This window comes from Dipodomys merriami, unplaced genomic scaffold (genome assembly GCF_024711535.1).
Source record: "Dipodomys merriami isolate MVZ:Mamm:240054 unplaced genomic scaffold, mDipMer1.0.p SCAF_4, whole genome shotgun sequence".
In the NCBI taxonomy this organism is placed as follows: domain Eukaryota; kingdom Metazoa; phylum Chordata; class Mammalia; order Rodentia; family Heteromyidae; genus Dipodomys; species Dipodomys merriami.
Window position 1 is genome coordinate 80106478 of NW_027205603.1, and position 72089 is coordinate 80178566.

The following is a 72089-nucleotide window of genomic DNA, read 5'->3' on the forward strand; positions in this document are numbered from 1 at the left end:
TATTTATTTTCCAGGTGGGGCTCTCAAGTTTTATTGCACAGTCTAACCTGGACAGTAATCCTTCTATTTCTGTCTATGGTATAGCTGAGATAATAGGTGTACACCACCATGCCCATCTTTCTCATTGAGACTGGATCTTCCTAACTTTTCACTGGGGCTGGTGGTCCTAAACTTCAACTGCTGTTTCCTGAAGAGCTAATATGACTGGTGTGAACTACTGCTTCTGGCTCACATTTCCTTTTGCTGTCAGACAATTTGAAGCTCCTGTGTGAGTTACTTCAGTTATTTAGTTTAAAAAAAAATTATAGAAGGCGATAGTAGATCAATGATCACCAGAGTTAGGGCCAAGACTGAGATGAGTAGCTAAGGAGAGAAAGGAAATGTAGCCATGAAAAGGCAGCCTGTAAGAATTTGTGGTTATGTTGACATAATTTTTGGATATTGACTGTGCTGGTGGGTCTGTACACGTGATAAAACCCATAAAATGCACACACATGCATACAGTATGTATACTAATACACAAACACAAACAAGTACAGGTACAGGTAAAACTGGAAATATCTGAATGAAATTGGTGGATTTTATCAATACCAACTTCCTAGCTGTAATAGAGCACTCTCATTTGTCAGGCAGAGTCTTTCTGCATTATCTGTTCCAACTTGGTCTGCATCCACACACTTATCTCAAAATTTAAGGTTTAATGGGGCGCTGGTGGCTCACACCTGTAATCCTAGATACTCAGGAGGCTGAGATCTGAGGATCACTGTTCAAAGCCAGTAAATCACCAGAAGTGGCACTGTGGCTTAAGCGGTAGAGCACTAGCCTTGAGCTGAAGGGCTGAGGGACAGCGCCCAGGTCCAGAGTTCAAGCCCCAAGACTGACCAAAAATAAATAAATAAATAAAATAAAGTTTAATTAGAAAATATTTTATGTAATGCCTTTTAATCTATATTCACACTCTTCTGAAGCTTTGGAAGTCAGAAAAAAGAGATACATTTTCTAAACTATTTTACACATTTTAGTAATACATCAGGCTTCATCTGAATTTCAGATAATCTTCTGATTTTGAAAAGGCCTGTAAATAATACACACCCTCCCATTTCACAATTCCATGTTAGGCAAGTGTGCTTATATTAGATTGGACATTTCATGAATTAGGAAGAAGGGAAACAGTTGATTGAGTATGTCCGGGTGGAAAAGGAAGTCAATGTTATACACAGGACACCTAGAAGAGCCTGCCTGGCAATCCGCCACCAACGACGACAGTCTGTCATGAGAGTCTGGAATCAATTAAGGAAAAGTGAACTTCTAACCTGTGTGAACCATGGCTGAGGCCTGGCCCAGCTGGTTTCTGTGTCCCAGAGGTTAACCATAGCAGTGGATGGCTGTCAAGCATTTCCCTTTCTCTTTCTGTCTTCATGTACCTAGTTTTCCCCTTTGAAATCCTAGAAAGCTCCCTATTTTTATAGTGTGTGTAAGGGAGTGGGTGGGGAGATAAGAATAGATTTATTTAAGAATGCAGATCCCACAACCACCACAGTAACTAGCACGTAATAGGTGTTCAATACCTTTTTATAAGATAGCTATCTGAAATGAATTTCCAATTGGAATTATAGCATGTAATTCCTTAAGCTATATGCACAAACAAAACTTGGTTTAAAAGCTTACTGTGTTTGTAGCAGGCATTGTCTTTATCTTAATAAATTATTCATTTCAAGTATTCAGTAAATAGCTGGTGTCTTAGGTATTTTAATTTATTTAATCAATTAATGCCCAAGCATATTAAGCAACTACCTAAAATGTGTAGCTGGTTAGAGGGAGAGATGAGTGTAATGCAGGCAGTTATAGTCCCAGTGCTTCTATTCAAACCAGCACCTGTGCTGGGTTTGATCATTTTCATCAGATGCCTAATCACTCGGTGGAGACATGTATTCAACAGTGAAGCCATTTTTTCTGGTTTGATCATTCTCCTAGAAAAATTTAAGCAGCATTCTAACAGCTCACTTCACACTTTCACAATTTCTATATGGTGGAAGTTATTGCTTCTAGATTTAAAATGAGAAAGTAGGGTCAAAATGGTTAAGGGGTTTAATATGGTAGCCATGTAACAACTGATGAACTATGTCTCTAGAGGATTCACTTCCCCAAAGTAGCCCTTGGGTTAACAATATACTGTTGTGTCTTGAGTTTCAGGATCCACTTTCTATCAGTAGGAGTTTCCACTCTGTTTTGAGAGCCGAACCTTGACTGGTATGATTAAGCTCATGGAGATACATATGAAGTCTGTACTTTTTGTCTCTGTGGGTTGATAAAAAGAAAAGATAATTTCAGCAAGAAGCCTTGGTTAACTATAAACTAAAAGGCACTTGAGTTCCTTTTGCTCAAGGCTATCACTCTACCACTTGAGCCACAAGTGCCACTTCTTACTTTTTCTATGATTATTATTTTTTCAGAATCATTTCTATAAAGCAGGAAAGTCATTATGTTATGATTGTGGTTATTATACATTCACGTCTACATTCATTCATCTGTTCTAAAAGTGGGTATTGACCATTATTAAATGAGATATAATACACTACTCCTGGCAAAAGTATACAGTAGCGGTGCCATGCATACTATAATGACTATAAAACTGTCACTGTACAGAAGTCCTGCTATTCACCAGCTTACTGTGACATCCCACCCCTGTATCTAGTAATAGTGTTTAATAAATGCTGATTCAATGTGGAATAAACATAAAGCTAAGTGTGCTACCATGAGTTTATGATAGTGTCAGATGACAAGAAAATAATCAATGTCATAAGTCAAAAGAGAGATGCTGGTTGACATTTGGTAGAATAGATTTATCCTGCTGACCCCATGGAAGGAATGAGGTTTACTCAAGAAAACATAAACCAGCCGGGTAGCCTTGTTTGGCTGGAAGTTATTTGACAGAGGGATTATTTTCTAACCAGCTTTCTTAAGGTGCCCCTTAAGATTTTGTTCTCATCTTTTAGACTGAAGCCAAAGAAGCTGTGTTTAAAGAAGCAGTGTCAGTTATTCTCATGATCAGGTAGGTTGGGGAACGCTAAAGTGGAAAAATGAAGATACTTAAAATAAAGGTAACTTAAAATAAAGGTAATTTAAAATAAAGGTTAGGTAAACATGTTGGACAAGATAAGACAATAGTCTGTTTTATTGGACAAGATTTTTTAAATTAACATGGTTTCAGATAAGAAAACAAAATCAGAGGAATAATTGACTGAAAGTCAAACATCTAATAGATTGGGTTTGCATGATGATAACCTCAATAAAACTTGAAACTACATGACAATCATATCATACTAGGTTTTTTTTGTTGCTGTTGTTGTTGTTATTGGGCCTAGGACTTGAAATCTGGGCCTGGGCACTGTCCCTGAGCTCCTTTTGCTCAAGGCTAGCACTCTACCCCTTGAGCCACAGTGCCACTTCTTACTTTTTCTATGATTATTTGGAGATAAGAGTATCACGGACTTTTCTGTCCAGGCTGGCTTTGAACTGTAATCCTCAAAACTCAAACTTCTGAGAAGCTAGGATTACAGGAGTGATCCACCAGCGCTCGGCTATCTTTGTACTCAGTTTCCGTAGTGGTTTTTAAAATCTACTTTTTAAAGATTATCTTTAAGCAGTTATACAAAGGAGTTGCCATTGACACAGCAGTTCATCTGATCAGTGGCACCCCTTTTCAACATTCCTACCCCTCCCTCCCCTACGCATACCTTCTCTTACTCTTCTTAATTCTCTTGCTCTTCTTAAGATATGCATTGCATTGTCTTCATTTTCCTCTTCTCCTCTTCATCCATCTACTCCATTCCCTTTGATCCTACCCCACCCATTCTGTGTTCCCCCTTCCTGGTGTTCATTTTGCTGAGTTTTCCTTTTCCTTTATAAGGAATTAGAATATTTGAGACAGCCCTTAAATCCATCATATTTCAGTTAATACATTTGTACACACTTGCCTACCACCTAACGTATGTACTTAAGAGTTTGTAATCTAAATCTAGATTTCACAGTTGAGGGACAACCATGGAACCTTTGTTCTCTGGTCCTGGCTTGCTTCATTTACATAGTTTTTCCAAGTCTTTCTAATTTATTCATGTCCAATATCATTTATTCTATTCTCATGAGAGTTAATTTCCTTTCCCACTTACATAGCAAAGCTATCTTCAGAGACGAGGAACATTTGGGGATGGTTCTTCTTCTGAATTCTACATGGGTTTAAGCAAGCACCATCAGCAGTGGCATTCATGTCAACCCTTCAGGACCTTCCATGCTCTTATTCAAACCAACCATTAAGGACAACTTCATTAACATGATTACAAATGACAACACTCACTCTTTACATGATGCTCATTGGTGGCTGTAATCCACGTGCTCTGCCTAAACTCTCTTTCTCTACTTCTGCCTCTGCCCCTCTTTCTTTCTCTTCCAGTGCCTCTTTCCCAAAAATCTCTCTGTCTCTCTGTCACACACACACACACACACACACACACACACACACACACACACACACACACACACACACACACACAGCCTTACTTACTAAGCTAGGCAGTCAGTGTGCCAGGCTGAAGGTATTCAGAGATAACAGAGGCTCTTGGAATCTCATAAGCTGTGCAAGCAACCAGAAAATGAAAACAATTACTGTAATTATAAAGACTTGTGTTGGGGTTATGCAGAAAAGTCTGCAAGTTCAATCCAATGCTAATTCATGACCTTACAAAATTATTTTTCCCTCATCTCGCCAATGTCTGCCACATCAGACTGAATGAATGTGTCTAAACACTAGAAAACTCTGTGTGGTAATGTTTTGCCATTTCTACCAGACAGGGCTCATTTGAGGAGGGAAAAAAAGCTGAAATATTTTCCAGTTAATCCTACAGGTGTTATTTTATACTCAGTCTATAGTAGGCAAGGAATTTCTTGGCATTTTTGAAAATAGACACCATCTTTCTGTAGGCACAGATGTATTCTTCTGAGCTGTTTTCCCAATAACATTTATTTTAACAATAATACGCTTAGTCTGCCTTGCAAATACAACTTCACTGATTAGGCAGCCAGCCCAGGCAAACATTGCTTGGAGGTTATAATTACAGCTATTTAATTGTCGAACAGGCTCATAATAGTTGCAAAAGAAAAATCCCAGTTTGTTTACACACAGCAATTTAAAACTTATTTCTTTTCCTTGTTTTTTTTTTGGTCTTTCCAGTAGAGCTCAGGGCAATTCTTTTTTAGTCTGAAACCCCAGAGTTCAATCAAGACGTCCACAAACAAAGCAGGACTAAGAGACAACCTTTTGGTTAAAGTAAGAAGCTGTTGCCATGATTTGTTTTAGTTTGATAAACATAGAAAGCCATTCTGTTCTGAGACCTCTTTCCCCCCACTCAGAAAGGGGGTGTTTATGTACAGCTGTGGGAAATTACTCACAGGAGGTTTAAACAGTGGAAAAAGAAAACATCCTCTTTTCTTCTTGGAACCACCCAGCCCACCAAGGTTTTTACAGACTTAGCCAATAGAAAGATAGACTTTGGTTCCTGAAAACTCCCCTTGGACAGTGGAGACCCAGCCTCTGTCTGGACAGCTACAGGATTTGAAGGAAAGTACCAATAGGGGCAACTTACAGATGGCAAACAAGCATGGCTCCAAAGGGACTGGCTTTAGAGATTGCTTTCCAGTTAGATGCTGACATGGACAGAGCCAAAGTGACCAGAATTGTATTAAAGCTGTATCAGTAGTTTCCTTCTGGGGTCTAGCTCACTGGTGTATAATAGCCACTTACAAATATTTTCCTTAATGAGATCATGTGGCATTTTCCTTCCTTATTTCACTAATAATGTCCTCCAGTTTCTACCATGTTGCTGTAAATGACAGTATTTCATTCTTCCTTCATGACTGAATAGCATTATGAATGGATGGACTCGTAGGTTCATTCCAAATCTTTGCTATTGGGAATAGTGCTGCAATGAACAAAGAAGAGTAGAAAAACCCTATAGCATACTGTTTTTCTTTCTTTCTTTTTCTTTGTGTTTTTTTTGGGTGCAGGTCCTGGGGTTGGAACACGTGACCATTTGAGCCACAGCACCACTTCTGGCTCTCTTGGTGATTAATTGAAGATGAGAGTTTCACAGATTTTCTTGCCCAAGCTGGCTCCTCCCGAATTGTTACGATTACGAGCATGAGCCACTAGTGCCCAGCTCTGCTTTGCTTTTGGTTATATACCTAGTAGTAAAGTTGCTGGATCATATGGTATTTCTGCATCAACACTTTTTGAGGGATCTGGAAAGGATGGTGAGGGAAATGAAAAGAAGACAGTGCTTACTACATGGATTGGATAGGAAGAGTACCTTTTATCCTTCTACAGCACATAGCTGTGCTGGACATCATACACTTTAAGATAGCTTGTGGAGAGAATTCTGAATGCACCCAACACAAAAGGTAATTTTTTGAGGTAGTACATATGTCAGTCACCCTGACCTGATAATTGAGCTTCATAGACATGCACTGCAATGTCACACTATACTCCATTAATGTGTACAATTATTAAATGAATTTGGAAAATAAAATAATTCTTGAGTGGTATGAATAAATTCATCAATCCTAATTGTGGAAAAGAGTCCATTTCCCTCAGAGAAAGGATCTAGAAAAAGAGGAAAAGCCCCAATTTTTGCTGTACTGGACTTTCGACTGGTTTATCAACATCTCTGTAAGACCTACCCTGGGCTTGTGACTGTCCTTAAATGATTCTGTGTCTCCCTTTGTTATCTTTAAAGTGTACTGAGGTGCTAATCAGAGATATAAAAGGTATCAGAAGGAAGCCAAATAGAAGTAGCCTTTAAAACAGCATTATCCTGGATTCCATGGACTTAAAAAAAATAGTCCATTCATGACTAGAAAATGAACATTATTTATCCAAAAGGTTGCAGCTGCTACATTCCCTTGGGAAAATACAAAGTAAGACCTATCCATGCCAGGTTTTCTTGATTGCCTAACTTCAATGATTCAGAGATAAAATCCCAAAATAGGCATTTATAAAGGCAAAGATGAGAGGAAGAAAAGACTCAGAGCTAGAGGTGGTACTCGCAGTGGCAAGTTCTTAACTATAAACCCTTAAGCCATTTACTCTTCTAATTTTGCCAGTTTGCTTGAGTCTTGTTCCAGTGAAAATCATCACAGTCATTTCTGTACAACATATTCTGTCCTGACTTCACTGGTGGCTATTTCTAAAAACATAACAATGGCAGCCAAGAATCAAATAATGAAGCCAGAAAACTTAAGCCCTTAGATAAAAGGAGAAAAAAGAAAGGGGTGTATGTGTGTGTGTGTGGGGGGGTGATGTATTTTTCCCGGGAATGCTTACATCTCTACAGATTCCGTTTTCAAAGTGGATTTTCTTTGAATAGAGTTTAGATTTGCCAACAGGCTATTAGGATATAATACTCCACTCACAATTCTCCAAGAAAGGATCTAAGGTTTGTTATAATTTTCCCATTTTCCCAGAAATAGGTTGAGCCAAAAGGAAAGAGGTGAAGGAAAGTGGGCAAAGATTGTGGGAGCAGGAAGAAACTTGCTGGATCTTATCCAGTAGTCTTCAAAGGATAACCTCTTCCAAACAGAGCAAACTCTCAGGGGGAGATTATGCAAAGCCCCTGCCTTCCAGTACCCCTGAGAACCTGCCACCCTACTCCATTCAGATTGGAGGATTAAGAAAACGAGTGGAAAGAAAGCAGCTCTTTATTCATGGTCCATGTCAAGAATTGTTCTTCTGGGCTGTTCTGCGCTGGATTCTGTGACTTTATTGGTGGTGTGGCCCTTGATTTTCCTATTTTTTCGAGGGGGGTGGTGAAGGTACATCTGTATTATCTGATATTTCCGTGTTTATTTTTCCACAAGGATGCTCAATTGTGTAACTCCTGGCTAGGTTTCCTTAACCAAATGATAGAAATCAGAGTTGGAAAAGACCTATTAGGTCATTTTACCCTAACTCCTGCCAGTGAGGATCTTGCCTTTAATATGCTAGATGAAGCGTCCACCCCTTCCCTTGGGAGGTTAGGTTCTACAATCCAATTAGTTCACACTGCCAACACATTCGCTGTGACATTCAATTTACAATTAATGGCATTGTTGTTCCTTAAATTCACTTTCCCCAAAATTAGTGTTTATTTTGTTAGTGTTTTCAAAATTTCAACCACTGATGTGCTCATTTTGTTATCTCCCCCCTGCAATACACTCATTTATTTCGTTTATTTTTTCCTAGAGTCTTCATTTGTTATTCTTTGCATGACTCTGAGTCTCTTTTATTCCAAGATAATGAAGGCTTCCAATATCCCAGCTTGGTCTGTTTTTTGTTTTTTTTTTCTTTTGGGGATGAATAAGAGAGAATTAAGCAGATAACTGAGACTCTTACGTTTTCCCCCCATAAAACAGGACTCCCCAACAATTGATTCCCATTTCTTGTTTCTGGCAAAATAGTTATCCAAGATATATCCTCAACACTGCATTCTCTTCAGGCACACCTGTGTGTGTGTGTGTACGCGCGCGCTCACACATGTACGCGCACATGCGTGCGTGCACTCACGTGTGCATGTGCATATGAGCACGCACATGTGAGAACCCTGGCTCAGATCATCAGCTGGGTTGAAGCAGGGAAAGATAAGATTGAGGAAGGGGGACTGAAAAGTGTAATGTTGGTCTTAGGAACTAAGGAAACTACGTTTTCCACCCGGAATTCACACTCACGGAAGAGATGGAGCCTTTCTGGTTTAGGGCTATCCAGAGCATCCATGAGACAGACCCTTCCATTGGGCGGTTCTCTGTAACAAGGCATTACCCTTCTGGAATTTTAGTTCCTCATTGCCTAAGGTGCTGGCATCATTCCTGCCTAGCCTCCTCTCCCTCTTCTAACACTCTGGTCTTGTTTTGGCCAGCAGATCTCATTTTCCTGTCCAGTTCACCATGTAATATCAGGTCCTTCTTATGACCTCTTCCCCGCCTGCTTGTCTAAGGGAGGAGTCGCTGTTTCTCCACTCTGTCCTTTGACTAAGCTTTCCCTTATGGCCCCTCCCTTTCCTCATGTTCCAAAACCAACACCTGCCCAACCAACTCTATGTGTTCTCCTTATTCCTACTTGTTTTGTTTTATTTTGCCAGTCCTGGGGCTTGAATTCAGGGCCTGGGCATTGTCTCTGAGCTTTTCTTTGCTCAAGGTTAGCACTCTACCACTTGAGAGTCACAGCACCACTTCTGGATTCTTTTGTTTATGGAGTACTGAGGAATCGAACCCAGGGCTTCATGCATGCTAGGCAAGCACTCTACCACTAAGTCATGTTCCCAGCCTATCATACTTGCTTTCTACTCAAAACAGCCTGCCCACTTAAATTCACACTTGTTCTAGAGGAAGCCACAATCGGCACTCAAACTGCTTATATGTCTCTTTCAGGGAAATTTATAGAGAATCATTTCTCACAAACATAAGAAAATATATAAGGTGCTGCAAAAGCCCTGCCTAGCACAACTCAGGCATAATTCTATTAACTTGTTCTTGCTCTACATCAGTCATGTTGAGTTTAGTTTGGATCCTTTGCTGGGACTAATCTTTCTTCATATTGGTGTTTTCATCCTGTTTTTTCTTCCATTTATCTAAATTTTAAATACTCCTAAGTCCCAGATGGCAAGGAATTTAGAGAGATTATACTTAAATGCCTTTTTCCCCCTGGTTGTTAGATTCTACTGTTTTGCTTCACCATTTGTCCTATATTTGCATTAGCTTTTCATCCAAATTGTGAACATCTACTGGCTTATTAAAGTTGTTTAAAGATTATACAACTCTATGATGCAGTGCCATATTCAATTGCAAATTTCTGCTTATCCATAGTATATTACAAGGGCTCAAACAAGTGAACACAGCCATGCCAGTTGATGAGGTCAGTCAGCCCATTACTGATAATTGATTAACTCTGATTTTTTCCTCTGCATACTTGTAATCATATGTGGTTTGGCTTATGGAAAGTTAGCACTGTGGAAATACATTTAATATTATTAGTAAGATTTAAAGGTTTAAGATAATAGAGAAGAACAGTATTTGTTGTACTTTACTGTGGAAAAACAAAACACCGTGCTCACCTCCGATGAAGAAATGAAGAAGTATGCCTGTAGCATGAATAGCAACCATAAGACCATGGAATCCAGAGATCAGAGCAATGCTTCCTTGACACTCCATGCCAATAAACCGTTGCTCTGAGATGCTGCTGGAATCTCTAGGTACTGACAATGGCTCCCACTGAAGGAATCCTGCACGGACACTCTTCTATATGAACTGTGACTGCATCTTTATTACTATTGACTTCAACTTTTGTGCCCTAGAAGAGTTCTGATCAAGAACTCATCAGGTAACCAATCCTTGGTCTCTGCATGACACATAGAAAGGATTTTTTACCTTCTGCACAAATAGCTTTTCTTCTCAAAAATCCAGCAGAGGTAGATGAATGATGAATACCTGTCAACCCATTAATCAAACCCACCGATCTACATGCCAATCAACAACAAGTACCACCATTTGCTATTGTGCTTCAGGCCTAATACTTGCAGTATTATCTTGCATCTTGTCATCTCCTTGTTTTAAATAGTATTTCCTAAAAGTCTTTTGAAAGTTATTCCTCCTTTACAGTATTAGATCGGTATTTTGGAATTGTTCTGTAGGTTCCTTTGATAACACTGCTTGCTGTACCCGGGTACTAGGCTGTGTTCCATAGAAACTGAGTCTGAGACTCTAATTTTTGTGAAAGTGGTATTTATGAGATAAGGTCATACTAAATTGGACCAAGTTGGCCTTGAACTCACAGCCCTATCTATCTCTTCCTTCAAACTTTTATCTGGGATGACAGAGAAGCATCAACATTCTTAGCTGACACTAATACCTCACATTCAGGGGAAATGCAAATTCATGATGGTAATATTATTAATAAACACAAAAGATCATAAACAAATATTTCTCTTAAGTTCTTTACATGTAATTAAACAAAATACTTATAAGTTCTAAGTGTTCTTTTCCTCCAGAATCCTTGAGGAAACTGAGGCACAGATGGGTTGACAATTCCATTAAGGACACAGAGCTCATGTGTGATGGAGCAAGAATGACTCTTTCATTATTGCTGGGTGTGTCAAAATGATCTCAACATTTCACAGCTGATGACAGTTTACTTTGAATTACAGGGTCAGAGGAGTTACTACGTTTTTTTTTCTTGTTTTTTTTTTTTGTACATTTCTCTCTTCCAATCTATGTGTCAAAATCTTACAGAGGTTGGAAGTAGAAATATATAAAGGGTCCACTATCAGTACAGCAAGTTCTAAACAAATGACAGTAGATGATGCACTGAGTCTTTGTAGCTGAAAACATCATGTAGATGAGTATTTAGCTCTTTTACCTAGTTTACCAGTCTTACCACTGTGATAAACATGAGAGATCATGCCACAAAATTAACTCCATTACTTGGTTACCCCAAGAAAATAAATGAACTTTATTAATACAACCAACATCACTTTGGAGCTTAGTTCTGAAAATGTGCCAGCTACTTTAGATAATGAAGAAGAGGCTCTTCCAATTTCTCTTGGTTTGCCTCACTTTCCCTTCCTTTTATTTTGTTACACATCAAAATATCTGTCATATATTTGTAACATCCTTGAAGCTCAGACTATTATAGGATTCCATCCGCCTGACCATTGTTGATTTGTCCAAAAGTGAACATGTAGCATAGTAAGACCAGTTAGGTTTCTTCCCCAGGATTTTCCTAACTACAGTTGGTTGGGAAGAAAGACTTTCTTCTGTATTCATAAAATTTAATGAGGTTAACAGTTCTGAATTCAGAGGACAGAATAACCTCATACTTTGAATACATATATAAAATCATTGATGGTAATGTTTTTGTTTTATTTTTTCACAGTGTGGATAACTGGAATGAATATTTTCTTTTCTTTTTTGAGTTTATCTAAGTTTCCTGTTTCTTGATTGGCATTGAGATTAATATGTATAATTATCACCACTTATGTTACATTATTATTGCTGTGACCTTTTCTGGGAGAAAAATCAACTTAAGAGAGAAAAGATTTATTTTGTTTGAAGTGTCAGAGGTTTCTACTCAAGGGTGGCTGTTGGTTCCATTGCTTTGGACCTGAGGCAAAGTGTAACACCATAGTGGCAGGAGCCCTGTGGAGGAAATTGCTCATCTCATGGTAGCCAGGAAGTAGCAACAGAAAGAGGCCATGGAGAAGAAATGTTCTTCATAGAGTCATACGCAGGGACTTATTTCCTCCAGCCAGACTCCCCTTTGTAACAGCGTACATGGCATTATTTCATCACAATATTAATCTACCAATGAAATTACTGCCCACCAACCTGGAATAGTGTCACCAACTGGGAATCAAGCCTTTCACACACCAAGGGGATATTTTGTATTCAGATCATAACAATAATTGACACAGAAACTTCCTGACATCTGATTATTGTTATTTTGTTCTCATCATCATTAAGACTCAAAGAGAGATCATGGGTCAGGGTTTGCACAGTTTTTAAGTAGAAAGCAGATGCTGAATTCCAAATCACTCACATCAAAATCAGTAGATGCTATTACACTCAGGATAGATCCACAATAATTTAAAAATGCAGTAGTTGACAAGCATCCGTGGCTCATGCCTGTAATCCTAGCTACTCAGAAGGCTGAGATCTGAAGATTGTGGTTCAAAGCCAGCCTGGGCAGGAAAGTCTGTGAGACTCTTATTTCCAATTAACCACCAGAAAACTGGATGTAGCTAAAGTTATAGAGTATTTGCCTTGAGTTGAAGAGCTCAGGGACAGATCCCAGGCCCAGTGTTCAAGCCCCACAACCAATAAAAAAGCAGAAGTATCACCTGATATGTTCCAACAAGAAAAACAAAGTATTTTACACATGTCATACATATGTATCCTTGCTTATGATTATCTGTTTCTTTATAGGGCATCTGGAAATTTGGCTCTACATTCTATCATTCAAGATGTTGAATAGAAATTCAATGTCAGGCAATGGAACCAAAAGAAGTAATCAAGAAAATTTAAGAATTTTTGAAGAAGCATTCTTTAACATTTATGTAATACCATATAATAGTTGATATGGAACAGAGACAGGATGCTGATTGAAAGACAGCTTTTTTTGTTATGTAGCTTATGAAGCAAAAGGATTTGGAAAATGGGTCCTTATCTATTGCCTTTCAATGATATAGATAGATAGAAACATATGATTTCCAATCATCAGATACCTCATATGCTTTATTATCCAAGAAATCCTACATAATAATGTTTGCCTGATGAATAATAAATTCTTCATTCTTATATGATTTTATCAAAAAATGGAGAAATCAAACTCAACAAAAAAAACATAGGATGAAGAATGATGAACTCTCACAAGTGTTTCATCTTTATCTTATATCACTTATTAAAATTTTTTCCAGAGAACATTTATGCGTACTCCAAGATCACGTCCAAGTTCCAGTGGCTCTGGAATGTACTCCCTAAGATCTGAAGTGTTAGAGGCACTCAAAGTTGTAAAAACCCAGGGATATTTATTATGTATGATGACGATGTGTAGAGAGGGTAAATCCTAGCTTTTTTCATTCTTCCTGACTATAATATAATGAACATTTCTCCAACTTAGTTAACTGATATTTACTGAGCATCAATTTTTGTACCAAAAATTCTGCTAAACACTAGAAATTCAGCATTGATGGAAGAATGAAAACATACAATAATACGAGAAGATGATATTCAATACATACCACCTCTATGCAAACACAGCTACTCATCTTGGTGGCATTACTTCTTATTCTCTGAAGAGTTCTACAAATTGTCTTTTAGTTATGTGAATGACTGAACATGCACAGACTTCAGAATGTGAGTGAAAGGCCCATCGGTTTCTGGGTTATGCAAATTATCGGAAACTGTCTTTGATTCAAAGGAACTTCTTATGGTACATTGAGGTCGTCACATTTAAGAAATCACACAGCAAATGCTCCAGGAAGTCAGATAAATGTGATCTGATGGCCTATAGTCAACATGAAGTTAAGGGCTAAGAAATAGTATTTTTATACACCATGTAATTGCAGGGCAACAATTGAAACTGGTTACCAGTAGAAAAACTTGCACTAGATGGGGTAGCCTTGATCTCCAATCATGATGCAGGAAGTAGGAATGTTAGTGAACTTCCTAGAGAGTTTTATTTTGGGGTTTGTGTGTATGTGTGTGTCTCTCTCTACCTAAAGGATTCATCTTTTCTCATGGCAGACACTTCTTAGGATTCTTGAGTAATTTGAAGGAGAGAATGGAGTTGACACAGAGTCCTCAAGAGAAAGTTATGGGTCTTGTGTTACTGACGCAATGTGAGGATTGAGTGAAGTAAAAACAGTGAAACAAAAAATTAACTATAAAACTTAAACTAGAAATAATGATAATTACAATGAAGTTTGATTTTATAGGAACATGTAGACTTCCGTTTATGCGATTTATCACTTATCTTTCAGAACAAGTAATCACCAAATTTCAGAGGGTTGTGGCAATTAAGACTTGAATCCCCCTCATGTGCCAGGTCAGCATGACTTTATAGCAACCCCTCACCATCCTACGTCCAAACTGTCTTTTTCATTTTGGGGCCCAGGCTATGGCATTTTAAATATTTCTAGTCACATAATACCCAATGTGCTTCTGCCCACAATTTATTCATTAGGTTAAAAAAGTCACGTGCTTAATTCTTCCTCAGTGGAAATAGGATCTATGTTCCTCTCATATGTTCCTAGTCTAATCCAAGGATATGTAGTATTAATGAGAGAATACTAATGGTATAATCTATAGAATGTGGCAGCCCAAACCAAGGCAGTTCCAATAATCAATTTCTGTTAATTCTTTGCTATGATATTGCTATGGGAAATAGATAGTAGAAGCAAGACTACTTAGATTATACGCATGACTTTTTAAATAGAAACCATAGGATGTATACTAGGAGAAATGTACAAGTATGGCCTTATCTTCATTATACAGGTGGATGACCTCAGAGTCATGAGACATGAGCTGGTTGATGATGGTTCTCCTAGACATCCCAAATCTCCTCTTCTGTGATGGTCACTATCCACAGTGGTAAGAGAGAATGACCATTATTTTGACCACCAATGAAAATGAGTTTCAGTAAAATGAGACACTGCCACCACAAATGAGTAAGCAAGCGTGATTCATAAAGGAAAAGTTTAGACTTCTCTTTGTAATGGATCAACTCTAATCATTGTAACCATATGCTTTTTAAAATGATTATTTCCCATAAAATACCATGGAGAAAAATGTTCTATACTGGGATTCTAGCAAGATACTTGATAGATTATGGGTGCTATTTTTTTTGGAAAATAAGTTGCTAGGGATTATACATAAGGTAGGTCCTCGCACCTGCTAAGCAAGTACTCTGCCACTGAACTATATCCCCAGGCCTTTAAATTGTACTCAACTGTGGTCTTCAAAATAACCAAAACCATAGGGATTCAGTAACTGACACAATTGAGTATTTGGTGTTAAGTTGTTTTTTTAAAAAAATTATTAATTACCAGAATGTATTTGAAAACCTTTTAGAGAATAGTGGCATTATTCAAAGCTGGGTCAATCATGAGAGCAAAGCTTGAATATTTTAGTATATCAAATATTTTAAAATATAAAGCTTTAATATTTTCCTTCTTTTTTGTATTTTTGAAAGATAGGAAGATTTTATTACATGGCACAGGCTATTTATGTAGTACCAAGGAATTGAACCCAAGGCTTCATGAATGCTGGGCAAGCACCTTACCATTAAGCCACTTTCCCAGCCTTCCATTCCTATTAACTCACAACACCATTAAATTAGCCTTGCAATCCAAATTAATGATCTTTTCATCTTCTGCTAGCATTTTATTACTTATTGAATGTGAAAGTTGTGCATTAGGTTGTGCTTTTACTGAAGTAATTTTTGAACTGCATCATTGTTTTGGGAAGGAGAAAGAGGAAGCTTACTAAAGTGAGAGTCAACTTAGTACCATCATTAACATCACCCTTGATAACTGATGATTCCTCTATTTTTTTCTCTAGGCAAGAAACTTGACTACCCTTCTTTACTCACCCATGGGAATTATGGGATATTAGCTTGTAATTGTCCAGAGCATATTTTTAGCACAGAATTGGAAATGGAGGGATGGGCTGTGGAGTAGCTCGACATACTTTCCAGCAAAGTAACCCAAGCTTGCATACCTGTTCCTTCCTGACTCACATGCACTTCACAGACACACCACTCAATTTTGGTGGGCTTTGGTTTGTTTTGTTTCTGCTGCTATTTATTTCCTTAGTGAAATACCCATCACTTCACTACATGAATTTCTAAGTAATAATTGTAATCTTTAATGTCCAATCTGCCAATATCACACCCCCTACAGTTGACCTAAACTGTTGATAATAATGAATCATTTTGCCTGAAATATTTCTGGAAAAAAGTCATTAATTTACTCAAACGCATAAGGGTATTTGATCACATAAGCTGTGTAATTCACTCAGTTGTTCATTCACCATTTTGTCACTTGGATGTTGACTATTATCCCAAGATTCTAAAATTTCCTTTGAGATGGTACAATGACAAGTTCTAAAGACCTGAACAGCCGTCTTGAATAGTGCTAGAACCACTTGTGCTTTATCTTGCAAAAATTGCCTTTTAGAAAAAAAAGCCATGATGACTCCTTCTCTTTCCGCTTTCAATAGTCTAATGAGAGTCTTCCAGTTCCGCACTAACAAGAAGCATCTCAGCATGATCGCAGTCAACTGCACCAACTGTGTGGCACTTGGTTATTCCCTACAATCAACAGCCAGTTCTGTCCTACTTTGTCTCTTGCAGTTACATCATTTATCTGCATTCACATTACACACCTTGAAGGTATTACCAGAGTGGTGGGGAAGGCAATTTGGTCCTGTTAATTGTTTAGTAGCATGAGTTAATTGTACAAAGATTGCACACCTGTACAACCTTCAGCAATTCATGTCTGGGCTTCCTTTTAACCTCAGACCATTTCTGGAACATTGTTGGAAGTCAGCTCTTTTCTGGTAAATTGGGATGAAAACAATTTCTATGTTCAGTTCCAGCTTACTTGACATCAGAGCTCCAGTTGCCTTGTATTAATGGGACCTCTCCAGGAGAATCCTAGAAGAGGCCCGCCTATTGTCCCAAGCCTCCAGTGAAGTGCTGGATTGCCAGAGCATTGTAAATATCAGCCTTGGGTGGGGCCCAAATCCTCCAGATGCGGTTGCTTTCATATTTTCAATGTGAATTGGAGGGCCTACCCTCCTCTCTGACGGAGATAACAAGTGTCTCATCTCATAATCAGAGAAATGTGGTCAGTTGAATGAGGATATCTACAAGCAGCTTCTTCCTTCCGTTTACTCTGTGGTTTACAGGAATGATAAGCCTGAGCATCTCTCCTCTTTAGTTAATGTGAGGTGCTAAGGCCCTGTCTGAGCACTCATTCCTTTTGCTAAGTCAAGGATTTCTGCCTCTACCCTCCAGATATCTCCGTGAGAACCAATTCAGTGTCTGAATGGACCAAAAAAAAAATCTTATACAAGGAAGTAGCTTATCAAATGACTAAATGTTTGTCTAAGCAGAACTTCCTCTTTCTGCTAGCTTAGGCTTAGTGGTGGTAGGAAGTGTTTCAAGCTGAATTCCTGTGGTCATTTTTCCATTTACCAGCGTGGGTCACTCGGTGTACATGAGAATTAGCCAGACATTGTGCCTCTCTCTGCATCATTTAAGCGTTCTCTTAGTAAAGCACATTTTCTACCCAAAGGGTAGAAAAGGTAAAAATGTAACAAATGAGAAAATGGATAAAATAGAACAAAATCTTTGTTTATTTGCTGATGACCATTGTATTGGATTTAGTGGAAAAGTTGACTAAGAAAATTCATATAATTACCTTGCTTCTTTACCTTCAATATTGTTATTACCCATGAAATACATGGTATAAAAGCTCCAAATAATACATATAATATCAGTTAGTAGTTGTCTTACAAATTGATACCTTCACTTTGTTTAGTAAAAGATATTTTTAAATTTTTTTATTGTGAAAATACTGTACAGCAGGGTTATAATTGCATGAGCAAGGTAATGAGTATATTTCTTATCAAGCATTGTTTCCTCCTTTGTTTTTCCCCTACCATCCCTTCCCTCCCATCTCCACAACTACACTCCCCCACCACCAGTGAAAAATATTTTATATGTAATTGTGTCTTTGTATCCAAATGGATGTTTGATTATATAACTTTATAACATTTGGGGGGAGGTGAATGAGTATTTACTTTTCCAAAGGCAATCAACATTTTTTTTTTGTCCTGGTCCTGGGGCTTGAACTTGTGCCCTGGGCACTGTCCCCGAGCTTGTGCACAAGAATAGCTCTCCCTCACTTGAAGCATAGCTCCATTCTTCTTTTGGAGTGGTTAATTTGAAGCAAGAGTCTTACATTCTTGCTGTGTTGACTGCGAACCTCAATCCTCAGATCTCAGCTTGCTGAGTAGCTAGAAGTATAGGCATGAGCCACCAATGCCTGGCCAAATAAATTTGTTCTAGCTCTGCTTCTGTTGCTCACAAAGATTTAAGTTCCTCTTTTTATATGAACCAGTTGATTTTATCTTTTTGCCTAAACAAGCACATTAGTACCCCCAACCTGTTCCGCAATGAACAGGTGAGAAGCAGTTAGACATCTCCTGGCAGGGTGAAGTAAAATACTGGGAGTGAGAAGCATATCTATACTGGAGTTAGGGGAAAATCTATGCCACTCTATAATTTATCTGAAGTATTTTATTACTGTGAAAATTATCCTCAGGGCTGGGAAGTTAGTCAGCGATGGAGGATATGCATAGTATGCATAAACTCTGTCCGTGATCTCCAGAAACACATAAACAAGCAAAAATAAATAGAGTAATTCTTATAAAGAATCTTTCATAATATGGGGGAAATGCTCATAATAGAAAGTTTTATGAAGCACCATAGAAAAGTAGATGTAACTCACAAATAGTTTCATATTTCTAGCCAGCTACCACACAAAAGAACAGGGGATAAAACTAGAGAGAAATGTGCGCCAAATGACAACAGTATTTTTTTTATAGACAGGTTTCTGATTGGTCACACTTTTTATTCATCTAGTTATCTAGAATGAGGTGATTTTTTTGATAGTTGGATAATATTAAAAGTTGAAGAAGGGAAGGGAAAACACGCAAAGCCAAAGTAGAGTTTATACATTTTTATCTCCCAAGGCAAAAATTCCATAACAGGAATCAAGGAATTCTTTTCTCACTGAGTAAAGAGAACCATTCACAAACAACAAGCAATCTTGTGTCCTGGTCATGTCTCCTATTATTCTACTATTCCCCTTTACTAAGCCTCCCCTTAAAGTCAAGTAGATACAGCTATGCTTTCAGCTCAGTTTTCTTTCATTCCTAGCTATATATAAGAAGAGCTCTCTTACTAGAAGGAGATTTTCAGTATCCTATGGGTGTCCTTCACATTCTCACAGTCTCATTTTGAGCTGCTTTTTAGGCATAGCCTATTTATTCTGTGGGGGTAGAATACTTAAAGATAGCTTTGTATCCCTGTTCCTGTTGGTTGGCAGATGCCACTGAAAAAGACAGAAAAGCCCATCCACTCTTGGACCGTAAGCTAGCCATTCATGTATTGAAGTCACTGGAAGCTGATGTAATGATAGCAACCATTCATATTGGCAGACAAGGAACTCTGTATGTAATGCAGGAGACTGGGGTGATTTTTAACCAGCCATTCCTCACTTAGAAGGCTCTGATTGTAGGGCTCTGATTGGCTGGGCTTTGATAGATTTGCAAGGGGTTGTGAGATGGTCTGAGCTGGTACAATAGTTCCAGAGGGTAAGCCTGACTTCTCTTTCAATATAATAAGTAGAACTCCAAACACAAATACATTGGTCTTTGAAATTCAGTAGCCAAATCATGTGAACTATTTTGGAAGTGAGCTACAATATAAATATATCAATTTGATAAATGTTATGCTACTTTTTAAGTCTCTGTGGACAATACTTCCAAGCACGTCTACATCCAATGTGAGACTAAAACTAATTTTAATGTTATCAATAAATTTTTAAAAAGTGACTATTGGGATTAAAAGAATAAAATATTGTCACAGAGAAACATGTTGATTGTAGACATGTTGGTTTTAATGACTTAATGATGGAGATAGAGCTCCTTTTCTTTCAGAACATAAAATTCCAATTCTAAATAGCTGTGTTTTTGTTCATCCACAAAGTCTCTTAGATATTAATTATTCACTGATTTATAAAAAAAAAACCTGCAATCTGTAGACTATCTAAAGAGGAGGCTAGAATCTCATTAAGATTGTCATGAAAAAAATTTTTTTTTGAAAAAATTTTCCAAAATCCAATTTATTAAATCTGTCATCAACAAAGTACAAAAGAAGTTGGATTCTTATTAGACAGTGCATTCAAGCCAAATTATGACCAGCTTCAAGCAGCAACATTTTTTGATAAATTCTTCTCTCAAAAAAATTAGGAATTTTGAACTTAAATTCTCTGGATATTTTTCTTTCTCATCTATTATTTTGCTACAGTAGCTGACCAGAGCTGGAGTATAATTTTCTGAGGTGATGCTCATGAATTAAACTCCTCTAGTGCTTGTTTTATTTTCTTTTCCTCAGAGTCAATTTTAATATCTTGCTCAAATGAAGGTGATTCTGTGGCTGGTAATTAGGTAGAGCTAAGCGACTGTGGACAATCACTTCATCTGTTTATGGCTTCAATGATTTTTGTATCCCCATCTTCCTAAAACTATTTCAAAACGATTTTTTAAAAAACCACACACCACTGTGGAAAACATTTGGGAAAAAAATCTAACATCTAGCCATAAATTATCTCTGTAGAGCCCAATGTTTCAAGAAATGTTTAAGTTCCTAGAGTAAGATTAAAAATATGTGTGAATTCAGACTTATACTACATTACATTCCTATATTTTAAATTCTTCAAATAAAACTTAGGAAGAGAATGGATCTACGGGAAAATGTATCTCTATAGGAATAGTTTGCTAAGAAAATGTTTTAGAATATTCAGCCCAAATGACATTAGAATTCTAAAATAAGTATTTTTTTTTTTAAAAAAAGGGGAATGTAGGGGCTGGGAAGGTGGCTCAGTGGTAGAATGCTTGCCTTGCATGTATGAGGCCCTGAGTTCGATTCCTCAGCACCACATAAGCAAAAAGAAAAAAGCCAGAAATGGCACTGTGGCTCAAGTGGTAGAGCGCTAGGCTTAAGCTGAAGAGCTGAGGGACAGCGCCCAGGCCCAGAGTTCAGGCCCACGACCTGACCCACCCCCCCCACCCCCCCAAAAAGGGAATATAGCTTCATGAAAAAAAAACCTATGAGGAAGTCAGAGAAATTTTAAGATACTGTGAAAAATGTAGTACATAGCTATACCTGACTTTTTTAAGTAGTCACATGTTCTCAGAGCTACATTCTCTTGTGTCTAATACCCACTGTTAATCCAACTACTTTCCAGTTTAAGCATTAATTATAACTAAACAAGTACATCATCTACATTGGTCCTATCACATAGAAATGGTCATTCCTAGCAACAAGATCTGGTACTCTTCCATTACCCTGAATTTAATATTCTTTTGGTTATTCAGTCTCCAGCTCCAAATATCAGTAAAGGTGAGGTGTTGTGTAACTCTCATTTTAATATCAAATTTTCTAAATCCATAACTCCATTCATCCATGTGATTTTCTTCCTCTTTATTTCTGGCTTATCTACAGCTCTTCCTACAACTAACTCATGTCCTAAACTCTAATTGCTTTCTGTATTTAACATCCACATTTAAACCTTGCTTCTTTCATCCATTGATGAAAGAGATGAGATACATGGAAATTAATTTTGTAACTTGGTGTGTGTAGTAAACAGAACAATGCCTGCGTCACCAAAAGATTCCCATGTTCTAATATCTTTGAACTCTGAATATCCTAGATTACATGGCAAAATCTATTACAGATCAAATGCAGGTTATGGACCTTAAAATAACACCATAAGTAAATCTTGATTATCCAATCAAAATTCTCTTAAAAAACCCAGAAATGTCTCTGCTGAGTAAGAAGTATATAGCAGAAGAGGAAAATCAGACAGCAGAAGGGAAAGTTGGAGGGATTCCAAATGTGAGTAGAACAGTAGAGACACTGTTTCAGGCTTTGATATATGGAGGTCCAAATGCAGGAAGGAAGGTAAGTCACTAGAGGCTAAGATTCCCCTATGGTAGTAGCCAGCACAAAAGCAGGGGTACAGCCCTAGAACCTCAAGTGAGCGGAACCTGCAGGCAACATGAATAAATTTGGAAGCAGAACCTTCCTAGTGCCTTCTGTTAGTTTCTTGTTGCTATAACAAATACTTGTGATGAATCACCTCAGGACAAAAGGAAGACTTGTTTTTGACTAATAGCTTTGGAAGTTTCGATCCATAGTCAGTTCACTCTGATGCTTTGGGGCCTGTGTTGAAGCAGTCATTACCGCATGAAGTACCCCATGGTAGAAACCTCTGACCCCATGGTGGCCAGGAAACAAAGTAGAAGGGAAGGGCTAGAGTCCTAAAAGCCTTTTCAAGGTCAGGACCCCCAGGACCTAACTATCGACCATTATTCACCACCTTCTGAAAGCTCTAACACTTCTTAGTACTAAGAAGCACCAGAGGCCAGAAACCATATTTTTTATATAGCAAGCTCCTCCTTGGGTCCAGAAAGATTTCAGCCTTATGAAACCCAGAGCAGAGAAATCAATGGAGTAAAATCTGGCCTGCTGATGTACAGAAATCTGAAATAATAAATTTCTGTTGTTTTAAGTCTTTAGTGAAAAAAAAAACACTAGCCATGGAAAACTAATATAATATACTTCTGGACCAAAAAAGAAAAAAAGAAATAGGAAAAGTATGAATTCAAAGAAGAGCAAAGCATAGCAATTCAAATAACGGCTATGTTTGGAATGAAAAAGATTTCTGAGGATGCTGTATATGGCTTTGATTTTAGTTCTACTTTTTTTTTAAACCTGTGTAATTATTCATGACGTCGGGTACTGTTCTGCAAAGGTTTTATTTCTTGTGAGGTTCAAGTCAATAATTAAATTTCAGTCATAATTGCGGTTAGACAATAAGATAGTGAAAGGATATAAGAAATAGATGATATAAAACAAGACACATCAGTAATCATAAATCCCTCTAGTAAACACCTAGTTTTAGAATCAGAAATAAACCTTTCGTGACTTGAAGACAATTGGTTTTGGAATCCTTTCTCTTATCTCAATTTATATCAGAGATGTTGGAAAAATAGAAAATAAGAATCATTATAGATTAGAGTGAAATTTAGGTGGGTGTTTATATATTAAAAAGGGAATGTCTAGGCTGTACTGTGTAGTATTACAATGTGGTGAAAATATTCATTATCTGCATGGAAAAGGATTAATTGAACAGGAACACACTAAGTTGCAAACGATGGTATCCTATGAGAATGAAATAGCAGTGCATTTTTTCTTTAATAGCTCTCCTATGCTCTAGACACTTTGTCTGCAAAGGATACTTATATGTATCTTGAGTCATTTCCACTGCTTTGAGTTATCTCTTTTGGATCTGGACCTTTGCTTAGAGAAAGAACTCTTTCCTCCACCCAGCAACAACAAAAAATAATGTAATAGAAATTATTGAAACGTGGAAGCAATCACCAGTCAATCACTGAACCAGGACCTGGAAATGAAGAAATCTGCCATGCCTCAGAGAACTCAAAAGAGAATATGAACTGCTAGAGAATAGCAACCTAAACATGTCCAACTGTTAGAATAAGGAAGCCTCCACTATTAAGCTCTTTAAATTCTTCCTATATGTTCATAGTATCCTAGTAAATAGGAAGCTCAAGGCTCCTTTTGCAGAGTCCTTGATTTGACAGGGATTTCCTTAAGCCATACGACTGTAGAGGAGCTAAGATGGTCTTTCTCAGACTGATAATGACCACTGGGCCTCACAGACAAACCATCTAGAAACCACAAATCTCCTCCTTTGGAAATGCCCATTCATGACCACCATTTCCTTTCGAGAGCACCCATTCAGTCAGTTCACTCCGATTGCTCACATCTTAATGAATGATCTACATACATCTGAGTTTTCATTCTGAAACTGAAAAGAATTATAACTTGAAAGAAGACTATTTTTGTGACTGGAAGACAACTCTGTTTTGGGAATCCTCAATCTTTTCAATTTTTTCCCTCAAATTTCATCAGATATGTGGGTAAAATAGAAAATAAGAATCTCTCTCTCTCTCTCTCTTTTTTCTAGCACAGTCTGATGAAGCATCACCAAAACAATGCATTTCTTTTTTGGGAGGATAAGTTTTGATTCTTACTAATTTCTGATTCATCCACTTGTTTGCTTTATGTGGATATGCACATTGAGTATGTTTAAAAATAGCATTATCACCGCTGTTAGTAACAGTGAGAGTAACGCATGAGTCCTCTCGGAAGACTTTCCCTTTAGATATACCAAATCAGAGACGTTCACTCAAAGCACTGTCATTTTTGTGTCACCATGATGAGCTTTTATTAGATTACATAATCAATTTGACACAGATTAAGTGTGTATTTTTCCTTCAGTTTTTAGAGACTTTATTTTTTCATTTTCAGCAATGGGTATTAAATCCAGCACCTAAGAGAAGCTAAGTAAGTGCTTTACCACTCTGAGCTACAACCCTAGACCCCCTTTGTTGGGGGGAGGGGAGTGTTCGATGTTAATTTTGTTGAACTAGCAAGATATTTCTATGATTACCATCAAAAGCTATTAAACTAGATTACTTCAGAGAGCTATCTATCCTGCCTGGTTCTTCTCTTTGATCTCTACTTTCTCTTATAGTTAACTATTTTTTTAAAATTAAGTTTCAACTTTTTGTTTTTGTTGGTGTTCGTTTTGTTCTAGTACCAAGGCTGGAACTCAAGGCCTTGTAATCTCAGCTTTCTTGCTCATAGTCAACACTCTACTACTTGAGCAACACTTGGAGTACAGCTTTTTGCTAGTCAAGTAGAGGTGGAATTTCCCAGATTTTCCTGTCCAGGCTGGCTTTGAACCTTGTTCCTTCAAGTTTCAACCTGAGTAACTAGAATTATAAACATGAGCTACTAGTGCTTGACAAATGATTCTATAATCTTTTTGAATGAGAAAACAAGACCATATATATGTATTTGTACATATATAAAAATACTTTATACTTATTTCTCCCATATGTAAGTAACATATACTTAATGTATTTGTTATTTCCTTTAATATGTTCTTGTGAAAAGACAATGAAGATATATGCTTCATTCTTTTATGTAACTGTGTTCTGTAATGTGTGTGTGTATATACCAGAATAGACTGGGTACTACTCATGATGATTGCTGATGTGTATTTGGGTGATTTCCATTACTTTATAAGTATTGCTGTGGTGCAGATTTTTAAATGTGCCTCCTTTCACGCCTTGTTAAGGCATCATTGGAATCAATTCTAAAAAGTGGAAATTCCATATTAAAATGCAAATGCATGTGTATTTTTTCTAAATATTTCTAATTTCTTATCTTCTGGAATTATGCCATTGTGAAATCCCACCAACAATGTGTGAGAATATGTTGGTACCCTACTGCTTTAACAAATATTACATCTGCAAACTTCTGAGTACCTTGCTGATGTGAAGAAATGATATCTCAGTGTAATTGCAATTGAATTTCTTTTATGAATAAAATTGATAACTTTTTAGAATTTGTGGACAATTTACAAGTTTTCCCATGAAATATCTGTTCATGTATTTCCCTCAGTTTGTTAGTTTTTCCCCTCTTTAAGATTTAGAAGTTCTTCAGATGGCAGAGAAAAAGCCATTTATGATATAAATTGTACATATTTCTTCCCACTTTGATATTTGCCTTTTACTTAAAAACAATTTCCTTTACTCACAAAAAAATTACTTAGGGGAGGACATTTTTATTAGGATCACATTACACTGAATAAGTAACACTGGGAGAATGGGTACCTTTATTATGTTGGGCCATCCTAGACATACTCAGTATTTTTTCTACCTTTTCAGTTTATCTCTACATATATGTATGTATGTATGCATGTATGTGTATGTATGTATGCATGTATGTGTGTATGTATGTATGCATGTATATATGTATGTTTGTATGTGTTTTTGGTGCCAGCCCTGGAGCTTGAACAAAGAGCCTAGATTCTGTCTCTGAGCTTTTGTACTCAAGCTTTTTTTTTTTTGTACTGAGATTTTGTGACTCACTTGAGTCACAAATGCACTTTCTGGCTTTTTGGTGGTTAATTGATGATTGGTGGCTAACTGGAGATTAATTGGTGCTGAGCTTACATCTGGAGCTTTAAAACTTGCGAGTAGATAATATATGTATTCTACATTTCTTTTTATTTTTATGCACATTTCTTTTTTTAGGTATATGCAGTTGTTCTTTTACTTTATTTTGTTGTGATAAGTTAGGTTTCTCTCTTCCACTGGCTTTTCTATCACACTTTGCTTGGATTGATGAAAGCCCCTCCTCTGTGGTAATTTATTTTTCCAAATTGCCTTGCTTGTCATAGGTTTTATGGTAATTTACTTAGATTTTTCACAGCTATGACTTTGAAATCTGTGGATAGAAATAGTTTAATGCTTTTTTAATCTCCAAATGTGTTTTTTTTAAATAACAGAACTACTTCCTCCAACACATTATTTAATAGCACAAGAAATAGTGGAACCTTTGGTTCCCCTCATCATCAATGTCTCGCGGTTGGATCACAGCAAGACTTTGATAAGACAGCCTGTGGAATCAAGCAGTCACAACTCTGAACCACACTTCCATCACAATGTAAGTTTCAGCAAAGAGCTTCCTCTGTGCTGAGTTCCCATCCGAAACATAAAAATAATCATTTACGTCTTTCTTTTCTATTATGAAAACTTATTATGCTAATTAAGTCAATGGCCTACACATGGTAGGCCCTTCAAAGAATGTCTGCTGGTCATTCATCAATGTCCTCATTTGGAATTTTTCTCTAAATATTAGGAGATTCTCCTCACCTTGAGAATACTGCAAGAACACAAAGAGAGGTGGAAAAGCAAGACTGAAGACACTGCCAAAGTCGGTTTCTGAGACCAGCATTAGACGCAAATAGAGACCAACGTGAAATCTCTAGCAGCAAGTTGTCCAGTTACTTAAGCAAGAAATCAAAGGCAAGACTAGCTGTTAGCAGTGCACTGCCCTCTGCTGGTTACAATTCATGGCTGCAGTCTTAAAACAATCAGAACTGAACCAACCACTAGCAATCACTTTATAGCTTTCAAACTCTTTGCCAGAACATTTATAAGTTCAACTATAGAAAGGATGATATTGATCATGATGTGTTGTACTCATGTCTTGTGCACAGTGAGTGGTAATCCCGTTGTACAACTACTTAAACTTAAAATCTTTTTAAAAAATGAATATGTATTCTTTTATTTTGTTCTAAGGAAAAAGTACTGTGTGATATGTGTATAATTCTCCCTTTCTTCAGTGGAAAATATTTATATGTTCAGATGTTAAGCAACATAGACTAGATAGTGAATGGCTAGGGATGCTGAGACTCAGACTCAGGTTTATCTGCTTTGTTTTTGTATACACAGTTCTATAGAACATGAACAGAACACCACTCTTGGATGATGTTAGTGGTCTTCTTGTCCAAAGCACATCTGATAAATGAATGAATGATTACCCAGATCCATTTGGTTTAATTTTTCTTTCCTGCACACATTTGACATTTCACCAGGACAGAAGTTGGCGCTGCCAATCTTTACAATATAACAAGGAAGGGCAAGAATAATCTTGACCAAATCTGACAACTCATCAACTATTTTTTACAAAAGAGATTTAATTGCTGGCTTGGGATCCTGTTTTTAACTTTCTTCTCCAGTAACAAATATCAATTAAAATCTAATAACAAAGAGTCTTACTGCAGTTGACAAATAATCCCTTTCAGGAGAATTGCCCTTGGTGACTCTCCACAGGCCAAATGTACAATTCTTTCAAGCTGCAATTCTCTACTGCTGTTTCCTCTAACATCAGATTGACAGGTCTGCCAGGACAAGAAACAGGCTTACCCTTTGAGGGCATTTTCCCATATAATGAGATGGCCTCTGCAGAAATCCCACAGCCAGTGGTGACAGCCCACTCTGAACTTCTGAGTGCTGGCCATGTGGCTGCCTATCTTCTACCCTGCTAACCAGCATCACTGTGGGTTCATTTCTCTCTAAAGAGTGATATTCTGACTTTGTAGCTGTTGAAGATATAGTAGTTTATTAATGACAGGGAGGATAACCATGTTCCCTTCAACAAATCCTCAGAGAAACAGTCTTAGCACTTTTTTTTTAAGCCCAAGTGTGTGTGGGAGGGTGGGGGCAGGAACAGGTAAGGTAACATTTTGTAACAATAGTAGCATACAAAAAAAAAAAGTGATGTGCATGGCCAAGAATGCATTTATTTCAATCCTGGGCTTCACATACAGGGTGGTTTACCAACTAGACAGAATATGGTCAAGCTAACTCAAGCAGTAGATTAACTAAATGGTTTTGAAATTTCCTAGAGTAGAATGGAGTGCTTTCTTGAATAAATCATGGCGTTTTCTTCATTGTCTTCTGGCTTTCATTTGCTCTAAGCAGTAATATGCTACAGCTACCATGACCAGAGTCTTAAACATTTCATAGCAAGGAGTAAATCCCTGCTATTACATATATGTATGTAAGCCAAAGTTGAACAGTGATGTTTTGGGGTAAAATATGATGGATTGGCATTTTTGTTGTTAGGCAAGGAGCAATAGCAGAAGCTACTACTGAATCCTACTTAGAAGGCTGAGATCTAGAGGACTGAGGCTCAAAGCCAGCCCAGGAAAAAAAATATATGAAGCAACACCTCCAATTAACCAGCAAAATGTCAGACTGGATAGAATTCCAAGTGATAGAATTCCAGCCTTGAACAAGAAAGTCAGATGAGATCTCAAGTTTCCTAGTTCAGGCCCTATTACTATCCCCCCCACCCCCCCCCCACACACACAAACTCAGACACACACATGCATGAAGCAATAGTAGAGATCACAGGGCTTGGGAATTTAATTGCATGATTGTCAGCCAGATCAGACAAGTTTCATGATGAGATTAGAAGCTCAGTATTTTCTACACAAAAATATATGGAAAGACTTAAAAGATTTCTAATGTCTTTTTCTTTTTTCTTTTTTGTCAGGCAAAAACAAAGTTTCCATATAGTCACATAATGACAAAGAATTATTTAACAGAAAATTTACTCCTTTGCTAGCTAGAATCTTTACCACTAAATATAAATGGCTTTAAACCACTTTATAAATGGCTAGCATTCACCATTCATGGTTGTCTAATGTCTTTTTCAATGATAATGTTCTCCCATTCTGTAAATAACTTTGAGAAGACCATCAATTGTTAGGCAAACAATGAAATTTACATATATTAAGAGCTATAACATCATGTTTGGTTTTGTACTTATTTTATTGCATGTATATATAAACCTTATGAAAGTAGTACACAGTGGGTAACATGCATCTTTTTGGAAAAGAAATCTGTGTTTACATGAAAAGCAGTGTCATTACTGAGGACAGTAAATAAGATTAAAAGAATTAAAAAATAGATATCTTCAAGGATTTTACAGGTCTTTATAAGACTTGTTGTGTCAATGGAACCTGGCTAATTTTATATGACCCAAATAGATATATAAGCAAGAGAAAAACATTCATGTCCATTTATCAATTTTGCTCCCTATTAGAACTGTTTGAAGATAAAATAATCTGTCTTCCTTTTGGTGTGTTTCAAGTTAGTGAAAGTTTCAATCTACCCTTGCTGTTTGAACAGAATATTAAATGATGATATAAATATAAGGTCCTTGTTATCCTGAGAGTTTTGTTATTCTAGTCTTTTGGATCCAGTCTTATTATTGTCTTATTATTTATGAATCTATCAGTAGGTCCCTCTGTAGTCAATCAAGTCCTCTCAGTAAAGTTTCTTATCATAGATAATCTCAAGAAGCTAAATCCATTGCCCATGGTGTTATCTTGTCATTTGCCATACCTCCACACCACAGTCACAAAGAAAAAAAAAGTATTTCTCCCAAAGAAAGGACTCTCATAATTAAGTTCTGCAAAATGTGACACATACCGCCTGTAATTTTAACTCAGTCTTCCAGGGTAGAGTGAAACTTCATCATACTACTCAATGAAGATATACCTACCACAGTCAGGAAACTAACTAGGGGAGTATATCTGTCACAGCCTTCAGCCACCCAGAAGGAGCTCTGAGGATCTTAATCCTTAGTGAACCATGAAGCTTCAGGGCAGGAAGCTTACAGCTGGGGATTTGTTTGCCTATGCAAATTCCATCATAAATCACCTCATCTTCAGCTAAAGGGTCCAAGGCAAAAGCCAAGGTGCCTGTGTAGAATTATCACTGGGTCACAAAGGGTCAGGATTTACAAGAGTCAAACCCTGTCTACAGTGGCTAAGTCTTTTAATGGAGTTAGTACCTCTAATTCCCATTTGCTAGATGAAGAAAGCAAGACCCTAAGTGTAACACAGACTCTCTTTATTCTCACATGCAAACGTGCTAACTAAAGTGTGGCACATGAAGAGGATTCCAATGGCGTAAGTCTTTTAAACAGCCAACTTACCATTTAATAAAAGCAGTACCAGGAAGCTGGAACATGTGTTGTCAGGGAGGGCCAGTTCAAGGGGAAGTAGTCAGATGAATGGCAAGGGGAAGGGTGAGAGAATGCAAATATAATATACAAAGTACATTTGTGAAAATAGAGCTAGGTAAATTGCAGGGGTGTGTGGTTTGGAGGAGAAGGGGGAGAATGATTAAAAAAGAGAGAGAAAGATATTGATGAAGACGCATTGTACTCACAAACTGACATGCTAAATTGAAACCCAACTACTGGAGGCTCATAGAGCAAAGGACTCTGCATAAGGGTAATATTTTTTAAAAATCAAATAGAAAAGAGTTGGTCATGATAGAACATTCTACCATCTGGTGCACTACTTCCTCTCCAGTCCATGTACACGCATCAGAGTTCCTGGGAAGCACAGGTTTGGTGGGAAGTTGGTGGGTAAAGCTTTGCCTCTAACAGAAGAACATGGAGATGTGTGTCACACGCTGTTGTGAAACACTCAGGAGGCATTCCTCCGTGCACGTCATCTGCTCTGTTGCCATGGTGATGAGTCACAACATATGGTTCGCTACAAAATGCTTTCTGTTTTACAAACATTCAATAGCCTCTCTCTGCTGGCTCGGCATAGGAAACGCATGACAGCGAGGCAAAAAATAAAAGAATAGGAAGATGTTCAGAGATGATGGGATTCGTCCAAGGGAGATAAAGAGAGGAAGAGAAGTATAGAACTTGCAGAAGCATACGTCTCATCGGTAATACCGTGGCTCTGATTTCTGTTTTGGCACAGCCACCAGCACCTGGTTGTATTTGATGTCGGAAGCCTCTAGCTCTGCTTCTGACACACCATGAGGGCCATCCTTTCTCCCCTGGGAGACTCACTTTGCTCCCCAACAGAAAGGAGTTAAAAAGATCCTTGCCCCTCAGTATATCTACGTACAACATGGTGCATGTGGAGGCTGAATGAAGTAAGAGGGCAGATGGAAAAGTTCTAAAACTTATCACACCACATCTGTGTCAAAGAGGCCATAAAAACTCATTTAAAGCCTCTCACCAAACATTTTAAAACATTAGCAGAAAGTGAAGTCACTGTCAGCCTCTCAGCATAGGTCTCCTTGGGTTATAATCTTTATTCTCATCATTTTTCCCCATCTGTAAAGTAGGAATAACAGTCCCTTTGCTATCTATGTACTTTTTGGGGACATTGGGAAGAAAGGATAAGCCACATGAAATAATATGCTTTGAAATATGAATCCTTTATTGTGTCCACCATGTAAAGGAACTTACTCTTCTTGAACCTTCTGTTCCTAGGAAAAGCCCTTGTCCTCCTGGGCCCTCAGAATAGAAATGATGTGGAGGATGAGATCTCCCAGGTACTTTACGTTCGGTTGCACGTGAGGCTTTATTAAGATGAGAGCTCCAGGGACTCAAGGCTTGGAGTTGACTTCTGATTCTATTGTCTCCTAGATGCATGACTTTTACATTATTTTCAGTTTCTTTTTTTTTTAAGTAAGTTTTTTTATTGTGAGACTATGTACAGAGGGGTTACAGTTACATGAGCAAGATAATGAGTACATTTCTTATCAAGCATCGCTGCCTCCTCCTTTGTTTTCCCCTACCATCCCTTCCCTCCCATCTTCACAACTACACTCCCCCGCCCCCACCCCCTGCCTAAATTGTAAAGTTCGTTTTTCAACATAGCATCTTGTATATCTCATTGTTGCAATGGGTCAGCCTGTATCCCTATTTAAACAATTTGTTTTTTTTCCCTTCCCCTCCCCAAATTATACCAACATGAAATATAGTGAAAACAGGGGTTATACCTTGGGGGGAGGGACACATAAAGCAACAAAAAATCACATGGTACATTATAAATACGTTAGAAACAATAGCAAGAAAGAAAAAAACCACTTGTGTCCTTATCTTGGGGTTCATTTTGCTTAACATCATCTTATCTGACCTTTTCTGCTTGTCTCAGACGTACACTAGCTATTGCAAATAAGGGAAAACATGGACCTATGTTTCTTTGGGCCTAGCTTACTTCAGTCTCTTTAAAGAAAAGAAAACTCCCCATGTTATTTTAAAGACCACATGAGACAATGCACATAAAGAGCTTACAGCAGTAAGCATATCAGGCAGGGATAATAAGTATTAGCCACTGCAAAAAAAAAAAATATCTCCTTCTTAGGCTCAGCCCAATTTGGATTCCCCCCTCCCCCAGGATTAGCTGCAAATAAAGATTTGCCTCTGGGGTCAAGGCATGGGAAGGTGGGTTAATAATTATCTCTTAGCATACCTGTCAGGATTTGCCTTATCTAAGGGCTCTTTTGGGTTCTGGGGGTTAAAAGAAGAATTGTTACTGATTTTCTTTCAACCAATTTAGCTAATCTTGATTCTTAGAGATTTTATTTTATGTTATTAAAAATAATCTTTGGGGACATGTCATTTTAATGGTTCTTCACAATTTCACTGCTAAGTTAAAATGAAAATGAGCAAGACTGGGGGGACAGATTCAGTGACCCATATTTCTATTTGTTGCCAAGAAGCAGAAATAATGATGGTGTGTGTGTGTGTGTGTGTGTGTGTGTGTGTGTGTGTGTGTGTGTGTGTGTGTGTGCGCACGCGCACGCGTGTGTGACCACTCAAGGAACTTTCGCTTTGGCCATTTTAGACACTGCAGTGAAACTTCAGATGAAAGGGCCACCTGAGGCATTCATTCTCACTAAGGTATGGTAAAATTGGTTGGAAACACCTGACTTGTCCAAACCAGAAGCTCTGTGTATGGCTCTCTTCCCTATGTATTTGTTTACCAAGTTCCTCTCTGTCTCACAAAAGAGAATGTCTATAAATCCCACAGATAGGAAACCCATTAATTTTACTAATACTCATTTCTCCTATATTTCATCAATTAATTCTTCTTTTAACATGCCTTGATATGACCTTTAATGTGGACTGGAAATGAACAGAGCTGGTAATTTTGTGGTGGTTTGTCTCTGATGTAGTATTTATGTTGAAAAGCTGAGGGACAAATTCCCAATCAGACTAAATAACCAACCACTATGTGATGAGATGAATAGCATCCTCCCATTCTCATTCCTATTCACACAGATGCTGCTACAGTTGAGGACTCTTTAGAGCAAGTTACAGATCATAGAATAATTGTGGCTTGGTCCAACTATATGTGACAGAGAATAGTGGCATATTTGATAATTCTGAGAATTTCTCAAAAAGCATCTTCTTGGCTTTTGGACTAGGCTTCATCATCGAAGAGATGCTAGTTGAAATTGTTCCAAAATCTCCAGACAGCTTTCCCTAACTCAAGACTTAGTTACTTTTCTCCTTCAAACTCCATTAGCCCCAGTCAGATGGTGGCTTTCTCCCCATATATTTAACCTTGTGGCCAGGGGTACTTCTCTTTCCATTGGTTTAACATGCTAATGTTAAGCTTACAAGGTACAATGTGCATTTCGAGCCTCTTGAACAAAACTTGCTAATTCTTCCAACATAAATCTCTATGACACTGTTCTTTTCAAGCTTATTTTTTTATTATCTTTAAATACTAATACAAAGGGGTTTCCATTCAACATGTCGGTTTATGAGTACCGCATACCCTGATCAATTAAGTTGTATCTTTATATGCTCCAGAAATCACTTTTGAACTCCAAAAGTCAGTGTTCCCTATGTATTGACATTGTGTGGGATAAAATGTGATGTGATGTGTTGTGCCAGAGCTGGGATCTAACTCTCCTGTGTGCTGAAGGAGCCATGTTTTTCTAGACAGCTATCAATGGCCAACATGGAAAGCAAGTCATGGTCATGTCCTGTGTGGGAAGTTTGAATGGCAGATGCTTATCAGATGTATCTGGCTGCTTTTGTTCAAAATACCAACTCTCAGCTTCCTTTTCAGAGATTCTGGTAACACAGGTTCCCAGTGAGATCTAGGTTGTGAAATGACTCCACGGGTCATTTGAAGGAAAAATTCTCTGCAATCTGTGAATATACTCCATGTTCTGAGAAGGCACCTTTGTTTGTCATGAAACGACTCCACAGTCCCATGACCTTGAGTGGTACCAGTGAAGTAACCTAGTTGTTATATGATACAAATCAACTCAATAGATTAAACAGGATGTACTGTGAAAACTAAAATGTACTCTTCCAGTCTATTTTTTTCTATGAAATCAGACTTGCAGTTATTTCCTTTCTTCATTTTTAAGACAGGGTTTGGGGTAATTGAATACAATACTTTAGACCATGGATTTTTCCCTAAAGGAAGAAATTGTACTGAATTTTCTCCTCATCAAACATAGTTCAAAAGATGTAAATTAATGTGACTAGCACTATCAAACAACTACATTTTAGACAATAACATGTGCTTCACATGACTCCTGCTGTTAAGCACAGCCTAAATAAAAGAGATGAAAGATTTTTTTTCTGGGCAGATGACCATCACCTAAAAAAATATCACTTAACAAAGTCTAGAGGGATTCCGTTGGATTCTTTCTCTTCTCAAAAAAAATCATCAATAATGATCAAAGAAATGAAACCAATCAATGTCAGTTATATAATATGAGGTTCCTAGAGTATTTTGCCTTTTATATATTATGAACTATATGCTAGGTGTTTTACTGATTGTTTTTCATACAATTTACAAAGAAAAAATGTCCCTGATAGCACAAGAATCAAAGTACCGGGGGCTGGGAAGGTGGCTCAATGGTAGAGCTCTTGCCTTGCATGCATGAGGCCCTGGGTTCGATTCCCCGGCACCACATAAGCAAAAAGAAAAAAGCCAGAAGTGGTGCTGTGGCTCAAGTGGTAGAGCGCTAGCCTTGAGCTGAAGAGCTGAGGGACAGCGCCCAGGCCCAGAGTTCAGGCCCCACAACCAGACCCAAAAAAAAAGAATCAAAGTACTACATCTTGGTCACACATAAAAGGAAATAAACATTCTCTCATTCATAAAACCAAATTAGGGGACATTAACTCCTTAACCAGAAAGCTAACCAGAATCCAGTTAATTCATGGCAAATTGTGTCCTATTCATACTGACACCCATATGCAGTTAGTTTCAATCATTTGAATCCTGATGATGAATTTAAATGAGTTTCTCCCTGGAAAAGGAGCAATTCCAATATCAGTTTCAATATCAGTATTTCATTTCACAAAATGGTCTGACAAATACAATATTGTTGGCTCATTTAGGAGGCTCAATAAGTACTAATCACCCTGTTTCTTTTCTAGTAATGGAGCTTGAACTCAGGGCCTCAAGTTCTCAATGGACTTTTTCATTTTCAGCTGGTGCTCTACCCCTTGGGCAGCATCTCTAGTTCTGGATTTTTTGCTGGTTAGTTGCAAATAAGAGTCTCATGGATTGGTGTGCCTGGGTTGGCTCTGAAAGATACCCAGATCTCAGGTTCCTGAGTAGTAGGATAATAAACATGAGTCACTGGTACCTAGGAGTCCCTTTATCTTTTTGTTTGTTTTTTTTTTTTAACTGTATTTTTTTTGTCTTTTCTTTTTTGGTACTGGGGATCGAACCCAGGACGTTGCACTTGCTAGGCAAGCGCTTTGCCACTGAGCTACATCCCAGCCCCCTTTATTTTTTAATGTAGAGAAATACTCTCTTCACCAATAAGTTCATTTAAAGATCCTTTGATATCTTGGAACATGTAAAATACTACAGTGTTAATGTTTCTAAGCAAATACTCCCTAAAATGTCGATTTAAATATATAAGAAGGTAAGAAACTTTTTAAGACTTCTTCCCCCTTCTAGATATGTAGATGATCAACATATCTGGGTTGGCCACTCCTAGATTTGAGCTATTTTCAGGACAAGTACAGACCCAGGTGAACAGTGACAATCTATCCGTATATACTTCTTGGCTGCTCATATGCCTGAGAGGCAATGAACAAAGACACAGCAGGCCTTGGGGCTACTTTGGTTCCATTCTGTTTTCCATAGATATCTTTTGGCGACCACAAGCATGCTTCAGTTTATTTATCTAAGAGCTCCTCTTGTAGGGCCAGACCAGAGAAAAAAGGAAAAAGGGAAGCCAGATGTATGAAGGGAGGCAAGTGCCTGGAAAGCCTTGTATTGGGTTTCAGCTAGTAATTATAAAACACTAAGTGTAACCCAGGCCACTCTTGTTTCCATTCCCAGACCACAGACCCTTGGGGGATGGATACTATAACAAATAAAGGTAGCCTCTCGGCACTTGAGGTGTAGTCACAGATTTTCAGAGAATTTTTAATTCAAAAGCCTAGATTTACATTGATCCACAATTGGTGCGTGCGTGCGTGCTTGCGTGTGTGTGTGTGTGTGTGTGTGTGTGTGTGTGTGTGTGTGTGTGTGTGCACGTGCGCACACATGTGTATGGGCATGAATGCATGTGTGTGTGTTTTCTTACATAACAGAGAATGATGAAAGCACAATGTTTCATAAGTAAAATCCTGAACTTCAGAGGCCTGAACAATATTTTCCATACTTCTGCTCAGTATGGGGTCCTCTTTTCTTTAGGCTCAATATAGAAATTGTATAACAATGAGCATAAACTTCCATCATATGCTGCACTAAGACAGAAAGCACAAACAGAGCAGATGCAAAGAGGAGCCCTTGGGGGATAGGAATCTTGAAGGAACTGTTCATACACACAGAAGCAATCATCCAGAGATGTAGCAGTATCACACTTTGAGAAACAGGGCATGATGAAGAAAACAGACGTCTCCCTGAAATGCATAAATGTAAAATTATTTTGAGTGTGTATGTACAGTGACTAGTAACCTGAGTGACTCACTCTGCATGAGAGATTCTGTGTAATTATTTTAATTAACTGTAGTAGTGATCTTACAGTAGTTATTTTCTCTTTTTTTTCCAACTGATAAATCTAAAGATAATGTAGCTACAGCATGTGTAAACTAAAAACCATCTTAGATTGACCCAACTTCAAATGTGCTATCTATTTCTCATATTAAATGGACCTCCTAGATAATGAATATAAATTTTAAAGTATTTGCAAAACAGACAATTAAGTGATGCTTTGATTCAATACTCATTTCAACTTAGACCTTTAAAATGCTAGTAAGTGTTGCATAAAACAATTCTAATGAAATACATTTTAGACTTCAACTTAGAGATGAAATAGCATATCTTCATTTCTCCTTGCTTCTCTCCACTAATTACAGAGAAGAGCACTCAGGAATTATGTTGCAGAGAATCACAGGAAGACTCAGGATAGTGAAGAAAAGGTGGATAGACAGGAGAATTCAGTCTTGAAGAAAAGCATACTAACTTCTTATCTCTTAGTCCTTTACTAGCAGGAGAACATAGATCAGGCCGGTGCTTTTCTCCACCAGAAGTGAGAGTCCTGTCTATACTGGTCATCCTTGAGGGATCAAGGGAAAGACACCTTAGTTTCTAACCTTACAGTAGATGGGGGTAGGTAGATGGGGTGGGGGGAGGGGAGGTCCTTTCTCTGCGGTGCATGGCACCAACCAAAATGAAAAAACACGAGGATTCCGAGAAGAGTATTTTATTTTTATAGGCTTACACTCTATCTGGCAAGAGAAGCCCAAGAAAGCACTTGTCCCTACAATCTCTCCTTCACAGAGGAGTACCAGCAGAAAAGGAGCCAGAGTTACAGTAGCGCCAAGAGTATGATAGCACTTCCAGATCTCTGAAAACTAAATTCTCTTTGAAACCGCAGTCCACAGAAGCAGAACATTTGTGTGCTCAATCTAACCAGAAAGCTGGCCTTGGAATTTCATGACAAGAATTTCAAATACTTTCTTAAAAATTCAAAAATCAAGAAATCTAAAGAAATTAGAGATAGTTTTTTTTTTTTTTAAAAAAAAAGAACTACAGTTTGAAGGAGGAGGAGGAGGGAGGAGGAGGGGGAAAGGGGGAAAGAGGAGGGAAAGGAAGAGAAGAGGGGGAGGAGGGGGACAAGGAGGAGGAGGGAGAGGAAAAGGAGAGGGAGGAGGAAGAGAAGAAGAAAGAGGCTGCTAAAATTACCAATGAGGGGGAAAAAATGTAGAGGTAAAGAAAGTCGGATGTGAAATCAACAGTAACAGTCAGGAGTTTTTGTTTTTCCTTTTGTTTCCTTTTGTAGGAGCAGGTCAGTATATTTAGTGAGCAAATATTGCATCGGAAGTTCCATTTAAAAAGAAGCTGATTCAAATATTGAGTTGATATAAATTCTGTCACTAATATCTTCTAACCAGAATGAAGAGAAATGTGGTTTATAGATAAGTGTGTACATATACATATATATGTATGTATATATTATATGTGTATATTTTTCATTGTGCATGGCACCAACCAAAATTTACATATGCCTATATATGTTTATATATTGTTTATATATGTGTGTATATATGTATATATTATATATGTTTATATGAGAGAGAGCACAAGAGAGAAGTTCTTGAATTTGCCAGAGGAAAGATGAACTGTCATGTCAGAACCCAGCAAGAACAACACATGCAAATCTACAAGAGGCTGATGACCTTCTCAGAGCTATTTCTCTTTTTAAGGACTCTAGGCACCTTCTCCTTGGTATGTTTCCTCTCACCCCTACATAAGCCCTCAACTTTTGCCTTAATTCTGCTCATTCTTAGCAGCCCAGGAGGAATATATGACTGTGCACTTGTCTCTTGGGATATCTCTGAGTTTCAAGCTCAGGAATATAATAAGCCAGGCAATCAAAATTCAAGCTCAATTTTCCTCTGATTCTCTGGTGTCTTCTCTCTTTTCGGAGTATTATTGTTGCCCTTCTAGCGTGTGTATTCAAGAGTCTGGAATACTATAGAATGTTCCTTGTTTATGAAGGTGTTTATCAGAATGTGAGAAGTTACATTTTCTGCATAATACTTCTGTCATCTTTGTGTTAAGTTGACCTTCTGCAGATTCATGATCTGAATGCTCAGCTGAGCCTGATGGGGTCTGGTCAGTCCTTCATCCTGTCCCTGGCAGCTTCTGCCTGCTCTGCTTTGCTCCTCCTGCTCAAATCCCTGCTGTAGCAATTAATCATACATTGTCTTGCAACATCTCTTGCATCTGTCTGACACTATTTAACTCTTTCATTTTTAGGAAAGTTTCAGATGTATTTGACTCCATCCACAAGGCTAAAAATATGTTAAGAGACTTTTAACCCCTTTGAGATTAAGAATGTATTTTCAAGTAATGACTATCGCTCTCATGTGTGATTCATCATTAGAATGTATACAAATTTCACCTCGTGTTGTCTCATTCATGTTATACAGTTCCGTGAGAAGCCTGGGAAGGAAGCAGAGGTTAGAAGTATTTGACTTATGTATAATAATCCTTTCCCTTCTAAGGAGGAAAAACAATTTTGTAGATTTTTAAATTTTATGCTTTGTATTGTTTTGTTGCTTTTTCTGTCACTCACCTACCTGTCATATATTTCCATAGCCTTTTATGCACAAGCAGATTTAATACTCTTTTGTGGATCAGTTAGAAGTTTTAAAGAAAACCAAATAAACTAAGAACTACTAGAGTCTGTAGCTGCATGACAAACATCTCAAAAAATAAAAAAAAATTAAAAATAAACAAATGAACTCACTGCCTGGATTCTTCCAAAAAAGTCACCGTTGGGTGTTGGAGAAACAAATCTCTAGTTGAATTGACTGAGCTTTCTCTTATTCCTTTTGATTCATTTATTTTTATCTTTTATCATTTTAAAGGAAGGATCTAGATAAAATTTTGCAAACACTGGAGAACCGAACTACAAATGAAAGAAATGTTTATCTTTTATTTGTTTTGTTTTGTTTTTAGAACCAAGTATGCCTCTGTGATCATGGCAAAGTGAGTAAACAGCGCTCCTTCAGCTCACGGCCCATAAAAATGAGGGCGAAAATGAGGAAGCTGAAAACATGTGGCAGCTCAGGATCGTGGGCAAAGCAGGGAAACAATAATAGTCATTTTTCATTTTCCAGTTCTGGGTGTCTACAGGACATTAGGGAATTTAGCAAAATATACAGAAAAGTCCAATTCAGAAAATAAAGCAACACATCCCAGGCCTTCACAAAGCAGCATCTGAGAAGATATAATAATAAACAATTTCCTTCTTTGCCACCAATGTAACAAGCCATCCGTACTGCCACTGGCGAAGTGAGAAGTAAGGGGAAGGGGAGAAGATAAAAAAAAATTAGAACAAAATAATGGCACGGGACCTGTCTAGGAATTGCTTCTGGATGTGAAGAGAACAGAAGTTTAACATAACATGTCCCCTTCCTCCTCATTCCCCATACATATACAATCATATCCACGCCCACTGTTGACCACAGCAAAGTCAAATCAAAATATACAAAAAGAACAACAAACAACTGACTGGAACAGATAGGCACCATGTTTGAACAATTCAGAATATTGCTTTAAAAAATTTAGCCAAGAAAGCAGGTTATAATGAATAGGTATGTACATTGCATTCCATTTTGACACAAATATGGACATATGTGCTTATCTAGATATGTGTAAAGAATGCATTAACATATGAGCAATCCTCTTTTCTGCTTCCCACAGTGGAAAAGCAGGTGTGGTGTGTTTAAGTTCTCTGCCACACTTATCTGAAATAGACAGTTTGTCTTCAATGGCCCACTTGTTGCTTCTAGCATAAAAGTAAGTGAATTATTCAAAGTGTAAAATACCAGTGACTTATGGAAAATATGTACTCAGGGACATTCTCTGTTTTCTCACTTCTTGGAAAGGTGGCTCCTGTTACTGACTCCCCTTCCTTCTATGCCACTTTCTTTCCTTCCTCATCAGGCTTTTTCCCTCATACTCAGTGGAAAATGATGGGATTGAGTTGCTGAGTGTCCTCGTATTTCCTCACATCTGTTCTCATTCTTCTTGACTCCACAAAACAATTGTTATAGGCAGGCACACCCTTCCCTTCTAAAATATTTTTCTCATCGTGTTCAGGGCACTTACGTTTTCTCTTGGTTTTCTTTTTTCCCTCCCCCTTGCTGTCCTCTTGGACAGTCTATCTCTGTCTTCTTTTCTGACTTTAAATATTTGGCTTAAACCTGTAGTGATGGAGCCTGAGATACTTGTTACTAAGCACTTTACTTTGATGTATCTTTGACTATCATCAGATAGCTTTTTGACAGTTGACTCACATAAAACTTTCACTAAAGTTCGTAGCAAGCACTATGGCCCAATTAATCTTACTTCCTGTACCACTTTTCTTCATGCATATGTAGTGTGACTGGTAAAAAAAATAATAAACTATAGAAATTTGGCTTTCCTGGAGGTAAGATGCCTCTAAGATAATTAATTCAAAGAGCAAGCCACATGGTTGCAAAGGTTGGGAAATGCATCTAGGAGTAGCTATCCTGAAAGACTTCACTTCTTTTAACTTCTTATTTCCCCTCATCTTCTTTTCCCTTTTCCCCCTCTCTTCCCCTTCTCCTCCTCCTTTATTTCCTTCTTCTTTTTTTCTCTCTTCCACTCATCTCCTCTCTTCTCTCCTTCCCTCCTCTTTTCCCCCCTTCTCTTTCTCTCTTTTTTCTCTCTCCCCCCACTTTTATCTCATACTGGGAATTGAACCTTGAATCTTGTATGTGTTATATAAGCATTCTATCAATTAAGCCATGATCACAGTTCAGTTTGTTTTTATTTTTCTTTTGTTTTGGAAATAGTGTCTCCAAGCTCCTCCCGCCTCCACTTCTGAAGTAGCTGGCATTACAGACAAAAACTCTCATGTCCTTCTTTCCTCATTTTTTATAAGAACAGAGAATACAGTAATCTCAACATATTTGCAGATTGATTACGCGTGCCTGGTCAAAACTATTTCAAAACAAAAAATTAAATATCTGGCATATTATAAAGCTCAGTTGATTCAAAGAAACTCCTGGGCATCCTTGTATTGTCAATGGTAAGGAAATTATCATGTGATCTGCTATTTCCTTGCTTTTAATTTTGTAAAAATATACCTCCCCAAGAGCAAGGTAAAAGTTATAGTGATCCTCCCATGATCAGATGACACCTATTGTGCATCATTTAAGTAACATAATAAAAATAGTAGATTTGTTGAAAGGTGGCATGTGGGTGGTGAGAGTTGGGCAGTGTTACAAGATCAGTGAAGCCAGCATCTAAAGTACTTGAGGTGAAGAGTATGAAATAAGACCTAGGTTTTAGTGCAAAGTGTAGTAATGAACAATAGTCATATTTGTTACAGTGTAGCCTGCTCTTTCAGTTTCACTTTTAAACTGCTCAGAACAAGGCAGATGCCAGTGGCTTACACCTGTAGTCTTAGCTATTCAGGAGGCTGAGATCTGAAGATTATGGTTTGAGCCAGCCCAGGCAGGAAAGTCCATGGGACTTTTATTTCCAATTAACTACCAGAAAACCAGAAATGGTGCTGTGGTTCAAGTGGTAGAGCACTTGCCTTGAGCTGAAGAGCTGAGGGACAGCACCCAGGCCCAGAGCTCAAGCCCCATGACCGACAAAAACAAAGAAAAAAAAAGCTCAGACCTATAGTATGTATAGTACTAGCAAGTCTGATTAATTTTAGAGTACTGAATTCTATGCATTCTGAACGTTTGGAAGTTTTATTTGTAGTGGCCTTCTCAGAATCACATGTATTATGACACCAAAAGTCTATTGTATTTGCCAGAATTTATAAGCTTTGAGAATGTATCAAGATTTTCATTGTCAAAGACACTTCATCTTTAATTGTAAAAGTAGGCACACTGAAATTGACTCCATAAAAGGACTGTTTTTGTAGAAGTCCCAGGATAATAAGCTGGGAAATGTGAAGTCTCCTGTGAGAGAAACTGAGAAATCAAAACGAAACACTGGATTAGCCTAAAAACCCAGTAACTTAGGTTATAATATCTATCTAGATCAAATTAGGACAACCTAGAACTCAGGAAGGGATAAGGATTCCCTAAACATCTGGAGGAATCAAAGGATACTGAAAGATTCTAGACTCATCTAGTAGAATCATATGGGGAAAGCAGTACAGGACTTCCTAATAGAAAAAACTCTTCAAGTGAAGCATGTACAAATGACTTTGAGTATTCTCTTTGGGGATGTATAAGATGCAAAACAAAGCATAGTATCTTGTGTTTGCTGTCATTGGCTTGTTGCAGTTGCAATAATAAGTTATAAACTCATACGTTCTCTCCTTTAATAAAATTGTCTTCTGAAACATGATTAGCAGGCATCCAAGCAGAGAGACATTCCCAAGTTTTTATGTTGCAGTCAAATATAATGAGCCATGTCAACACAATAAAGATCGAGGTTTCTTAGGCCAAATATGCGAGGAGAGCTTAGCTGTAGTTTGGAACCCCCCAAAGAGAGGGGAAATGAAACTCCTGAGTCTCAAAGCAAGTTCAATGGGAAATTGTGTCTACATTCAAGCATGAAATCTATGATTTACTTTCTCCAAAGGATGTACTGTGCAAAAGATTTTTTAGCTGGCCTTATTATCAGTCAGGATTCAAATGGTAATTGCATATCTCAAAGTAACCTTAGCAAAAAACCAGATTGTTTACTACTATTTACATGTATCTGGAAGGAATGGGGAGTTGAGGTCACACACACTGAAACAGAGATGATGGAAATTAAAACATGATCAATTCATCCATTAAGGGGCATCTGGGTTGATTCCATACCTTAGCTATAGTGAATAGTGCTGCAATGAACATGGTTGTACTGGTGGTTTTATTGTATCCTAGTTAGTAATCATTTTGATAAGGACCGAAGAGTGGGATTGCTAGGTCATTTAGTTTTTTTGAAACTTCCATATTGCTTCCCATAATGGTTGAATTAATTTATATTCCCACCAATAGTGTGGTAGCGTTTCCTTTGCTCACATTCCCACCAGTGTCTGTTATTGTTTGTATTTTTGATGGTGGCCAATCTAATTGGGGTGAGGTGGAATCTCAGTGTTGTTTTGATTTGCTTTTTCTTCATGTCCAGCAATGTTGAATATTTCCTCTTGTGTCTGTTGGACACTTTTACTTCTGAAAAGTCTCGATTTAGTTCATTAGCCCATTTACCAATTGAGTGGCTGATTCAAGGGTTTAGTTTTTTTAAGCTATTTATTCTGGATATTAGAACATTGTCTGATGTATAGTTGGCAAAAATCTATTCTGTAGGCTAAGTAAATGGATCAAATATGTACAATGGGATTTTATTCATCCATTACAAAGAATGATATTTGCAAAGAAATGGAAAGATCTGAAAAAAATACATTAAGTGAAGTGAGACTCAGAGAGACAAAGGTTACATATTTTCTCTCCTGTATGGAAGCTGGAGTTAGTTTATAAATATATAAGCAAATACTCTGAATGGCATGTAAGTATACACAAATGTATTAAGAGAAATACAGTAGATTCAACTGTTGAATCAGTTCCTTAGAAAGGCCAAATCATAGTTCAACAACATAAACACCAGGAAATGGATCTTTAAAAGGGATGAGATGGGACTAAGGGAAGGAAGGTAGACAAATGAAGAAAAGGAAGCATGGGAGAATACAGCCTAAAACTCAAGGTACATCCTACAAAATGAAGAAAAATGAGTGAGGAGGAGGCGGTAAGGATGGGTGAGAATGTTCAAAATGGATGAGATAGGACAAGGTATATTGTATTCATAAACTTCTTTGTTAAGTGGCAACTTCTTAAAGATAGTCTAATAATAATAACAATAACAACAATAATAATAGAAACTTGATAGCAAAAAACAAGAAAGAAAGAAATTAAGACATGAAAGACTGAACCTAATAGTCAAAATCATCATGTATTATTCTACAATTATTCTGCTTTTGCAATTTAACCTTTCCTATTCAGACAGATTTTCTCATTCTGCTTTTGCAATTTAACCTTTCCTATTCAGACAGATTTTCTCATTGTGGCAGAAGATGCACTACCTGGAATCTTCATTTTTAGCAGCCCTAGGAGAAAGTAACCATATAATTACACCAGCTTCAATGGCAATCTCCTGGAAGGACATTACTATCCCAGAATGGGAGAATTCTTGATATTGCCAGGTACAGAAGATGCTGCCAATGTACCAAGTCTGAACCATGAACATAGGGAAGAACATAGATACAAAGATAGATATTTTTGTAAGTAATAACTGATTACCGACTACTATATTTAACATAACCTCAAAACTAATTTGCTTTCTACCATTTCTAATTTGCCCATTGTCTTCCCTCTATCAGACACACATCAGGCAGTTGGAGATATGAACACAGATAAATGTTCTTGTTTTACTTTCTAGTATATTATCATCTATTGGGGGAGATTGTCAAAGACAAAAAAAGTTTTGTTGTCTTCATTTTTTTGCAATGAGATCATGACATACAAAAGATAATTGATATGATCAAATAATTTGAAATTACCTGTGGTTGGGATTGTGCTTCATATTGTAAAGGCACATTATAATAAGGTATATTTTTAGATTTGTAAGCCTAATGCTTTCAGAGCATAGAGGAAAGACATAGTTTTATTTTTTTTAATATATATTCCATCTGGAAGAGGTGGGGAAAATTCTCAGAAGCAGCTGCATTGCCAACTAGCCTGGCAAGAGCAGTAAGATTTTGCTGTGTCATTTAGGAATTATTCTAACAGCAGTCATTTCTGCTAAACTCCCAGCTCAGTGTGGATATTGTTTGATACCTTTCAGCAGTGAGGTCATCATACACTTCAGTTTATACCAACTCCGCTAGCTCATGGACTCAGACATTAGTTTAAAATCCATCGTAAATCCTATAACTTAGTTAAGACCACTTAAATAACTGCTTTCCCACACGCAGTGTCTCTGGGTGCTTTAAGAATGCATTAGATTGAATTTTGGCTGTGAATATGTGGGTTGGAAGAACCAATAGTGGGTAGGGACCAAATTAGTGCATGCTACATAACATATTGGACCTCTTTATTTTTTATCTCGGTATCTTTATGTATTTATCTAGCCATTAAATTATATAATATGCATATACTTATATTTACATTTCATATATGTTATATTTATGCATTTATTATATATGTATATATGCTTTTAAATACATCTATCTGTATGTTTACTATTAACTTCATGTCAAGTACCATGCAAGGCACATGAAATTGATGAAGAAGAAAAATAAGTCTCAGGCTGGGAAGGTGGTTCAGTGGTAGAGTGCTTGCCTTGCATGCATGAGGTTCTGGGTTCAATTCCTCAGCACCACATAAGTAGAAAAAGCCGGAAGTAGCACTGTGGCTCAAGTGGTAGAGTGCTACCTTGAGCTGAAGAGCTGAGGGACGGTGCCCAGGCGCAGAGTTCAGGCCCCATGACCAGCAAAAAGAAAAAGAAAAAGAAAAGAAAAGAAGTCTCCATCTCTGATACTAAACATCTCTTTCTGTCTCTTTTAGTCTCTGTATAAATTCAGGTCATATATATGATTATATACTTCTACATATGATGCAACTTTGCACATGAATACACATATCTATTATGTCTAAGATTATTATGATCTGTATAAACATGATTTTGTCCCTAGTCATATTTTTTTCTAAATTCTAGTATGAGGAGCTGGCAAATTGGATCTGATCTCTTAAACAAAAAGCAGGTCCCTTTCTGAAATGTTTAGTAGTTTCCTTGGAGAAAATATATTGCAACCACTCTTTCTAGATGATTCCTGATATCTCTAGGTATAGAGTTAGGAAGAAGTGCACACAGCCAGTGCTTTCTAGATGGTACAGGCTGACTCCAGTATGCTCCTAGATGGAGTCTGACTAAGAGGATCGTGGTTCAAAGCCAGCCCAGGCAAGAAAGTCTGTGAAACTCTTATCTCCAATAAACCACCAGAAAACTGAAAGTGGCACTATCGCTCAGGTGGTAGAATGCTCACCTGGAGCTGAAGAACTGAGGGACAGCCCCCAGACCCAGAGTTCAAGCCCCACAATCAACAACAACAAAATAATAAGGGGAGGGGGGGGAAATCATGAAAAATCTACCTTCAGAAACTTTTCAGATCATCAGAAACAATTTTAAAAGAATTAAACCATCGCTCACAGAGAAATGGGAAAATACATTTTTAAAATAGCAAGCAAAATTTTGGACTCCTCTGCTTTATTTTTTTTTAATTTAGTTTTATTTTATTTGTGAACATACTGTCCAGAGGAGTTACAATTACATGGGCAGGATAATGCATACATTTCTTACCAAGCATTGCAGCCTCCTCCTGTGGGACTCCTCTGCTTTAAAATAGCATTACTTATCAAAAACCTTAGGGTAATATCCAAAATATTTACATGGCCCTCAAGTCTACACAGTTGAGACTAAAACTATTTATCCTCTCTCTTGTTGAACTCTCTTAGCTTCTTGCAGTTTATATATGTGATAAGCGTCCACTTTTCTTTTTTCTTTTAATATTGTACCTGCTGACTCTGTCTGGCAATATGATTATTGTAACCATTATTTTCTGGCTCTTCTGTAAACATAATCCTTTGTCTGATCTTTCTTTCTGGAAAGCTCTTTGTTTTCTTCCATGTCCTAGCTCTACCTAACTATTTAAATTCATTTTTGAGTCTCAGATAAAATATTCCTCTCTACATCATATTTCCTGTTATCTGCCCCCATAAGACATTCTTAGATTTCTTAGTGGCACTGGTAGCAACTCTAAATCAACAATTAATAGTGAATTTGACTTTTTAAATACAAATAGATAGGGACTGTCTACCTGGCTTATTGTTGAGTCCTCCGAATTTACTCCATATTAGCAATGCCGTTAGTGAAGAAATGGAATCATGAAGGAGCAAGAATTTGCTTCACTCTCAAATTGCTCAGCAGAGCTCTCAAATAGCTCTGATAATTTCCTTCCATCTCAACTTTCCCTGATAACTTAAGAATTTTATTTGCTCAAAGAAAGGTAAGACTTCTTGCTGCTCAGCTTTCCACTACTAAAATAAATCCCTTGAGATAATAATTCAATAAGGGAGAAGGTTTCAGCCCACAGTCAATTGGTCATGTTGCTTTCAGGATTGTGACAAGTCAGTGGAAAACAAGAGGGCAGGTGCTGGTCATCTTATGGCAACAGAGAAAGAGGAAGGGCAAGGTCCTTAATGACCCCTTCAAGGGTGAACTCTCAGTGGTCTAACTTCCTCTCTCCAGGCCCTATCCCTCAAAAGTCCTGCCACCTTCAAATGGTGTCACAAGTTGGAGACCAACCCTTTAACACATGGGCCTGTGGGGACAAATCCAAACTACAGCAGGCTCCAAACCTGAAAAAGTCATTGAGGCTTTTTTGCTAGTAGAGGAAGCAAAGTTAAAGAAGCAACTGAACTTATTTTAAGTAGCATCTATTTTAGTTTTAAGCTATCATTCTATCTCTAAGAGTCCATGTCTACTGTTTCTGATGTGTGTTGGCCAACGATAACATCTTTCCTTATGGAACCTGTCCATACTTGTCCCATCAAAATCAATCACTGAGATGGAATTCCCAGCCCTTGAGCTTTTTAAGCTCCTTATACTTCTCCACATCATGGAAGAAAAGCCTGTCACACCAGAGCTGGTACTGAATGGTGTGGGTATATGGCAAAAGACACCCCAATACAGTGAGCACTTTGAAAGTCAAAAAAGCTTTTATGCAACCTGAGTCATCTCAGGCCTATGGTCCAATGTCCTCAGACAGTTTTTATTCCTGTAGGTCACAGCAAGGAAGTACAGAACCATCAAGAGAGTTTTGAGTTTCATATGAACACTTGAAAACTCTCTTTGCTCATATTGATTTCCTCAGACTTCAGTTTATCACCCTCAAATCTGACTTGAAATATTTCACATTATCCACTTCCTGTTCTGTCCTAGTGTTCTGAGATTTCTTTCTGGGCTGATTTTCTCTGATAGAACTAGAATATGGATCTTGAATTTCTAGCATTGACCAATCCAGGTGCAATTCTGCCTTCCCTCAATTCTCTTTCGGATTTGGGATGCTCTTTCAGGCTTTTGCTCTCTGCTCCTCACTGTATTTACAGCTTCCTCAGTCCACTCCCTTCATCTCTGTAGTTCACCCTTCTTGCATTACTAGTTGAGAGCCGAGCCTTCATTTCCGGAGCTGGGAATATGGTTTCGATTAGAAAGCGCTACTTTCCTCCTGGTGTTCATGTACTGCCTTTCAGGCTCCCAGTCCACTTTTCATGACTGTCTTCCTGTGGTCACAGTTTGCCTTGTTAAAGCATAATGATCTCATTTTTGTCTCTTTAATAGCCTGACCCCATTTCTTCCCCTGAACCATATTACATTACATGTGACATTATTTATGTGTTCCTTTTCACCCCTATGACATGCTTTGGGCTGTCCCTCTTCCTATTTGCTGGGTCAGAAAGCACAGGCCATGTGGAGCCTAAGTTTATCCTTTCCTTCTGAATGACCCCCTTCCCAGGTAATACAGGAACCTTCAAATCTACCTCTATTTATGTCACAAAGGCAACTTTGCCAAGGATATTTTCCCCAGGTGGCTAACTCTGGATTTGGAATCAAATTTCTAGTTTTAGTTTAAAATGAAGAGAAGGGTTGGAAAGGTGGCTCAGTGGTAGAGTGCTTGCCTTGCATGCATGAGGCCCTGTTCGATTCCTCAGCACCACATGAGCAGAAAAATGCAGAAGTGGCGCTGTGGCTCAAGTGGTAGAGCGCTAGCCTTGAGTTGAAGAGCTCAGGGGCAGCGTCCAGGCCCAGAGTTCAGGCCCCATGACCAACAAAAATAAAATAAAATAAAAATAAATAAATAAAAATAAAAGGAAGAGAAAACTGTTGAGCCCTGTCTTCAAGAACTGGTGGAGGAAGAAATTATGATTTCTCCTCAAAGGGTGCAGATTAGGGCAGCATAGAGGAAAAAAAGTCCTGCTTTCATAATCCAATCTTGGGTCACTGCTGGAGTAATTGTCATCTTGAAGCTCATCTTTCCTTTTAGTTCTGATTTGATCTGTTTGGCTATTGTGTTCATCAGCTTTCCATCACAGTGACAAAATATCTACCATGAACACCTTAGAAGAAGACAAATTTTATTTTGGATTATAATTTCAAAGGTTTTGGTACATGGCTTTTGGGCTTGTGCCAAGGCAGAATGTCATGGTGGGGAACACTGGAATGTGAAATCAGCAAAGTAGCTGACTTCATTCATGGAAGACAGAAATCCAAGAAGCTGAGACAAAGAGGGGAGTGAGTAGAGGAAGGAATGGTGTTCCAATATTCTCTTCATGGAGACACCTGGAAAGAACTAATTTCCTTCAAATGGGATTCACCAACTAAATGATCTCCAAGTGGGACATTAGCTTCTTGTAGTTTATAAATGTGACATGATTTTTAATATTTCATTCTAACTGATATAAATTTGTAGTAACAGTACTAGAAATTTGTAATAAAAGATAATTTATACAGTAAAAATAAGTCTGATCACAACACTAATTGTAATAGGCATAAATTTTAAAACATGAAATTAGGAGGAACTACTCCCCTTACCTGAAGATAATAGTGGATCTGTAGTACAGATTTCCATGTGCATCTCATTTGGTCCTTCAACAGAAGGACCGAGAATGGGTTTTGCATATTTTAATTGATATGAAGAAGAAAACTTTAATGAACAAGTGTTGAACACATAAGACACATTACCACACCCACTCTAGTTCAATACCACATAGTCACGTTAAGCTACTTGTACCTGTTCTCTAAATGATACATTTCTCCTTGTTATAAATTACTTATTCATCTAGAGATGATCCCAGAGTATTAGTATGCCACTTGCAGAAACTTCTTTGCCTGAGAGTATTCTTGGGTCAACCTTCCATTCTTTTTTATTTTTGTTGGTCATGGGGCCTGAACTCTCGGCCTGGATGCTGTCCCTGAGCTTTTCAGCTCAAGGCTAGCACTCTACCACTTGAGCCATAGCACCACTTCTGGCCTTTTCTGCTTATGTGGTGCTGAGGAATCGAACAGGGCCTCATGCATGTAAGGCAAGCAGTCTACCACTGAGCCACCTCCCCAGCCCACCCTCGGTTCTAACTATGTACAATTGTTATTGCTCCCAGCTGATTTTTAAAGGTGTCCTATAAATACTGTCTTTGGTGGGAGGTCAATCATGGGACTTGAATTCAGGGCCTGGGCACTGTCCCCAAGCTCTTTTGCTCAAGGCTTAGCACTCTACTACTTGAAGCCACAGCACCATTCTGTTTTCTCTGGTGCCTAATTGGAGATAAGAGTCTCATGAACTTTCCTTCCCCAGCTGGCTTTGAACAGTGATCCTCAGATCTCAGCCTCCTGAGTCGCTAGGATTACAGGTATGAGCCATCTGCACACAGCTACAAATGGTATCTTAATGGCTAGCCTGGGTTATAGAAACATTTGATAATCAATTGAAGGACTCTTTCAGGCTATGGACTCTCTCTCTCTCTCTCTTATATAATATTATATTATATTATATATTATATTATATTATAATATTATATTATATATATCTATTATATATAATATGTATAATATTATATATATAAGAGAGAGAGTGTGTGTGTGTGTATATATAGAGAGAGAATGAGAGTGAGATAGATAGATAGATAGATAGATAGATAGATAGATAGATAGATAGATAGATAGATAGATAGATGAAACCAAGTCATTATAAGGGAATTAGCCAAGGAAAAAAATCTTTAAGGGGATTTTAGTAGGGAGAAAGAACATGACATTTTGGTTTGTATAGAGCCTAATATTATTTCAGGCCACATCACTTTCTGCTTGGTTGATCTGAGGAAAGGCAATCCATCTGAATTTATTTTTATAATATCTAGACATCAAATGATGTGAATGTCAAGTACTGAGCATCTAAGTAGAAGATTATAATTTCTGTCAAGATTATATGTGTATATGGCAGATAACTGGGGAGGTATATGTGTGAGAAACAATGGAGGTTCCTTGAAGTCTTTAGGCTTAAGACTCCTTCTAAGTGCTCCCACTTGGACCATAACTTGTTAGACCTCAGAGCAACTGAAAAATCAGTATTGTAAGAGTATATGGCAAGATATTTTTTTGAATGAAGTTGAATTACCAGTGATATAAACAAAGGTTTAGATATGAGTTAGGAGGATATTAATATCTTCTATACAATGCGAATCCTATTTGGCTGTGAAAAAACTTAGCAGTTTTGAGCAATTAAATCTTTCTTGCAAGATTTTTTAATTTAATAATTCATTTATTTAATAAGGTATTTCTAATTGTGATTGGCCAAGAAAAATGTGATTTTTTTTCTAGGGGAAAATGGGCAGAAGACATACATAAGAAACATGAAGTAGTCCTGTCTGGATGAGGTTCCTTGGAAAAGATAAGGATGGTATGTTTCTAGAAAAGCAGAATGATTCTAACGTTTGGGTGGGCATTTCACAGACTTTGGCCTGAGCTATCTTTGAATACTGACAGTATAACTCACTCAGTTATCAGAACCCACACTACTTTTGTCTTATATGACTCATTTGGAAACTTCCCACCCTGTAGCACACAACACTTCCCAGGACCTACATTACACCAGCAGGTTTCTCTCTTGAGCTAATGTCAAAAGCAATTTTATTGATCACATTTTTTTACTTTCTTTGTAGTAAGAAGAGAATGTTTTAGTAAATAAGTGCATCCATAGTGGCATTAGAAATAAAATCTGTGGTCCTGGAAGTGATGACAAGCTGCCGGTGAGACTTGCTCCAACTCTTGAGAGAATGAATGCCTTTAGCTTTGTTGATATCTTTGGTCAGAAGAGAAGATTCTTTGATTTCTGAATTCAACAGCTCTTACATTCTGAGATCCATTAAAGGAATAACTCACTGCTTGTTATTGCTTTATTATCAAAACTATTCTTCATTTGTATCTAAACCTTGATTTTCAAATTCATGAGTGACTCAAAAACTTTAATTTGATGATAGGCCATGGTATAACCCTATAAGACAAGTGAGTGTCCAGTTGCTCTAAATGGAAAATTTATCATTTTACCTTTGAAAGTATTCTCTCTCTCTTCCTCTTTTATTTTTTCCTTCTTCCTTTCTCCTGTGACATTTAAATAAGAAAACAAACTCCAACTGATGCTGGCAGCCATTCTCTGATTGTGAAGAAAACCAGCCTCATTTTGATGTCAGTGCCATAGGAAATTGATTAGAAAAGTATAAAGAATAAGCAAGTAGGAAGATAGTATTGAGCCAAAAATGAACAAAACTTGAAGTCTGAGCTACCTCTGAAAGTTATCCTTCCCTTGGCTATTTCAAGTAGCATTTGAATATCACTATTCTCAACAAAAAGCATCTTATCTGGTAAACTTCTTTATCCAGAACAATGATCAAATCTGAGCAATTAAACATGAATGTTCTAGATATATCTGTATGAAAGTGGTGAGGAAACTGGGCTTTTTGGAATGAATTCAATATCGTAGTCAATTTTTTACTAGGGATGCAATTATGATACCCAAAAGATAGTATAAGTCTCAGAATTCTACAGATGATCCTAGAAATCCTTAGTGTCAATCCTAGAAATTACAGACTTTCTGTATTTCAGGGAAGAAAATCCCAGAGCAACAACAATTCAGATGATTTGTGAGTGCTTCTAAAGTAGAAGTGATGATCATCATGAGCTTACATAAGTACCTTAAGTCAGGCCAAACTTACCTCATTTCCTTCACGAGAAGGTTAGTAAATGGGCAGATTAGATGAATTTAATAAGTAATGTATCTGCATTTCACCAAGGGGTTTGGCAAATACTTGCATGAGTTTTTGGCAGTCAAGGCAGAGAAACATGTAATAGATGACAGTGTACTTCAAGACACAGCTGGTTTAAGACATAATCAATGGACATTTATTAATAGATAAATGGTACCCTGGAGTGAGACCTCACTTCACATGGAATATTCTGTATCAACAAAAAAGATACAAAAGCTATTCTTGTCAAGCTTTTAAGTGTTTGATGGATTAAAATTAGTTTATAAGGATAACTGGAAATTCAATAACAAGAATTTTGATTCACAAAAGATCTCATAGATGTTTGTATCGAGAAAATTTTCTAGCAGTTGACCTGAAAAACTACTTTTTATTTAGTAGGAAAGTATATCACTTTACCAGGAATAAGATAGCTAAACTACTACTAAATACTAAATACTAAAACTAATAGGAAAGATTTAAACTTAGTATGTAATTGCATAAACATAGTATGTAGTTGTATAGATGTATGTGTCTTTGTGTAGATAAATCACAAACATCAGTATACATGTGGGGTATAAAATTTCTAGTAAGAATTTAATTAAAACATTACTGCTCAACCTGGCCATCAGTGGCTCATGTCTGTAATCCTAGCTACTTGGGAAACTGAGAACTGAGGATCATGGTTCAAAGCCAGCCCATGCAGAAAAGTCCCCATGAGACTCTTATCTCCAGTTAACCACTCAAAAGCTGGAAGTAGAGCTTTGGCTCCAAGTAGTAGAACACTGGGCTAGAGCAAAAGAACTCAGGGACAGCACCCAGGCTCTGAATTCAAGTCAGGACTGGCAAGGGAAAACATTTCTTTATTGTTCAATCTTTGATGTATACTTTACATCTACAGATACAGAGAAGAGGTGTTGGAAAATTTGAAAGGAAGATAGTAACTCTAAACTTACTCTGTGGAAAATTTGAAAGGAAGATAGTAACTCTAAACTTACTCTGTACTTATTAATGCAATAAACTGTGTCCCATTGTGAGAAGGGCTGTCATTTTACTCTTGAAAAATGATTAAAGAAATATATCTCTCTTTATTATATGTTATTTGGTTGCTGTCATTTAAAATAAATATTTTGCATTGGAGAATAAGTATGCATGTATATGTAAAATTATTTACTAATGGTCTCGAATTATAAGGGAACTTGTATGTACTTCTCAGAATGTTGGTATGACTTTGAAGAGGTACTGAGATTGAGATACCTATACTAAACTTATATTTAGAGTTCTGAAGAGCATTCTGGTGAATAATGCCAAGGCATTATTATACAAAGAACACAAATCCTGGTGACAAGAAGAGGACTCAACAGGATACCTTGCAGGTTAGAAGCTTTTATTCTCTAAAGATAGACGGAAAGTCATAGGGTAGATAGTGGGACACAGTAAGCAGTTCTACACATTAGATTGTGACACGTCTAATGAGCCATGATTTGAAATATTTTAATTCCTTTCTTAATCCTCTTTTTATGATTTCAAATAATTTTGTTCTTCCATATTCCAAGCTTGGTACATCTTAGAGTCTGTATATTAGAACAAGATAATTGCCATAGGATAATAAAGTTATTTACTGGATTCATGTATATGTTTTTATAAATATACTCATAGATCACGAAGTATATAACAACAGATAATCAAAGTATGTCTTTGGAGACTATAATTGTCTTTTTGAAGGCAAAACTATGAAGGCTTGCATGGATTGGATTTTTTTGCTGTTTAAAATTATCTTCTTTTTTTTGTAAAGGTAATGTACACAGAGGTTACCGTTACATAAGTAAGGAAATGAGTCCAATTCTTGTAGAACATTGTTACCCCCTCTCTTATTTTCTCCTGCTCTCCCTCTTCCTTCCTCTCCCCACCATGGATTGACTTTTGTTTTGAGCTTCAATTACTTTTAGTAGTGTTTGAAGCTGTTGTACTATATTCTGGTTTTATACTTTAAAAGACTCCATTTTCCATATTGTCCATAATTTGCCCAAATTTACAAAGTTATGGGTTTAGGTTAATAGTTATCTAATAGTTATCTTAGACCTTGCAGATAAAAATAACCTGAAATAGGAAGTGGTGCTGTGGCTCAAGTGGTAGAGCGCTCGCCTTGAGCTGAAGAACTGAGGGACAGCGCCCAGGCCCAGAGTTCAAGACCCACGACTGACAAAAAAAAAAAAAAAATAAACTGGAATACTATTTTGCTGAGTCTTCTGTAAACAAAAAGGGTGAAAATTCCCACGAACTGGTCTGAGCTTATTTTAAGAGCTTGATTTTGTTTAATCCTGAGAATCAGATTTTAAGAGGTGGTCTAACCTGTCTGGTACATTGAGATTATCATGAAATTGCAGGGACTATGTGGTGAGGTGGCCCTTCCATTCCTTCCTTTCACCCTTGGAAACAGGCACAGAAAAGTTAGGCAATGCATTTAAACTCAGAAAGCTGATAGAGGTTGGAAATTTGAATTCATCTCTTGAAGTCCTACTCTACTGTGGGTACTAAACTACTGTAAAATAGTGCCCAGACAAAACTAATTCAAGACTTTGAAGACTAAAAGAAAGTCTTAAACCCATTTTGGATTTGGACAAAAGGAGATGTTATTGAAAAATACTGATTTTTTTCCTTGTCATAGTACTTTAAATCAAACAAAAAGTCAAATAACACACATGCTTGCATCCTTTGTCATATTTCAAGTGGGGGGGGGATAAAATAAATGTAGGATTTAATTGATTTATTAAATTTTTTTATGTCTAATTCTGTGATATTGGTGTTGGAACGTAAGAGCATATGCACTTGTTAAATTAACCTGATTGTGCCAAGTCACATTTCCAACCCTGTTTTTCACTGGTTACTTTTTAGGATAGAGTCTCATTTCTGCACCTGAGCTGCAGTTTGCCTACATTTATGCTTGCCTTCTTTTGAGAGATCAGTCGCATGTACTATTGGTTCCAGTCTCGCTCTGTGGAGATAGACTCTCATGAACCTTTCTACCTGGTCTGGCCTCTGATCACATAATTTGGGGTGGCTGGAAAGCACTATGTGCCCAGAGATGGATAAAAACTGAGTCTCACAAGCTTTTCTTCCCTCCCTGGCTACCTTCAAATCCTAATCCCTTCTGCAAGGAGCAATAGATACTTGGTTAAGCGAAAGACATTTACTTTTGACAAGACATCGCTGATATTGTTTCCTATCACTGTGCCCTTTTAAACTGATTAATTGAAGGTTACATAATATAGTGTATATTAATGGATCAGCCTCCTGAACCATGTCTCCAGGGCTGTTTTGTGGTAGTTATGTTCTGGCTTTATGCCCTGGAAGGCCATGGCCGTGATCTATCTGTGTGCTTCCTTGTGTCTTTGGGGAGAATAATGTGTATCTCCATGGCCAACCATTGGGTTGGATAGAGTCTCATGAGCTTTTATCATGGTCTTACCATGATCTCACATTCTCCATCTCCTAAGTAGCTAAGATTATAGTTTTGAGCCACCATGCACATCTCTCTTTTATTTTTTGCATATGTTAGAGTAAATAAAGTCTGTGTGTTCCTCCTTTTCTTTGCTGTTTTAAAAGCTATTTTTGTTTCCTCTCTGTAAGGATTATCAGAATGAATCTATATATATTTAACTACACGATTTAACTACACTGTTCTCTGATAGTACATGAAATCATTAACCACCTTGGTCATTATTGAACAAGACATATCTTAGTATGCCTTTGGCAAAAGATATCCTATCTCCTTCTTTCTTGGTATAGCTTTCAGAATTTGAATTCCATTTTGAAAAAGAATGAAGCAATGGTACTTATATTTTTCTCGGAGTTGTTTTTAAAAGAGTAAAGAACGTAGTACAAACCTTGGAGCCTGCATCAACCCCTTCAGTCCATTGGTAAAGCCATGTATAAAATTATTCTGGATTTATAGACTTTGATTAACCTTTGACTTTGATAATAAGTCCCATCTTTGTATCTTCTATCATGATCTTGTATTTTATCTTTTTACTGTTATACTGCTGGCTTTCTCTTCTTCCTTAGGCAACAATTGCCTTCCTTGAGGGAAGGAGGATAGTCTCATAATTCTACATAACCCTCTATTGGGGTTTTCACACAGCAGGTGCTCAATAAGTGCTTCTTGATTATCTACCAGTCAGCAAAAGATCCCCAAAGGCATTGAAATCTGAGCTTTAGCACTGGGTCATTAAGGAGTCACAGTGTTAGCTGATGAATTATAGAGTGAGTTTTTGCTGGAAATCATGGAGAGAAGTGTCTTACACCAAGGAGTTTAAACAGCTCCTAGACAATGCTAACCAAGCTGCTTTCAATTCCTTTCCTGTGAGTTCCTTCACATATGGAAATAGTTAAATCTCCAGCACAGGGCAGAAGAAGAAACACTGAACCACTGAGCAGTGCACTAGATTGGAAAAACAAAGCAAAACAAATCTAGCAAAACTCAGTGACAAAACTGACAATGGCTGAACTTATCAGATGTGTTATGTGAAAAACATTTCACCAGGAACTTTTTCTGCTCATAGTTGTCATGGTCTACGTGTGTGTGTGTGTGTGTGTGTGTGTGTGTGTGTGTGTGTGTGTGTGTGTGTGTGTGTGTGTGTGTGTGTGTGTGTGGTGTTGGATACACAGGCAGGAATATTAGGGATAAGAAGCACTGTAAAACAATAGAATACACTACAATGCAAAAGGTGGGATCAGCTACCTGTGGAATTAAATCTTGCCTGCATTCTCACTTGTTCATAGTATGGGTAAAGTTGTTTTCATGGTTTAAATATCAACTTTTATTTTGGGAAGTTGGATATGAAAAATTAAACTTCTATGTGGTTATTTTTAAAGGTTGTAAAATATGTCCTATAGAAAAAGTATCAGATACCACGCTGGATAGTAGATGGTAGCTAATGTTTGAATCTTTATTAGAACGTGGGGAAAATGTGGGGTAAGTGGACATGGAGATCAGGCAGGTAGAGAATGAGGAACTTGTTCAGTTACGTTGAAATTAGGAATACTCTTGTAAGTTCACAGTTTTATTTTCCTAAACATGTATTTCAACCTTGATTCCTCATTTTTCTAACTGTAAAGGAAACCTTTCATGATGGAAGCAAAGGACTTGCCTCCCTTCCAGTCATCTTCTTGGTCAGGGTCTCTTGTCTTCTCAATATAGTTTTATCTTGCCATCCAGGAGGGAAGCGTCAAAGTAATGAGTAACCTACTAATAATGCAAGGAGGAGCAGAGCTGGAAGCATATCCATAGTTAGGGGAAGATGCTGGAAGAATTCAAAATATTCCTGAAACATTTCAATAGTTAGGTTATTTGGATATAAACATTTTAATATTTAGGTTAAAATATACCTAGGCAATGTTCTGTACAAAGACACTGTGTCACTGCTTGTGTGTCCTGCTACTTTTGCCTAATAATGAATAAATCTGTAGATAGTCTCATATTTACTCACTAGCTCACATAGAGTCAATTTCTTCTATGAATTCAAAGACAAAAGATCTTACAACTTGTTCAACCACTTTGGAAAGCAGTATGGAGGTTCCTCAAAAGACTTCACATAGATCTCCCCTATGATCCAGCAATCCCACTTTTGGGCATTTACCCAAATGTTTACAAACAAGACCACACCAAAGCTACCAGCACAACTATGTTTATTGCAGCATTATTTACCATAGCTAAGATATGGAACCAACCCAGATGCCCCTCAGTAGATGAATGGATCAAGAAAATGTGGTATATATACACAATGGAATTCTATGCCTCCATCAGAAAGAATGACATTTCCCCATTTGTTAGGAAATAGAAAGGTTTGGAAAAAATTATATTAAGTGAAGTAAGCCAGGCCCAAAGAAGCATAGGTCCCATGGTTTCCCTTATTTGCAATATCTAGTATAGGTATGAGTCAAGCGGAAAAGGTCAGTTAATGTGATGTCAGGAAAATTAACCCTTAAATATGTATTTTAATGTTTTCGTTTCTTTCATGCATGTGTTTCTAACGCATTTATAAGATTATTTCTTTGTTGCTTTGTATGTTCCTCCCCCACAGTGTAACCCCCGCTTTCACTATATTTGATGTCAGTATAATATGTGGAGGAGATGGGGACAAACAAGTCGTTTAAGGATTCAGGTGGACCTGTTGCAACAATGAGAAGTACAAAATGTCATGTCAAAACCAGCTTTACAATGTCGGTGTGGGGGGGGGAGGGGGGTATGATGGGGGGGGAGGGGGGAGGCTGGGAAGGGAGGTGAAGGGTAAACAAAGGAGGAGGCTGCAATGCTTGGTAAGAAATGTATGCATTATCCTGCCCATGTAATTGTAGCCCCTCTGTACAGTATGCTCTCAAATAAAATAAAATTAAATTAAAAAAAAAAAGATCTTACAGACTAAAACACCTACAGCTCTTTTAAAAAATGTGTTTCAAGTTTAACCTAATATCTATCACCCAATGGGTATTTATTATTAACTAACTATTGAATTAATATATAGTTATGGAAGAAAATGAATATAGAATTATATAAACATGTGTATTGGAATAGACATGTAAATATCCTACCATATATATATATATATATATATATGTATGAATAACTTTGTTGAAGGTTTATATGGATATGTATCATGGTTTTTTGAAAAGATGTATAACTAACTTACCTAGATGTATCACATTTCAAACTATTTTACAATCAGTTCCACTATTAAACATGTCATGTCCTATTTAACATGCCATGCTCACCTTCCACCATAGTCTATAGCTCTGTTTCCATGTTTTCTGACAGGTGAGTGATCTAAAATATTGTTATTAGTACACACTGGGTTGTGTCTAAGCTGTCATCAAATGGAAGTAGGTGACAATTGATGTTAGGATTATACAGGCAGTAGCACAGATGCTTATAATTTTTTTAATTGTGAAAATACCATACAGAGGGGTTACAATGGGCAAGATAATGAGTACATTTTTTTTAATCAAGCATTGTTTGACTTAACCATACCGCAGGAGTTTGGATGTGACGTTGAGTTTAGAGCTGTGGGTGGGTGTGGTTTGAGTGCTTTCCTCCTTTCCTCCTTCTTCCTCTCCATTTTGACTGTAGACCATGAACTACTCATAAATTGACATGTTGAATTGAAACCCTTTGCATACCTACTTAAAGATCATAAAATTATGATAAAATAATAAATTTAAAAATGACATTCCATAAATCTGGGAGGGAAAATTAAATAGTTGGAAACTAAGATCAGGAGATTCACTTTGATGCAGTGCCTGACCCACATTGGTCCCCGAGCAATTTCAGGTGGGAGATTCATGAACACAGTGAAGATTATATGTGGTATACCTAAAGCCAAAACAGCCTCAGAACATCTGGGATCAGTTTGCATATTCTTTTAATTCTGTAAGATTGAGGGCTACAGGAATAAAGAACAGGCTGTTTGAAGCCATTCTCCAGGCAAAGATCTGGAAACAGGAGTAAGTAGTAGCTGGTAACAGGACCAAATAGTAGTTGATTGGTGTGTGTGTGTGTGTGTGTGTGTGTGTGTGTGTGTGTGTGTGTGTGTGTGTGTGTGTGTGTGTGTGTGTGTGTGTGTGTGTGTGTGTGTGTGTGAATAAACAGGGACTCAATTTTACCTGATGATCCTTTAAATGTAATTGCTCAATGATATTATCTGCATTCAGATAATCATTTTTAAAGACTATTGAGACCATTGATATTTATTCATCAACATAACAACACTGTTTAATAATATGTATGCATGATTTAAAATGTAAATTCTGGATAAGAACTGGAAAATTCAAATTCCCATTTTACTGCTGAGTATATAATTTTGGTTATGTGTCTGTCTGTGCCAAATTTTCCTCATTTGTTTATTAAGGATGTAGATAATGTTGACCACCTGTGAGAATTAAGGGCTAATAAAGTACGGCACTAAAATTAGGACACAGTGGCTAGCACGCAAGCTTACAATAAACACTGGCTGGTGTTATTAGTCTAGTATTATGTCTAGGAAAAGAAAGCTTTGGAAAAATTAAGTGTTTTGCCCAAGAACATTCAGATAACAACTAGCAATGTTCAGAACTTAAGCTCTGTTTTCCTGACTGATTCATCATCTTAATAGTTGACTTTCTGACTTGTACTTAATGCCGTGAGATTAGCATGAGCAAGCTACAAGACCTATCTCTGCTCAGAAAGCATTTACTTGATCTTTTTCTTCTTGGGGTACACATGGATGCATGGTCAAAATAAGCTATGTAAAGTGTGTTGGCTTCAATATTACTTAGCACGTACCAGACTTTTCTTGAAAAAAAAATTGGAAAGCAATTCAGTCAATAAATTCCAAGACACTTGAAGATTTTCATCAAAACTACAAAAAGGTTACAATGAATGATGAATAAAACAGCTTTAGCTGATAGATTTGATTTGGATAACTGATAAATAGCAACACATTCTAACTGTTTTGGCAAACTGAAGGTACTTTAAATGGATCAAAGAAAAATATCAGATAAATAGGTTAGTTTGGGGTGAACAAGCAGCTATAAGCATAAGATAAAGAAGGTAAACACTGGCATTTTTGTCTTTATACAAACCTAGCTATTTCACTACAACATTCCCTAGTGGTTCGCCCTGCATTCTATCCTGCATAATAGGCACTTAAAGGCTTTCTAGGGACTGAGCTGGCCTAACTCATCTTCCATGTATCTCCACTCCTCCCACTCCAGGCTTAAGAAATACTGAACTGCTCAGTCACACACCCTATGTGATCCACATACAAGTCATTTATCTCATTTTTCCTCCGCCTGGAATTCCTTTGACATCAATGCCCAGCCAGCCTGAAATCTATTGATTCACCTCAATGCAGGCACCTTCCTTCCAGGAAACCTTCCCAGGAAAGCCCATTCTCCCTCAAGTGACACGCTTAGCATGGCTTATTTCGTCATTCTAACATTCTCTATTGGTGTCTTTCACCCTCAGCTTCCTGATGGACGGGGCGTAAGGACCTTTTCTGGCAGTCTGCCCTGACTTCGCTTTGCCTGTAGATTATCAGGGCCCACAGTTCCCTTTCAAGTAGATGTGGTAGCTCTTTGAGACAGTAAGCAGAGGAACTCCGCATTCCCTCAGACATAGCGGGCCCCATAGTAACTGCACTTCCTCTCCCTCCCACAATCATTGAATTGCTTCAAAAGATGAGATTGATCATGCAGTTGGAAATACGTTCCTTTTGATCTTTCAAATTTATGTGCTCTTTATTTTGGGGGGGGGTTACTTTTCAAAATCTGTGAAGCACAGGGACCTCATTTTTAAAGCAGACAAATAATCTCACTACCCTGATTTTAGTTCATTTTCTCCAAATCTCTCAGGAACTCACCCTCAAGATGATTTTCTAGAGATAATTCTCTCAAACTAGAAGCACAATGATTAGTCATTACTCCCCTTGTATGTGGAAGTCAAAGCCAATCCGGGGACTTACAGAACTCATAGAATCGCTGTAAAGCCTTTGAACTTTTCAGCCAAATAAAAAAAAATGCACTTTGGGCAAGATGGTATTTGTTCCCTCTTCTCTTTCCAGTTCCTCCTCATTCTATTCTTCTTTCTTTTTGCCTTCTCCTCTTCCTCCTTCCTCCCCTCTTCCCTTCCTTTGCTTAAACAGTACCTAAATGTTTTGACACGTCTAGAGATGAATCTTTATTTCCCCTCATTTTTAAACTCACACAGAAAGGAACATCATTTTCTTTCTTTTTTTCTTTTTCTTTTTGTCAGTCATGAGGCTTGAACTCAGGACCTGGGTGTTGAGCTCTTTTGCTCAAGGTTAGTGCTCTACCACTTTGAGCCACAGCACCACTTCTAGTTTTCTGGTGGTTAACTGGAGATAAAAGTCTTACAGACTTTCCTGCCCAGGCTGACTTTGAATCAGGATCCTCTGATCTCAGCCTCCTGAGTAGCTAGGATTACAGGCAGGTATCACCAGTGCCGGGCAAAAAGGAACATAATTTCTATTGGTTTATTTCACGTAAAAAGAGATATAACGGCCAAATAGCAACTCTCCCTTGAAGACTCCCTCTATTCTTTTGTATTGCCAATGCAAAGAAGCATTCCTGGTATAGGAGTCCTAAGGATGTGCTTTTGATAATGGATTAAATAAATAAAAACACTCAAGGCTTGAGGAAAAAAGCCACATATATAACTGTAAGAAAATAAGGAGAATGTGATTGATAAAGTAGATTATGATTTTTATAAATTTGGAAATAGAGGACCTTGTTTATGCTTCAGATTTGCTACTTTCCAGAAAAGGAGAACAATTTTGACTATAACTAAATAGAGCTCAGTCTGAGAGTACAATTCTTGCCTACACTTAGGAACGAAGGCCAGTAGGGGTTATCATATGATCGGATGCTATTGCACTAATGGTCTAAAGGCTGAGTCTATATTTCTTTCCCTCTTTGATATAGGCTACCTTGATAAGTGCATCATTATTTTGTAGATGGATTGCTTTATTGGCCTCACAAATCACATCAAGATACTAGTCCACAGAAGTTGATGTGTTTGCTCAACATTCACTTTTCTCCCAGTAAAGATCATCTGTTGTTTTACTGTCTAAATTCCATTAAAAGCTTTGACCTCAATCTCTGACTCAATGTCTCTACATTGGCAAAGAATTTCTCAATATCTATCTCTTTATTTCATTCCCCTTGCTCTTTCATTATTCTTTGGCATTCTTTGTAAAAGTACACAGAGGAGAATAGAAAATACATATGATTCAGACATTTTTCAGAGTTAAGAGGAATTCTGTTAACGTTCTAAATGGTTTCTTGAACAATTATGCTAGGAATTACAAATTCACAACAATATTGATTCCCAATGTAGTCCTCTTAGAAAATGTGCTTATTCTCAAAATATTCCCTTGATAAAAATAATCATGTGGTTTTTAATGGAATTGGTTTCACAGTCATCCCAAACATCTCCAAAATGTTAGTCATTTGATTAATAGTGCTTATTTTCTTCATGAAATGCTGCATTACTTAGTTCAATAATCTTCATTTCATCTCAGGTAACACAGGTATACTGTTGCCTGTTCTCAAAATAATATCTACCTACTTTTTATGGCTTAGCTATAAAGTGCCCCTCAAAAGCTTATGTGTTGAAGATTCAGACTGGAGAAAGTAAATGCAATTGCAGAGAAATGATTAGACCAGGAGGACTCTGTCTTTTCAATCAGTTAGCTCATTGATGGATTCACAATTCATTGGCATTCTTGGGAGGTAAGAGAGCCATTAAATTGGGGGCCTTGTTGGAGGAAGAAGTTCACTGTGGCATGCCTTTGAAAGATTGCGCTTGTCCTCTATCCCCCTCTGTCTGTCTCAGTTCATTGGTACCATCAGTCAGGCTACACTTTTCTACCACATTCCCAATACCATGATACTTTTCCCCTCCTCAGATCCCAAGCAGTGAAGACAATCAGTCATCTTTGGGTTGAAGCTTCTAAAATTGTGAGTCAAAATAAATCCTTCTTGAAAATTGTTTCTCTCACCTTTTGGTTGCAGTGATAAAAATCCTGACAAGCCCAGACAACAGATAGAGAGAAGTAGAGTCATTGCTATGATACCTCCAGGTGGTGTGGTTCTGGAAAATTTGGGACCATTTTCAGGTACAAATTGTTGACTGTTTGGAGATGTGGATGATAGCAACCCTACAGTATCATACACAGAGTTTAATGGGTGAATCTAGTGGGATCCTAGAAGAACAGAATGTCAATAGGAGTGCAGATGGTTAAAAACTTGGCTCACACTATTTCTACTGGCAACAAGGACTCTACTGGAAACCAAACTAGAGCCATTCTCTAGTTGCATTCTGGCATATAATTTGTCTATTTTGTCCCCATGCCCTGAGACATAGTATGAGGCTGCATTTAAAGGCAATGGGCTAATTTTCAGTTGGCAACAAATATCCCATGGCAGCCCAGCATTCAGGCTCTTACATGGGTGTTGCTAAGGTGTTTAGACAGATTTATGCAAGAATCAAGGGAGGAAAAAAAAAGCCTGGTAGTCTTACTTGAAAAGAAGAATATTTAAGGGAAAGTTGTTGTTACAAAGAAGCTGAATGCTTTTCAGGTGGACAATAAGCATTGATGTTATCTCAGCAATTGGTAAGGTCCTACCCACCAATTGCCTCCAGGCAGTAAAGACTTTCCTTTGAGAAGAGAGAGTGCCAGAATGCCCTGCTCACTGAGCCACCCAGGTAGCCATTTCCCCTGGATTCATTTTACTGTGTTCTGCTGCATAAGCCTTCAGAGGTGGCTACATCCATTGTAGGGATAAGCCTGACAGAGAGGTAGGCCTTCATATCACCCATGTGATTTGGGGCTGGCAGGGATGCAGAATGCCATGGTTACAGGGTCAAGGAGGCTTCCACTGGGATTTCAGAGAAGAGCCCGCGAACCTAGTCAAGGTGTAACAAGGTCAGAATCCCCTTTAAATAGCCCCTGAGACAGCACAACATGGATCTCAATAATCCCCGAAAGAGTAATCACTGAGATTGAAGAGGAAGATGGATTTGGGACCTCAGGAAGTTAAAGATGCCAGGAATGTGTGACATCTATGACTATAAACTGCCAGAAAAAATGATGCCAGCCCATGAGAAAGGCCAACAAGGTTAGAAGAGTGAGGAAGACCAAGTGTTTTAGAGTTCACATAGTATCATGTGTGGATGTCAGACATGGAGCTAAAGGGCATGATGTCTGCCCACTGAATTTTGATCTTTCTTTGGTACAGTCTTTCTTTACTATTCTTCTCTTCTTCACATATTTACCTGTCTCCTACCATTGTGTATTAGATGTATGTATTGAACTTTATAGGAGCTCACACATAGAAGTCCACCTTGACACTCATAAGAGATTTGAAATTATATTAAGTGAAGTAAGCCAGGCCCAAAGAAACATAGGTCCCATGGTTTCCCTTATTTGCAATATCTAGTATATGTCTGAGTCAAGCAGAAAAGGTCAGATAAGGTGATGTTAGGAAAATGAACCCTAAGATATGTATTCAAATGTTTTTTTTCTTTCATGCATTTGTTTCTAACACATTTATAAGATTATTTCTTTGTTGCTTTGTATGTCCCTGCCCCACAGTAAAACCCCTGCTTTCACTGTATTTGATGTCGGTATAATTTGTGGAGGGGAAGGGGAAAAACAAGTCGTTTAAATAAGGATACAGGTGGACCCATTGCAACAATGAGAAGTACAAGTTGTCATGTCGAAATGAACTTTACAACTTTGGTGGGGGGGGAAGATTGGGTGGGAGGGGTGGGGGAGGCTGGGAAGGGATGGGAAGGGGAAACAAAGGAGGAGGCCACAATGCTTGATAAGAAATGTACTCACTATCTTGCCCATGTAATTGTAACCCCTCTGTACAGTATTTTCACAATAAAAAATAAATGAAAATTTAAAAAAAGGGATTTGAATTTTTGAAAGTACTCTTTCAAAAGAAACTCTTGTGATACTGTGAATCCAGAAAATAGACCAAACACATTTCACTTTATATGATGGACCTTTGAAAGCCAGGGGCAGAATTTTGTGGTCTAAATATAACGTATCACCTAAAAGATGCATGTGTTGAAAGCTTGTGCTCTAGCTGGAAAAGCTAATCATTAGAAATGACTGGGTCATTAGTCTCAGATCTTACAAGTCAGTTCATCCTTTCATGCATTTTGGAAATAATGGAGTCATTAGAAGGTGGATCTAGTTGGAAAACTTGGTTGCTTGGGGGCATGCCACAGAAGAATGTATCTTTAGGTAGTAGATCTTTGCCACCGAGGAGAAAAGAGTTCTTTGATGATCTAGTCTTATCTGAGTTTAAATCAATCTTCATTTTAAGAAGAGCCTCGTGTCTCTAAGTAGCTACTGTTTCTCCTGGTTCCAAGTTCTAAGTCTTACAAATTACCAAATGATTCCTTGTTTTTTATTGCTGAATCCTGGCTTCTTTCTCTGTATCTGCTCCTGTCCTTTTCCCTTTTTCTCTTTCCCTAATCATGCAGTTCTAATTTGCTCATATACATTCCCATAACCTTGCATATCTAGTGCACATGGACATTTACAAGCTAATTTCTTGCCCAAAGTCTTATCAATTCATGTATAGGTACAAATGATCTTTTAATCCATAAGAGAATTCAAATACTGCGGATCCTTAGAACTAATTCACAGCTCCACAAAATAAATACCAAGACATAGGCACTTGACAGGTATTAGGGGAAGGTCAATAGGGAAGCAGTGAAGAGAGGAAGGGGAGAAATACAGTCATAACATTCAATGTATATATTATGAAACTAGGAAAACTGAGGGGAGGGGTTGGGTTGGAAGGGATGGGAGAGAATGATAAAAGGGGTGATATGGGTCCAGAGGCATTGTACTTATAATCCCAAATTGAATCCTTTAAGTTGAGAAGAGGGTATTGTGGGCTGGAAATAAGAATTCTCTTTAGAGAGCTATAGGAATCAAAAGAGTTTGGAAATATTCCTATACTCTTACAAAAACGCTTAGATTTATAGATCTCACATGAAATGGGATAAAACATTAAAAAAATCCAAGGTAAACTGAACCTAAGTTCTTTAAGCAAACTGTTGATTTCATGGTGGTTTAGCATTAATAAACTCAGTGCAACTAGGTCTTATACTCTATTTGGAGCTTCCATTGCCATAAATTGATGTCCAAAGGCCTTGGATCTTGTTTTTATTAAAATCAATATCTGCTGCTCTAGGCATGGGACTCGTTAGATGTGGCTTTGCCCCCAACAATGTTTTCCAAATAATCTGTTACAAATGTTGAAATAGTGTACCAGTGAAGAGTGTTCTGTAAGAATCTGGATAATACAGATCTTGGATAAGAAATGAGTACAATGACATCTACTGTTGGCTCCTCCAATTTTTAAGCTTCCCCATTTTCAGAAAGGATTCTGGATATGTTTCAAATTGAAAAGAGCCAGAAGGAAGGAAAAACAAATCCTATTGACTTGAACTTTAGGTTGTTTTCTAGGAAATATGCTTAGTTAGTTCACAATTTGCACTGTTTTTCTTTGTTCTAAACAGCTAAACTATAGTTTAAACCACACAGCTTGATGTTTAATAATATTAATCATGCATGAGTTTTCTTCTCTGTATTTAGATTATTCAGCTATCCCCTAAACACTTACAAAATATAGAGAAAAACTTCATTTTTTACTTTTTCTGGTATCATTTCTAGATATACAACAGATCCTCAGAAAATGAACCTCAAGATAAGGACTCAAATTTTTTTCTTGCTATTGTTTCTAACATATTTATAAGATGATTTCTTTGTTGCTTTGTTTGCCCCTCCTCCATGGTATAACCCCTGTTTGCACTGTATTTGATGTTGGTATAATTTGTGGAGGGGAAGGGAAAAACCAAATTGTTTAATTAGGGATACAGGTGGACCCATTGCAACAATGAGATGTACAAGATGTTATGTCAAAAAACGAACTTTACAACTTTGGTGCATGGTGGCGGGGCGCGGGGGGGCAGGGAGGATGGGAAGGGATGGGAAGGGGAAACAAAGGATGAGGCAACAATGCTTGATAAGAAATGCACTCATTACCTTGCTCATGTGATTGTAACCCCTCTGTATGGTATTTTCACAATAAAAAAAAAAAAGAAAATATGCTGATAAAAGATGGTGAGGGAAGTGAAGTGAGGTAAACTAAGGCTGTCTACAAAGCAGGTGCTATGCCGGGGGTATTGATTCATCAGCATTAGCTTCAACTCTCCAACAATAGTAAAGTCATATCATTCTTTTGATAGAATAATTTAGATTTGGATTCTCCAAAATCCTTAGAATGGAGGATTCCAAGAAGCCATTTTAATTTGTCTAATATTTCAACACTAGTTAAGCACATCTGATATTTCTGTGCTTTGTGTTTAAGGGGTTCATCTAAGAATCTAAAAATCTATGTATCAAAAAATATTGAACTCATTCAAGTGCAGATATGATATTGATATCTTTGTTTTTTCTTGTCAGTTGTGGGGCTTGAACTCTGGGCCTGGGCACTGTCCCTCAGTTCAGCTCAAGGTAAGCACTCTATCACTTCCAGTTTTCTGGTGGTTTATTGGAGATAAGAGTCTCACAGACTTTCCTGCCCAGGCTGGCTTTGAACCATGATCCTCAGATCTCAGCCTCTTGAGTAGCTAGGATTACAGGCGTGAGCCACCAGCACCCAGCTTATTGATGTCTTTTTTTTTCTATTTCTTTTTTTTTCTTAAAAATTTTTTAATTGTGAAAATACTATACAGAGGGGTTACAATTACATGGGCAAGATAATGAGTACATTTCTTATCAAGCATTAAATTCTAAACCTCCATCAGAAAGAATGACATTGCCCCATTTGTTAAGAAATGGAAAGACTTGGAAAAAATTATATTAAGTGAAGTAAGCCAGGCCCAAAGAAACATAGGTTCCATGGTTTCCCTTATTTGCAATATCTAGTATATGTCTGAGTCAAGCAGAAAAGGTCAGATAAGGTGATGTTAGGGAAATGAACCCTAAGATATTGATGTCTTTTTTAACCATTGCCATCAGGCTTCTTGCATTAAGTCTCCCTTCTCCGTCTCTGACATAATTTCATATAATCCTAGATTTTTCTTTTGTTGTTGTTGGTGGTGGTGGTCCCGGGGCTTGAACTCTGGGCCTAGGTGTTGTCCCTGACCTCTTCAGTTCAAGGTGAGCCCTCTACCACTTGAGTCATAGCAACACTTTCCTAGATTTTCCTAACCACATCTGTCAGTCTTGTTTTCAGTTTCAGACTAAATGTGCATAAGAAAATTTCTACTTTTCCCAGGTCAGGTTTGTTTCTTGGTTTCTATATGGAGTGTTGGAAAAAGAAGAAATAGTTTATCCAAGATCATAATTGCCTGTTCTTCTCCTTCTTCCATCAATCCTACTGATGTTTGTGGATTGTCCAGTTTTGGAAAAGTGAAGACAGAGAGGAGAAATAGATGGCTTGTTTCCCTTTTTTGCATCTGAGTCTCCAATGCATTTTCTACAGCAGAGGCACCAACTTCAGATGTCAATTGATGAAGATGTGAATGTGTAATAGTTTATTAGGGCCTAGGGCCTTTTAGTCTCTACAAAAGTATAAAGATACAAATGTGTACAAATACTATTGAGAAATGAGTCATAGCAGTAAGAAGGATTTCAATGGAAGAGACATTCTGAGAATTAGAGCTGGTAAAAATAATCTAGTGAAAGAAAAAAACGATTTATGAAGCAGATGCAAGCTTATTGATACAAATAAAATATAAAAGACATGTGAAGTTGGTTCTGGGTTGACAAAAAAGACAAAGGAGATATTGACTAGAAGACCATCTGTCTTTTATTTTCCAAATACATGTACATTGAAATTCTCATTTGCAACATATGAGGGTTTGATGGAAGATTCTGTAATTCCTCAGACTCTATTCAGAGTGTCAGAGTCAAAAAATAGTAGACAAACTCACAATGTGGATTGTGTGTTGAAGGGCAAAGAAGAAATATAAAGACAACAATAAATATATGCATTAATTTAGAAAAACATAATAATGTTTCTTAAA